This window comes from Alnus glutinosa, chromosome 8 (assembly GCF_958979055.1).
Source record: "Alnus glutinosa chromosome 8, dhAlnGlut1.1, whole genome shotgun sequence".
NCBI classification, from domain to species: Eukaryota; Viridiplantae; Streptophyta; class Magnoliopsida; order Fagales; family Betulaceae; genus Alnus; species Alnus glutinosa.
The window spans coordinates 18,924,612-18,996,265 of NC_084893.1; the positions used below are offsets into that span (position 1 = coordinate 18,924,612).

The 71,654-nt window shown below is 39.0% G+C and overlaps 4 protein-coding genes across 7 annotated transcripts; 1 reads left to right on the forward strand and 3 right to left on the reverse strand.

Annotated features, from left to right (window-relative positions):
- Positions 1–12,966: 12,966 nt before the first annotated feature.
- LOC133876020 (uncharacterized) lies at positions 12,967–14,487 on the reverse strand. The gene is made up of 2 exons (XM_062314323.1): positions 13,499–14,487; positions 12,967–13,393 (listed from the first exon to the last, which is right to left on the reverse strand). Exons 1-2 carry the CDS (start codon positions 14,402–14,404, stop codon positions 13,340–13,342), a joined length of 960 nt encoding a protein of 319 aa, XP_062170307.1. The 5' UTR covers positions 14,405–14,487; the 3' UTR covers positions 12,967–13,339.
- Positions 14,488–16,807: 2,320 nt separating this feature from the next.
- LOC133875786 (probable sodium/metabolite cotransporter BASS1, chloroplastic) lies at positions 16,808–21,916 on the reverse strand. The gene is made up of 7 exons (XM_062314024.1): positions 21,234–21,916; positions 20,252–20,345; positions 20,131–20,164; positions 19,949–20,003; positions 18,753–18,836; positions 18,388–18,675; positions 16,808–17,156 (listed from the first exon to the last, which is right to left on the reverse strand). Exons 1-7 carry the CDS (start codon positions 21,819–21,821, stop codon positions 17,007–17,009), a joined length of 1,293 nt encoding a protein of 430 aa, XP_062170008.1. The 5' UTR covers positions 21,822–21,916; the 3' UTR covers positions 16,808–17,006.
- Positions 21,917–22,588: 672 nt separating this feature from the next.
- On the reverse strand, positions 22,589–48,975 carry LOC133875788 (protein FLX-like 1). 4 transcript variants are annotated; one of them, XR_009901487.1, is made up of 8 exons: positions 48,802–48,975; positions 47,462–48,089; positions 47,183–47,346; positions 45,843–45,925; positions 45,519–45,652; positions 37,755–37,808; positions 27,849–27,888; positions 22,589–23,062 (listed from the first exon to the last, which is right to left on the reverse strand). XR_009901487.1 is itself a non-coding variant. In XM_062314027.1 (6 exons), the coding sequence occupies exons 2-5, from the start codon at positions 48,043–48,045 to the stop codon at positions 45,560–45,562; spliced, it is 924 nt and encodes a 307-aa protein (XP_062170011.1). In that variant the 5' UTR covers positions 48,046–48,089; positions 48,802–48,975; the 3' UTR covers positions 22,589–23,062; positions 45,519–45,559. The 4 variants fall into 4 exon arrangements, 2 of the variants coding, with proteins under 2 accessions (XP_062170011.1, XP_062170010.1); XR_009901486.1 differs by lacking the exon at positions 27,849–27,888; XM_062314027.1 differs by lacking the exons at positions 27,849–27,888; positions 37,755–37,808.
- A 6,356-nt stretch (positions 48,976–55,331) lies between these two features.
- LOC133876181 (zinc finger BED domain-containing protein RICESLEEPER 1-like) lies at positions 55,332–56,475 on the forward strand. Its single transcript, XM_062314466.1, has 3 exons — positions 55,332–55,874; positions 55,973–56,242; positions 56,398–56,475. Exons 1-3 carry the CDS (start codon positions 55,332–55,334, stop codon positions 56,473–56,475), a joined length of 891 nt encoding a protein of 296 aa, XP_062170450.1.
- The last annotated feature ends 15,179 nt before the right edge of the window (positions 56,476–71,654 follow it).

Consider the following 71,654-nt stretch of genomic DNA (forward strand, 5'->3'; position numbering starts at 1 on the left):
GTTGTACTTAATTTGTCTATTTATAAGATATGCTTGATTCCACTCAAAAAAAAAAAAAAAAAAAAATTAAAATGACAATGCTAAAACTAGTCCTAATCCTAAAATAATAAAATTAGTCTTGAAATAACAAAATTTATCACAAATTCTCTTAATATGCGATACCCACATAAAGCCTATCTCACAAGACTTGTGTTCATAACACTGTAGCACTAAATTCAAATTTTGTAAGGATCATAAAATCTTTGTTAACAACAAATCACAACATACTTGGTCTAGGTCTCACGTGGGAGTAGGGATGTAAATGAAGCAAAGCTACCCTTGAGCTCGTTCGGGTTCGCTCAATAAAGCTCGGCTTGTACACGACTCGGTTATTAAATGAGCCATTCATAGACATGGAACTATACTCGATTATTAAATGATACATACCCGTATAAAACTCGGCTCGCTTATGAGCGCGACTTGTATATATATATATATATATATATATATACATATTAATTAATAAATATATGTATATATTAATTATTGCAAATAACTTATATAATATAGTATATTGCTTATTAAGTAATTCATAATTTAACAATAGTCATTGTGATTTTATACATATATATATATAATTATTAAGTAACAATAATTGATACAGTATATAATTATATCTATAAGTATCTATATGATATATAATTTAATGATAAAAGTTAATCATATGGTCATATCTTATATGCTCTAACCATTAAGTATCTAATGGTAGTTGAATTAGCATATAATATAACACTTTATATGATATTAAATCTTAGAAATTAGGTGATATACTGATATGGCACAATGTATCTTCATTATATAATGTAAATTATGTAATAATCATGTGATTCATATCAACAACACTTATTTTGTATGACTATTGACTAAGCACGATCTAACATTTCATATGGATATGATTAAGTATATTACAATTCATATATATGTATAAGCCTACAAGGCCATAACTATAAATTATAGTCACAGAATGTCAGATAATTCCTAAATCCTAATTCATAAGCATACAATTCATAGTAATATAAACTATAAAGAATAGGTTATAAGTTATAACTAATATAACAATTTATATGATACTATATCTTAGAAGTGATATACTAATATGACATAGTGTATCTTCATTATATAATGTAAAATATGTAATAAACATATGATCCATCATTCATATCAACAAGACAACAACACATATTTTGTATGACTAGTAACTAAGTATGATATATATATATATATATATATATATATATATAACTATGCTATAATTATACATTATAGTCATATAATTTCTAAATTCTAACTCATAAGTATACAATTCATAGTAATGTAAAGTTCTAAGCTATAAAGTCTTGGTTATAAGTTATAACTATATATAATAAACACATAATTTTGATATGATCATATGATCTAACAATTTATATGATATTAAATCTTAGGTGATATGACACATTATATCTTTATTATAGGGGTAATTACTTTTTTCCCCCATCAACTACCAGCCATTGTCAACATGCCCCCACGAACTGACACCTCGACCAAAAGAGAGCATCAAACTACCAACTTTACATATTTTGCCCCGTTCCGTCAGTTTAATTCATAAAAAGACTTAAATACCCTAACTCAAATTCAAAAATGACAAAAATGCCCTCAACTTTTTTAAACATATTAATTTTAATATTTTTTTTATTAATTACTGTTGAAGGGCATTTTGGTCTTTAAACCAAAATTAACGCCCAAAAATAAAATATTCCGTCCAAGTTAACGGGATTCCCTGACGGAAGGGGGCAAAGTATGTAAAGTTGGTAGTTGGATGCTCTCTTTTGGTCGAAGTGTCAGTTCATGGGGGCATGTTGACAATGGCTGGTAGTTGATGGGGGGAAAAAGTAATTACCCCTTTATTATATAATGTAATAATTATATCAACAATACTTATTTTATATCATTGTATGATTAAGTATGATCTAGCAATGTACTATGTTCTAACAACAATATGTGATATGATCTAACAATTCATTTGATTAAATTTAAGTATGATCTAAGATTTTAAGTATGATCATATCATCTAACAATTTATATGATATTAAATCTTATGTCATATGGCACAATGTATATTTATTATAGAATCTAATAATCATATGGTCCTATCTCATAGGTATCTAAATTATAATGATAATGCTTATATTGTTATATTATATGATATAAGTAATAACCGTATTATTATTAGATACTTAGGAAGTTAGGATAAATATGATTCATAATTTTCATATCATATTATAAATAATTTCATATCATAAGATATGAATCATAATTATAACTTAAGTATAAATGTATAATTTGTGATTAATAATTAATAAGTTTATTATTAATATGAATCATAATTTTCATATCATATTATCAGTTGCTTAGATAGTTTTAATATATACTTCTAGCTTAAGTATAAAATAATAATTAAATATGATTTTTGTTATTATAATTTAAATATGGGAAAATATCAGTTTTGCCCCCCAAATTACCACCCGTTTTGCGCTTAGCCCCATAAACTGCCAACACTCTGACTTCGACCTACAAAATTACCAAAACCTTTGAAAATGACCCCATTTGACGAAATATCTCCATATTACCCCTGCCACGTGTCATTTTTCAATTAAAAAAATAAAATAATAATAATAATAAATTAAAAACTAAATTTTTATTTTTATTTTTTTAAAAAAAAATGAGGTTTGGGGGTGGCTACCGAGCCATCCCCTTGGGGAGGGGGGGTGGCCTGTGAGCCACCCCGAAGGTGGCCGCCGCCACCTTTCGGGTGGCTCGCAGGCCACCCCGGCCCCTGGGGGTGGCCGCGCACTACCCCTAGGGCTCGGGGGGTGGCGCGTGGCCACTGGGGGTAGCCCCGCAGCAACCCCCGGCCCCAGGGGTGGCCGCGCGCCACCTGACGAGCCTTAGGGGTCCCGAAATCCATTTGGGATGGCCCGAAAAGCCACCCCGAAGTCCATTTGGGGTGGCTCGAAAGCCACCCCTAGGGCTCGGGGGGTGGCGCGCGGCCACCCCCAGGGGCCGAAGTGGCTTGTGAGCTACCCCAGAGGTGGCGTCGGCCACCTCTAGGGGTGGCTCGCAGGCCACCCCCTCCCCAAAGGGGTGGCTCAGCAGTCACCCTAAAACCCCATATTTTCTTTTTTTAAAAAAAAAAATAAATAAAAATTTAGTTTTTATTTTTTTTTATTATTTTTTAATTGAAAAATGACACGTGGCAGGGGTAATATGGAGATATTTCGCCAAATGGGGCCATTTTCAAAGGTTTTGGTAGTTTGGTAGGCCGGAATCGGAATATTGGCAGTTTGTGGGGCTAAGCGCAAAACGGGTGGTAATTTGGGGGGCTAAACTATAATTTTCCCTTTAAATATAATTAATAAATTTTAGGCTTTGACCCTATGAATTATGATAAAGTGTCATTACTAATTATGAATTTTTGATTAACAGATTAAGTATAAATTTATAATTAATGATTAATGATTAAGAAGTTTATTATTAATAACCTCAAAACAATTTAGATAAAATAATAATAATAATATAAGATGGAACCAAGATTAGGCTTTGAGTGATTAATTGATTAATTTAGATTGAAATAATCATAATGATTATATTAGCATGATTAAAATAAAGAGAGTAAGATAATGCTAATGAGATTATAATGATAAAATTATTAGGAATAAGATTAATTAATAATAGTATTAGTGTAGTAAATAGTTGTTTGTAAGAATAAGTTAATAAAACGAGCATTTTTATAATTGGATCTAAATCAATTATCAAGTTAAATCCATTCAACTCCATTTAATAGACAAATTCATAATATACGCAATGGCCATTTAATTTGATATTAATAAATGAGAATTTAATGTTATTCTTATGGAAAAGGAAATAACAAGAACAACTTTTCGTTTTCTGCAATCTAAGCGGATATATTTCTATTGGATTTGTATTCCATGCGGCCATGCACACTAAATGTTGTCTTAACATTTAATGCATGCTTTTGATAGGAAATGGTGGAAGTTTTGACTTGATATGGACCCTAGGATCGATATGCATTGTGGAGTTGGAAACAACTGGCATATTAAATGCAATTCCATGCAGCCATGCACACTAAATGTTTTCTTACCATTTAATGCAGGCTCTTGATGTGGAATGGTAAAAGTTTTGACCTGATCTAGACCTTATGATGGATATGCATCGTAGAGTTGGAAAAAATTGGCATAATAAATGCATCCATTTTATTGAAAACTGAAAAGTTTATTTTTCTTTTACCAAAACATCAAGCATGTAGCCGACCATGGCTTTTTCCCAAAACAACACGCGCCACTGACGTACACCCCCTCCCCTTTCTCTTATTTCTCCCACTCTCTCTTCTCTACCGTTTCTTTTCTTCTATTTTCGTTCCTCTTGAAGTCCTTTTGCCGTGCTTTACCCTCTCTCTCTCTCGCGCTTTATAAAAACTGAATTTAAGATCTACTAATAGAGGCAGTCAGATCCCGATTGGTTGCTCAAACGAAAGACAAGTGTCCTGAAGAGATTTTCCATTGTGACAGGATTTCCCAAGGGAAACTCATTACTTATTTGAACGTTGGCAAGTGACTCACAATACCCACAATACACAATCGTACCTTTGACATTTATTTGAACGTTGAGCCATGCGTGATTTTAAGAAGACAAGACCCTTAGCAGACTTGTGAACCCACGTGATTCGCTTGACCTAAGAAAAAAAAAAAAAACTCTCATTATTTCCACTTTTACCCTTCGTCTAGTACTCTCTCCCTTAAAACAGCCAACGCCTCACAGATTAGTAGGGGTGTAAACGAGCTAATCCTGAGCGGGTATTTGTTGTTCAGGATCAGCTCGTCTAATTTTTTCTCAAGTTCGAGCTTGAGCTCGGCACGAGCCAAGAAACTAGGATCGATTTCAGCTCGCCAAGAGGTAAACCTTGGGCGAGATCGAGCTTGAGCTCACCTATTAGACGAGTACGAGCTCGAGTACTTGGCTTGACTCGGCTCGGTTTGAGTAACAGAAACGGTTGGCACCCAATCGGTACGAGTCCACCACCCAAAGGTCGGGAATTGCGTGCGATGGCTTCCCCGACGTGCTCTCTGGCTGAAGACTACTGCGATGGCTAGTGACATGCCTAGCACCTCCCTTCAACCCCTTGAATCTCTCTCTCTCTCTCTCTCTCTCTCTCTCTCTCTTAACCATGTTATACCCAACGCTGGAACATTCCAAAGGTTGAAGACATCGGCCCATAGAATGACTGAGAACACCTTTGCTTGATGTTTTGTAAGAGGTAGAGGAAGAAAGGTGAAGAAGGAGGCAATGGAGTATTCGGCAAGGGATCCGGCTTCTATGCGTTAGTGTAAACAATCGCATAGATGATGTTAGTCTAAAACTACATTGTTTAGACTAACAACAAATAGGCAACAACTTGGGATTCACGCCTCCTCTTTTTTCTTTCTCTGCTTCTTCTCTTCTCTTCCTCCTCTTCTTTCCTCTTCTCTTATTTTCTTCGGTTCCAGATACAAACTCACTTCTTCCACAACCGCCATTGATTCTCTAAGTCTCTAAAGAAACCTGATTCCAGGACTTGGTTCCATTGACACAAAAAATGTTTTCCAACAAACCCTAACTTCGGGACTCCATTTCTAAGTTAAAAGCAAATTTAAAGACGCATAGATACATTTAGACCAGAGTTTTAAAAACTCTCCGAGTTTAAATGTATCTGCGCATCTTCAAATTTGCTTTTAACTTAGAAATGGAGTCCCGAAGTTAGGGTTTGTTGGAAAAAATAAAAATTAAAATTAAAATTTGTTTCTGTGGAACGAAGTCCTGGAATCAGGTTTCCTTAGAGACTTAGAGAATCAATTGCAGTTGTGAAAGAAGTGAGTCTGTATCTGGAGCCGAAGAGAAGCAGAGAAAGAAAAAAGAGGAGGCGTGAATCCCAAGTTTTTGCCTATTTGCTGTTAGTCTAAAACGACGTAGTTTTAGACTAACATCATCTATGCGGTAGTGTAAACTACCACATATCCTTCGGCAAGTTGTAGAGAAGAGATACGTTGGAGAGACGTTGGGGTTTGAATGTGGAGACTTGTGAAATTAGTCTTGGGGAGTGAGGCAGAGACATTAAAGAGACATTAGGCGTGCGTGTTGTGAAGTATTGAGACGTGTGAAAGGTAACGTCGGGCAATGCGATAAGATGGAGAGACATGCGGTTGTGTTAAATAGCTGGACAAGTGTATATCAAAAGCCCCTGGAAATATATGTAATAATAGCTGGCTTTTGTTAAACGCACAGTTTTGTATAACTGTTCGTAGTTAAACTGTTGGGCTTGTAAGGTTTGTAGTTGAGCTATTGGGCTTGTAATAAGGATATAAAGGTGGGAATCTATTGGGGTGGTTAGTAGACCCACTGAGTATAATAGTCCATGAGAGTATTAGACTAGGTATCGAAATTGTAGTTGTGTTCAGTTTGTAAACTATTTTTATTAATACACACACACACACACGAGTCGATCCTTATATGAGCGGGTTCACGAGATTTAATTGAGTCGAGCCGAGTTTATATGAGTTTATATCGTTTAATAATCAAGTTTGATTTCGTGTTCACGAGTAGCTCATTTAATAATCGATTCAAGCACTAATCAAGTTTATTTTAGCCGATCTCGAGTAGCTCAGCTCGTTTACACCCCTACAGATCACATTTCGCATGTTCTCTCTTCACATTTCTTCAGCTTCAACAGGCTTCTCTCTCAAATATTCAGGCCTTACACATAAGGGTCTCGTCTCTCTTTAGCCCAATCTCAACGAAGAGATCGAGCAGCCGAGTGCCCGATAAGGCACTCGGCTAGGGTAATGGATGAGCTCAAGCTTGAGCTCGCACAGGGTTTTTCCCTTTGGCGAGCCAAGCCGAGCCAAGATTTCTAAGCTCATCAAGAGCTCAAGCTCTTGAATATTACAAAAAAGCCAAGCTCGCATAGGCACTACTCGCCCGAGCTCAGCTCGTTTACATGCCTAAGTGGGAGTGATGGTAGGAATCATCTTTTTATTAATTTTTTTACCCTCCCATAATTAATGTGCCTTTGAAACTTACCATTAGATTTGTGATGGATCACTGTTGAATTTTGATTTAATGATGGTTTTAAAAGTCACTTCAATTTTGAGAGAATAAAAAAAAGATAAAAAGATGATCCATAGGATTACTCCTCACTTGGTGTTGTTGGCCGTAATTACTCATTCCAACTAGTTGATCGAGTAATGAATTCTGGGTTGTATGAATTCTTATTACTCAATCTCTAAAAATGAGTCACTCGAGCATGTGAGAAAAACATATATTTTTTTTTTATTATTATCAATACTGTTAAAAATGCATATGAGAAACACATAGTATTAATTAGTATTGAAATAAAAGTTTTTTTCACATGGTAAATGACACTTTTAGAAACTAGGTTGAATGAATTTTCTTATAACCCCGTTTGTAGAAAATTTATGTGCATTTTAAGTAAATAGTTGATTACAAAAACAAAAGAAGAAAGAATTATCCTAATAGGAGATATACAAAACCATCTCACATGATTTTTGCTTATTCTAAGGGAAACATTTGAATGCTCCATGCTGATTGATTTGCTCCATGTGTTTCTTTTACGCAGTTTAAATTGCCCATCTAGAGGGAGGCATTTGAAAAAAGACAACCATGTTTCAACAATTCCAATCATATTCTGCTGCTTACTTGTGACAAGGACAACCATTGATCTGTACAATCAAGATAGATCCCCAATTTCAATCATTAAATCCTTGCATAATGCCCAAATTGCCCTAACAAACTCCGTCGTCTTTGTGTAATGTTGTGTAAACGATTAAAGAACCCAATATTTTCAATCAATGCAAAAATATTTAGTCAAATAATCTTTATTCAAGCACCAATCCTTGAAATTGGGGACCTTTCCAAGCTTCCTCTTAAGGCTAATCTATCATGAGATGTCATTTGATTATGTTTAATCCATATTTATCTAATAGGAAAGAGCGAATTTAATCGTTTGATTAATATTTTAACGATTTGTTAAGTTCGAACAAATAATTTCTTCTCTTTGTCCAAAACACTATAATCGATTGAATCCCTATAGAAACCGAATCTCATTTTTGTTAACACTAGTAGAATTGTTGTATATTCACCGATTATTTCTCATTGATTCAGTACAAATAAATAGAAAAAATTTTACATCAATTTTGGCCTATATAAGTATTAAGCCTAGTATTGTGCCATAATCACAGCTCAATCGGTCTCCTTCCATAAGAGGGAAATATATTCTACCGCCATATATTTTCCTTTTTTTTCATTATATTACAGCTCACGCCAACACTCCCCCTCAAGTTAATGCATACAAGTCTCTCATACACAACTTGTTAAGTGAGTTGTAAAATTCTTTACTCGATACCGCCTTTATGAGTATATCTACCAATTGATCTTCGGACTTCACGAATGGAGAGCAAATTATTTTCCTCTCCATATTTTCTTTGATGAAGCGTCGATCTACTTCCACATGCTTTGTAAGATCGTGTTGGATTAGGTCGTGGGATATTGCGATAGCAGCTTTGTTGTCACAAAAGAGCTCCATTTCTGAATTGGGAGTGAATCCAAGTTCAGTAAGAAGCCTCTTGATCCAAAGTAGTTCACATAGTCCTTTTACCATTCCCCGAAATTTTGCTTCGGCACTAGAGAGTGCTACCACTTTTTGTTTCTTGCTTCTCCATGTGACCAAATTCCCGACAACAAATATAAAATAACCTGAAGTGGATTTTTTGTCCGAGATATTTCCAGCCCAATCTGCATCTGTATACCCATTAATTTTTAAATGACTATTCTTTGAAAACACGAACCCCTTTCTAGGTGACGCCTTCAAGTATCTCAGTATCCGAATTACAGCTTCCATGTGGTCTTCACTAGGGTTATGCATGAATTGACTAACTACGCTTACCGCATATGCAATGTCTGGACGAGTGTGTGAGATATAATAGTTTGCCAACCTTTGATATCTCCCTTTGTCCGTTGGTGTCTGGTCTAGGTATTCTCCAAGTCGGTGATTTTGAACAATTGGAGTATCAGCTGGCTTGCACTCCAACATTCCTACTTCTGTTAAAACGTCCAACACGTACTTCCTTTGGGAGAGAAATATTCCTTGATTGGACCTGGCAACTTCAATTCCTAGAAAGTACTTGAGTCCACCCAAGTTCTTCATTCAAATTTAGTGGCCAATTCCTTTTGTAATCTTGATATTTCTTCTTCGTCATCTCCCATAATAATCGTATCGTCCACGTATACTATTAGCACAACTACCTCGCTCAATCTATGCTTTATGAATAGTGTATGATCTGAGTTACTTTGCTTGAATTTGCATTTTCGCATTGCCATACTAAATCGCCCAAACCACGCTCGAGGTGACTGTTTCAGACCGTACAGTGCTCGTTGTAGTTTGCACACAACTTTGGTCCCTATGGATGCTGTATATCCTGGGGGAAGATCCATGTACACTTCTTCAAGATTACCATGTAGAAAAGCATTTTTGACATCGAACTGATGTAGTGGCTAGTCAAGATTGGCTGCAAGAGATAGCAAAATCCTTACAGTGCTTAGTTTCGCAACTGGTGAGAATGTTTCTTGGTAGTCTACCCCATATGTCTGCGCATAGCCTTTTGCCACCAGTCTTGCTTTATATCTTTCTATTGATCCGTCTGCCTTGTGTTTGATGGAGAATACTCATTTGCATCCTACTGCTTTCTTCCCTTCAGGTAGTGGGACTAAGGTCCATGTGTTCTTTAGTAGTGCCTCCACCTCTTCCTTTATTGCCTGAGTCCATTTTGGATCAGGCAAAGCTTCCTGAACTCCAGCTGGAACTTGACTTGAGGAGAGTACGTGTACAAATGCTTTAAGTGGTTTAGATAATCTTCTGGTAGATACATAGTTGGCTATTAGGTACTTTGATCTTCGCTCTTCATCCTCAGGGGAGTATCTTTTCGGTGGCTTGCCACGATTTTTCCTGAAAGGTAGTATATATCCAGCAAGAGTATGTAAGTTATTAATATCAGACTGTGTGTCAAGATTGCTTACCTCAAGGATATTCTCAAGAGATGGGACGACAAGTACTGTAGAGTAGGGGGGGTGCTTGTCTCAACTTCTGGATGTGTGTCATGTTCTAGTGATGTATGTTGTTCTGTAAGTTGCTTAATGTGTTCATCTGACCCTGTGGGCTCACCAAGCCCTGATTGTGGGGCTTTATCTAACGTTGTGGGCTCACTTGTTCCTGTGTCAAGTACTGTAGACCAATCAAAGCTTACCCAATTCTGCTCTTCACCTCGTGTCTCCCCCTGAAGGGCAGAGTTGGGAGCTGGGAAAAATAGCTCAGACTCGACGAAGGTGACATCTATAGTGACATACAAGCGGCGAGTAAAGGGGTCATAGCATTGATACCCTTTCTGGTGCATGGCGTAGCCCAAGAAGAGACATCGGAGGGCACAGGGGTCCGGTTTGGAGAGTTGATTCTTGTGAAGATGCATATAGGCCACACAACCAAATACTCAGGGAGGGAGCATGAGAAGCGTGGGTAAAGGTGGACTGGAGGGGAGTCTGAAATTGTAAGACTTTGGAGGGAAGTCTATTCAAAAGGTGGATTGCAGTGGAGACCGCATCTGGCCAGTATCGGGTAGGCACATGATGGCCGTGGAGTAGAGCTCGGGCAGTTTCCAGGATAAGACGGTTCTTTCACTCAGTGACACCATTTTGCTGAGGGGTTTGAGGGCACGATGTCTCATGAAGAAGTCCATGGTGGTCGAACTAGGTGCAGAAACGTTGATTGACATATTTGCCGCCATTGTCGGATCAGATAACTCGAAGTTTAGCAGAGAACTGAGTTTGGATCATTGCATGGAATGATTTGAAGATCGAGAATACCTCATCTTTATGTTTCATCAAGTATAGCCATGTCATACGCGTACAGTCATCAACAAAAATGACAAACCAATGTACTCCCGAACCAGTAGAGACAAGAGAGGGACCCCATACGTCAGAGTGAACTAAAGTAAATGAAACGATACATTTATTCAAACTTGGTAAATATGAACTACGATGACTTTTGGCTACAATGCACGTAGTACATTTAAGATCAGAGAGCACCACATTAGAAAAAAGGTCAGGTAATACATGTTTCAGATAACCAAAATTTGGATGCCCCAACCGTTAATGCCATAACTGAATTTGTCGTTCCCTTCCATCACTTCGTATGTGAAGAACATGCCCCATGTTGATGTCATCCACATAGTATAGGCCCCCCCGTTTAATACCACACCCAATTATCTCCTTGGTGAGAATATCCTATATCTGAGTTGGGTCCCGCATCCTGGGACTAGGCCTGTGGAATTAAAGAAAGATGGGCTTCGGTTGACGCTACAGCCACCTTGCCCGTGCTTGCATTTATACCCGTTCCATCATTTTTTTTCTTTGCCTGCAATTCATACCACCAGTCAGGATAGCCAATATTTTTGAAACAATTATCATTGGTGTGGTTCTGTTTTCCACAATGAGAACACTTCAAGCCATCAGGGGTATTTCCAGAATTTCGTGACCTGGAAGTCCCATTTTGTCTTCTCGAGTGAGGGATGGAGGCCGCCCCAGCAGATGAAGGGGCTAGATTCAACTTCAACCCTTTGGTGGCAAGAACGACATTGGAGGGGCTGTCGGGATCGCTGAAGCCCATGACCACCTGCCGGAGGGCCTCTCGGGAAACATGGGCATAGGCCTGCTCGATGGAGGGGAAGGGTCACATTTGGAGCACATCGCTCCAGATGTTGTCCAGCCGTTCATCAAGTCCGTCGAGGAAGGTGTAGACCCAGTCCTCCTGGAGCAAGGCGTTGTAGTGGTGGATGTCGATGGGGCACTCCATCGAATTCGGTCTCCGGAAGTTGATTTCCCGCCAGAGACCTTGCAAATCGGTGTAGAACTTCTCAAGGGAGCCGCCGACTTGTTTCAGGCGAGCAACGCGTTGCCGGAGTTTGTAGACCTGAGAGGTATCACTCATCGAAATATGTTGTAGCAATAGCATCCCAAACTGCTTTAGCAGTGGGAAGTCGAATGAAATTTCCGATGAGGGTCGAGTCTATAGAGTTGATCAACCATCCTTTGAAAATGGCGTTATCAGTTCGCCATTTTCGAAAGGATGGGTCAGTCGTCGATGGTGGCGGAGTCACCGTTGATATATCCCAATTTATCTTTGCCGAAGATATACATCTCGACAACCTGGGACCATAGGCTGTAGTTGAAACCGTCCAACTAAATACCAATAGGAGCGGTTGGACCTTCAGTTGGCTGGGTTGGGGTCTGGACTTTAGATAGGGCTTCCGTCATTTGGCTGGTGAGAGTGGTAAGAATGGAGGTGGTCTGAGGTGGGGCATCACCGGAATTGGTGACAGTGTCGGTCATGGTTGAGCTAAATGGGTTAGGCAAAAACGACTAGGGTTTTTCCTAGGAGCAGGGAGCGAATTCCTTGCTCTGATACCATGTTAACACTAGTAGAATTGTTGTATATTCACCGATTATTTCTCATTGATTCAGTACAAATAAACAGAAAAAATTTTACATCAATTTTGGCCTATACAAATATCAAGCCTAGTATCGTGCCATAATCACAGTTCAATCGGTTTCCTTCCATAACAGGGAAATATATTCTACTGCCATATATTTTCCTTTTTTTTCATTATACTACAGCTCACGCCAACAATTTTTACCCACAAAACATGGTCATTAACCCCACTCCAATGACAACATATAGACTGTGTTTGGCACGACGATTTCGCATACAAAAAAATGCAATTTTAAAACAAAAGATTTCGGGCAACAAAGAAAGTTGCTATTCAATGATTCAATACAAAGAACCGAGTACTGATACACGTGTGAACTGCAGTGAAGTAAAAGACTCTAGAGCCAATTTGTATCTCATGAAACAACAGATTCTAGAAGCTTCCATTGGAGGTCATGAGCAAGAGAGAGAGGGAGAGAGAGAGGGAGAGAGAGAGAGGACCGAATTCCACAGGTGCTCAAATTGGCTTTATAACTAAACTGAGAATGGACTATTTGATGAACTTCTGCACTAGATTCACCATATGAAATAAGAATGGACTGTTCATCTAACATCTATCAAAAGCATCAGAAATGTTAAATTGATACCTGAACTAAGATAATTAACAAAAAAAAAAAAAAAAAAAAACTTGGAAGCCAAGCCACCACAATCGAACTACTTCTTGCGCTCCTCTCTAGCCACGATCTTGAACTTTCCTGTTTGTTGTTGCTGCAAACAGAACAAAACCCCCAAATCAAATACCCTGCCGTTGAATCACACAAACAACAGTACATTATTAAATCTCATAAGCTAAAATCAAATAAAAAGCAATACCTTTTCCCATAATTCTGTGTGGTTTTTGCAGAAACCAGCAACAATAGCACCTTTCTTCCTCCCTTCTCTGTACTCGATACAAAGATCCTCCTTCAACCCGCAGGTGACATGAAAGGCCAGAGGGCAATTGGGCTCAGAGCAGTCGACGGCGCACCCACTTGCACTCTTGCAAACGTAACACTTGTCTTCCCACCTCTTGTTTGGAACCTTGGAGCAATCGATCCCCTCCCGGCCTTCCGCGTCTCCGAAGAACACCTCCGGAACCAGCAAAGCGCACACGATATGCGCCCATCGCCCGTCTACCGTGGGCTTCAATGCACCTCCCTTGATTGGACATAGGCAGCAGGAAGAGGGCTTTCCATCTTTCTTAGCTTCCGAAGAAGAAACTAGGCATTGGGTACAAAACCAATCATCGTCTGGAATCGCCTTCACAAGGGGATTTCCATAGCAGGTGGCGTGCACCATCAGGTCACAGCCGTCACAGAACACAATAGGATCTGAAGGGTCCCCATCTGTGCTCTGGCAAATAGCACATACAATCCCATCATCCTCATCCTCATCCTCAACAACAACATCTTCTTCTTTTACAGCTTCTGTTTCTTCCTCAAAAGCCGGAGGCGGCTTGTACTCGACATTGAGGTCTAAAGGCGGCGAGGCGGGCTTGTGGGCAAAGAAATCTGGTTGAAGCGCCCACACCCTTTTCTTGGCAGGCAAGCAGTAGGCGGTTGCGGTGCCTGTGACAGCGAGAGGCGGATCCCGGGATTCCTTTCGCTTCTTGGCAGGAAGGCGTGAGGAGGCCACCGCACGGTCTCTGCACTGTAGCTCCTCTTCTTCTTCTTCTTGCTGCAGTTGCCTGAGTCTGAATCTTTTGAGAGGAGGCAAGTGGCCGTGGAATTTGGAATCCATTTCGTTTCTGGGCTTTGTTTGGTGTCTTTGGATTTGGTGGAGTCGTAGATATGTTTGTATGTTTGAGGGGATTTCTCAAGGTTTTGGAGTTTTGGGATTTGAAATGAAAGGAGAGAGCGGTTAGTTTATTTTGGTGTGGTGGGAGTGGGAGGGAATTGGGAAATTTTTCGAATTCCCGCAAAAACCCGCGCACGGATCGGTTCGATTTTGGATGTTTTGAGGATTCCGATCCTCTCCCGGTTCACTAATCACTATATTATTGGCCACGTGCCACATCAAATGGGTCCACTTCGTCAACTGGTGTAGCTGAATGCTGATGTGGCATTATAGTAGCATTTTGGATCATGCGATGTGCTATCCTTTGCAAAAGAATAATGGTAAAAATTATATATTTTTATTTTATAAAGTTGATGTAGTAGTTTTAATTATCTATATAAAAAAGAAAATTGTAATAGATTTAATTATCTAAATAAAAAAAATGTAATAGTTTTAATTTTTTTTTTTTTTTTTTTTTTTTTAACAATGACTGATTTAATAATAACTGTAAAATAAAAATATGACATTTAGTATTACTCACGCTAAAAACACCTATATTGCAAAGTAGTGTTTAATGGCCTTTGAAATATATTTTTTTAACCGTAGTTGTTCTAAGACACATCAATTAAAATCAATTAAATAAAATGAGAATGTAATTTCTTGCTAACAACGTGTCCGATTGGTCCATTAGTAAACACTCCCAACAAACTAAGGGAAACTCACTCACTCCCCCACTATCCCAAACCATGCTACTCCCTATCAATCACAACTAAACGCAAGATTTGATTTTGTAATCAATTTTTTACCATTGAAGAGAGAAAAGGACCACACAAAAAGTTAGTACAGGTAAATTTAAAATTTTATAAACTTTTCAGGGGTATTAAGCTTATTTAATCCCATTTGTGGGCTGATTTAACCTAAAACCCTAACGGATGGATTACTTGTAGATGGTATTCGAACGATCCTAATTAAATTCATTTTCTAATTGGCACGTTAGACATATTAACAGAATTGCAAATATAGTGGCAAATGGTTTATAAAAAGATTGCTATTAAACAAGTCATAGATCAGGTTTGGATAGAAGAAATTTCTAGTTATATAATTGATACTATTTTGTTAGAACAAACTACTTTATTTTCTAGATTGAGCAATGAAAGCTACTAATATTTAGGGTTAAACACCTAATGGATACTTGTACTAAGGACCAAAATCAAATAGAGATTTCAAAAAGTATCACAAGTGGTACATGTCATAAATGAAAAATCCAACTTGATACTTCTGTCTAGATTTCGTCCATTTTTTTTTACAGCCGTCGGTGGTGCCACATATTTAAGCCAACTCAAATTAACACAGTCATGTATCACAGATGATACATATGCCTTTTACTGCCACGTAGGATAAAGAAAATATTAGAAAATTACCTAAACCTTTTCTTTTTAAAAAAAAAAAAAAAAAAAAAAATTAGCAACGAAAAATTGGGAATGGTTGGCGACCCCCATTTTGGCCAAGCCAACCCCAAAGCCAAAGTGGGGGTGGGCTCGACAACCCCAAAAGGCCCAAAAAAAAAATTAAAAAAATGGAGGGTTGGCCCTTGTGGGGACATGGGGGAGCGTTTGCCTACCTTAGATCATCAAATCTTGGGTAGCCGAACCCACCTTATAGCTATTGGGAGTGGTTCAGCCACCCCAAAATGCCAAAAAAAGAGAAGAAGAAGAAGAAGAAGAAGAAAAAAAAAAAAAAAAAAAAAAAAAAAAAAAGAAAGAAAGAAAGAAGAGAAAAAGAAAAAGTTGAGCCACTCTAGGATGGTTTCGGCCACCTCCTAGCTGGCCAATAGGGATGACTCAAGCCACCCCTTGGCCAAAATGGGAGGCCACCTCCAATTTTTTGTTTCTAATTTTTTTTTCTTTTTTCTTTTTTTCGTAAAAAGTTTAGGTAATTTTTTAATATTTTATTTGTCATGCTTATCATAATTGTTGGTTCAGTCTATGCATGGCAAAAAAGAACATTGGAAAGTCTTAGCTCTTGAATATTCAGACAATAAAAATAAATAAAAAAATAAAAACAAAACAAAAGACATTGAAACAGTTATGAATTCCATTGAGTTTCCCTTACTTGAACGAACAACCCAAGATTCAGTTGTAAAAGCATAAGTGTCATCCACGTAGGATGATAATCTGAGTTGCCTTAAATATGGAAATCGGGACAGTTTTCACCATTTTAAGGGTGGAGACTTAGTTGGCCCCCAAAAAAAAATAGACGGAACCTAAATAGTACCAAATGGGTATTTTTATTAACGACAGGTACCACATATAATACTTATTAAAACCAAAGCGTCCGTTTGATTTTGGCCCTTACTACATGTACCTATGAAGTATTTAACCCAAATATTTATTAAAAAAAAAAAAGCCCGACCAGTCCCTTTATGATTCCATGACATATTGGCATGATAAAACGTGGACGCACCTACAAAATAGTGGTGTTTATTGACTACTTTTTTCAGAAAGTAGTGAGAATTCCAAATTTAATCCCAAGCCTATAGTACAATAATAATACTCTTCATGACAATTTAATCCTCGATCTGGGGGGGCATCCGTCGCCAAATTCCTGCCAAGGCACTACCAAATATCGAGTGACACACACTGGAGACTGCACATGGTACTGCTGTCAATGGATTTCCAAAATGCTGACTAGCAAGAACTACTCCAAGCACTGAGTTCTGAAACACAAACAGGCAGATAAGAGACAATTAACTCTATGAAGATAAAATAGTAAGATTAGTGCTCATCCAGTTCACTCTGAAATATTTTATAAAATATGATTCTATCCTTTTTATTCAGAATGAATCAAATAGTTGACTAAAAGTCTTTTCTTGGATGATAGGAGGTTCCTATCTCTCAATATTTAAAGCCCATTGGTTGGGTGGTGTTCTAGTGAGGTTAATGGGTCGTATGGGGTTGGTTTATGGAAATTTATTAGGAAGGGTTGGGGGGATCTCTCTAGATACACTAAATTCGAGGAGGGGATAGATCCAGGGTTAGATTTTGACATGACGTATGGTGTAGGGAGCAGCCCCTTAAGGTAGCACTTTTAGATTTATTCAGCTTAGCTCATTTCAAAAGCTTCCGTGGTAGATCATTTACAGCTTTCCAATGACTCATCAGAAGAACATTAATTTTTTTTAGAGTGGCGCATGATTGGGAGGTGGTTTTCTGCATTACATTTTTCAAAATTGTTGTATTCCTTCAAACTAAGACGAGGCGGGGCGGTCGAGACAAGTTGTGTTGGGCCCCTTCCAAGAAAGGGATGTTTAATGTTAAATCTTTCTATAATGTCCTTATTCCCCATGGCAATGACCCCTTCCCTTAGAAGAGTGTTTGGCAAAATAAGGTTCCCTCGAGAGTCACGTTCTTTATTTGGTCGGCCGCTTTAGAGAAGATTCTCCCATTAGATAACTTAAGGAAATGGGATTTTATAGTAGTAGATTAGTATTGCATGTGCAAGAAGAATGAGAAATTATGGAGTTCTATCTTCGCCCTCTATGGGTTAAAGTGGGTCATACCTAGGTGAGTAGTGAATCTCTCCACTTGCTGAAAAGGGCAGTGTGACTCTTCTCAATGGGTATAGTATGGAAGATGATTCCATCTTGCTTATTGTGATGTATTTGGAGGAAAAGAAATGCCACCTTTGAGTGCCTTCATATTACTAGCTTTAATAATTTTCATGATCTTTTTTCTTTTTCTAGTTAGGTGTCTCTCTTCTATACTTCCTATGTACTTGGATTACATTCTTTCGCTTTTTAATAAAATTCAATTACTTACAAAAAATCAGGAAATAAATAAAATGTAATTAGGAAATAAATGGAAAATAATGGGGTTTCTAACATTGGAATGTTGTCAACAATCACTGGATGAACAAAAAGGAGCTTCTTCAGTATATGAATTGCTTACCTGCATGCCAACCTCAATAGAGATTGTCCTTGATGATGACACATCAATCCCAAGCATCCTAGAAAGTATGTAACCAAAGAAAAATCCAGATGCATGAAGAAGAGATGCAGCTAGCACCACTTGTCGACCAGATGTAAGAATTGCAGAAGCACTCTGAGCAATTGCATTTCCACATAAAACAGCTACAGTTGCAACAGCAATGGGCGGCATCACGGGGGAAACAAATTTAACCAGGCCTTGGAAATACTGATTTAAAAATGCACCAGCTAGCACAGGAAGAAGCACAACCTGTATTCATGGCACCTAAATTGATCACTGATAAAAACAACAAAAACTTAGGATAACACTCGTGCAGGAAAGCACACCTGAAGTGTTGAGAGTAGCAGCCCGATTGCATCTACCGCAACATATTGCCCAGCAAGTTTGGCTGTGAGAAATGGGGTCATGAACTGCAACGTGGAAGGAAAAGAAAAGATGAGATACTATGCATCACAAAAGGAAAATGGTGTAAGGGGGGTACTGGTTTTGAATTAAATTGACGCATTACTGAAAGGTATATTGCTCTACTTCAAATGTCCTGACTCAAAACCTTTTGTACGATATGGTTGATATCAACAACGCTGAACAGGTAAGGATTTAATTGATAGTTTACATTCTTATTTGATAGGGAGTGGACTTCTTGTTGCTCACAACTTTTAACTGGCCAAAAATAAATAAAATTGACTGCACATTATTTGACATGGTGTTCACACTGTATGTGTTAATGGAATGCAACCTCAAAAACTCTGTTTACAGCCAACATTTCATTTGTATAACGAGGTATATAAAGTTTCCCATCCATATATCACCTAAAAATAAAAAAGAACACAGGCTAAGACAGCAATGCTAATTTACTAGTTTTGTTATGGATGTCAAGAAAGCAAGGAGCATCTCTTCTTTGAATGCAGCTTTAGCCGCAGAATCTGGAGAGTTTTGATGAAGGACTGCTTTGTTACTGACCCTCCAGTCCAATGGGATGAAGTTATGCACTGGTTCATAGGAAAAGTGTGGGTAAAAGTCTTAAAACTTCCCTCTGCAAGCTTTGCTTAGGGGCGACAGTTTACCATCTCTGGAAACAAAGAAACGACTTGCTACATGGCAACACTCCACGCTCGGAAGAAGTTATTGTGTCACAGATTAAATGGCAAGTTCGAGCTAGGATGTTGGCTAAAGGGTCTGTGAAGTTGGTTGGGCACAACTTAGGATTGGTTCAGTATTGGAACTCGCAGAATCTGATACAGGGGTATTGAATTGGTGTGGTTTTTATAGTTGTGTTTGTTGGCCTGCTGTGTTTTCTTGTACATAGCAGTATATTGTGTTTCCTGCTCTATTGTGCAGTTGATGGTTTAGTGTGTTTGTGGTTTTTTGCCATCTGTGCATAGCTTTGCTTTTTTTGATCCTGGTTAGGGGTTTGTCCCTTTGCAGGTTTCTAGTTCCAGTCTGTCTGGAGAGTTGTAAACTTGTGTTTGAGCTTATAAAGATTTTAATTCATCCAAAAAAAAAAAAATGCTAATTTACTAACCACAGCTGCTAAAGTGCTAGCTGCTGTCATTAACACCGAAAGTGCCACATTTCCACTGGAAAAAGAAAAAAGGTCATCAGAATTTCCGTCCATGGCATACATGAGGAGAAAAAGGAAAAAAGGTCAAACAAAAAAAGAAACTGAAAAACTCGATGATACAATCTTTGGAGAATTCGACAAACCGTGCAATATAAGTGACAATGTTACTTGCTGTTCCTGCAACCAAAAAATATATATATATATATTAAGGGCAATGAGAATGAAATTGAAAAGTAACATAAGCACGGACTAATAAATACATACCCCCTGGGCAGCAACCAACCAATATTAAACCAGCTGCATAATAGGATGGCAGATTTAAAAGCTTGCTCACAAGAAACCCTGATAATGGCATCACCTGCAAAAGTCAACCTTTTACAATCATATTAGGAGAAAACAAACTGAAATGAACTTCTTTTTCCTCCTTCAAGATATGCGTTTCTCTTGTATACTTCCTGTATACCTGGGTTGTGCTTTGCGCTGAAATGAACTTCTTTCATGCTGTACCTTTCTCGGCCTTTTGGCTAAGATCATGTCTGGTATATTTTCTTATCACTTTAATATAGAATCATGCAGTTCAAAACTTAAAATTAGAGAATGGGTTAGCAACAGCCTTCTGACTTACAATACTAACATTTCTAATTGCCTGATTTACACAGGGTCTTGTCTTTATTCTGGGATACCCAGCAATGTTATAGTTAGTGATATTCTCATGGGAATGTAATTGCAGAATTTGATAGATTTTTAGGGTTGGCAAAACGGATTAACGTGCTGGGTTCAGGTCAACCCGGTTGACCCATAAATCCATTTAGGCCAGCCCGAACCCAACTCGATTAGCTAGACGGATTGATGGGTCAACCCATTTAGCTAATCGTGTCATAAACGTGTCGACGGTTCATAAACGGGTTGGCAGGGTCATAAACGGGTGACCTATCAACCCGTTTATAAACGTGTCATTTAATGGGTCAATCCGTCAACTCGTTTAGCCTAAACCTTAACCCTAAAATTTTGCGTCTTGTTCATGTCAGATTCGTGGATCGGGTCAAAAATTGACAACCCTATAGATTTTGTTTTCTATTCTTGTCTCTTATCACCTTTAGATTTAATTCTCTCTAGTTCACATAACTTAAGACCTCAATTGAGCTCCCTTTCAAAGATATTGAAGATGGAATAAACTCATCCAATAACATTGGGGAACAAAAAGTACTTTAGAGGAAAGAAAGATGAATGAGAGCATAAAACTGACCGAGTACTGCAGCAAAAAGCCTGATAGTAATTGTTTGGGCATAGCCAGAGCGCCGCGGAGATCGTCGAGAGTAAGCGTCATGCCCATACCAAGCATTGTCAAGGTTATGCCAACAATGGTCCATTTGGGCTGAACCCAACTGAAGGAGCTCGGCTTGATGAGCCCCAATAGGCATCCCAGTGCTACCCATATGGGAAACGCAGTCGATACAGCTTCGCCAATGAGCTCAATCCAATCCCGGAAACTCCGAGCGCCATTGGTGCTGTAGCTGTTCGATGAAACGCCGCATTGAAGTGGAGGTAGTCTTGAGGTTCGCGCATCGATGATTTCTGGATGTGGAATGAGAGCGATGGATGGAGTCCAAGTGGGTTTGTTTGGTGGTGGTGGTTGTGATTGAAAATGAGGCGATCTCAGTGCAAGTTGTACAGAAGAAGAAGAGGGTGGTGGAGTGTAAGGTCTGGTGGAACGAAGGTTGAGAAACAGTGGTGATTGAGGTCTTCTCTGTGGGTACCTCCAAGCCGGGTTCGTGTTTTGCTGAAAACTTGAGCCTCTTCTTCCATGATGAGAGGATGAAACTGAAGATAGCATTGTTTCTCTCCAACGGTAGTTTGCACTCTGTAGACAACTGTCTTTGTCGTTCCAAGGTGGTGCTATGGAGCATGGTTTGCCAACTAAAAAAAGACGGTAAAATGCTACACAAGTTGCATTTCTATATTCCTAAATGCTGACACAGCATTGGAAATGTCAGGAAATAGGGTAATTATTATAAATCTATGAGTGAAACGTGCGGTCTGAAATCACTCCATCACTTTTTAAAAATCAATCTTTGTTCTTTAATTTTTTACGTGAATTTGAAATGATCCTTAGTGAGTTTTCACACATTTTGATATATAAAAAATAATCAATTAGGAAATGATGTAAATAAATAAAATTGTCACAATATCGTTTTTTTATACATGTCATGGAAAAGTGATGAAAAAGAAAGAAAGTCTAAAATCACAAATAAATTCAAAATTAAATAGTAATTCATTCAAAATTCAAATAGTAATTTTACTGTCACATCAAAATATAAACATTTGAGTATAAAATTAAAAGTTAATATAGCTTTTAAAATTACCATTAAGTCAAAATTCAATAGTAATTCATTCAAAATCCAATTTAAACAGTTATCTTTGAAAGTCCTTTTTGATATAGAAATTTATATTGATGGGTGAGCTTAGATCCGTAAGAACATTCCATATGGCAGACGTTGATGATGTAAAAGCTTCCGTCAAAACCTGCTCCACCTGCTTACCGGAAGAAATGTTAATTTGCTTAAACAAGAAAGAGAATACTGTTTAACATGTACTGAGAACAAAAGGAAAATAGGGAGACACTTAATCGCCTCTATTAATGAGTACATTACATACAACACAAGGACCACGAAACATGCTTTTTCTTTTTTGTTTTTGGGTCCAAATGCTGGGCTAGACAATAGAGTACACACGAGACTTGGAACCTGTTTAGATTTGTGTTAAAAGAGGTTAAAAAGTACTTTTAGTACATGAAAATGAAGCTTTTTCTAGATATAAAAATGCAGTCCCAAACAGGGACTTACTTTTCCAATAATAACAGGCTTTGATAATTTACAAAATGAATCAAAAAGAATATATCATTATTAGCTTGCAAATTGTAGATGATTTTCAACGCTGTGCCCAAGGGAGATGAGGCCACCAAAAGCGAGACATGTCAGAAAGCTGGATCAAAACCCCTTGCAGTATAGACATGAAAATGGCCAATTACGTCTTCAGGAAACTCCCAGTAAAGCCAGCGCTTCAAAGGACAACCACCTGAAAGTGGAGCTCAACTTGTAAATATGATGATCGAAAGAAATGCTTACCAATTAAACCGTGTATCAGATTGTGACAAACCAAACATTGAATGCCAATTTTGATTTATTCATCTAAAAATAAAATAAATAAATAAATAAAAACAAAAACAAGAGAAGTCACGATTTGCCATGACATGCTCATTGTAAAGAAATCAACTCTCCCTGTCCAAGTGGATTTGAACAATTTCTGCAAAAAATATTTTCACGGGCAACTTGGCCAAGATAACAACTAATTGAAATAATCACAACTTCTAGTGTTTTACTACAGGTTGTATAAAGATGCACTGATCCATAAAATAGAAGCTGGTACAACCAATAGTAATACTGCAAAAGAAAAAAAATATGTAAATAAAAAAAAAAAAAAAGATTAAAAAAAAGAGGTAAATGTAGAATAAATCCCTGAGCCGACGCTCAATTTGAAAATGATCCCTCACTTTCTAATTTTAAACATTTTACTCAACTTTTTCACGTTTTTGAATTGGGTCCTTCCGTCCATTTTAAATCCAATTTTGTTAACTCCATTTGGTCACGTCAGTGTTGACAACTAAGTCTAAAAACAACGCCGTTTCAATATTTTCTTATTTTAAAATAATAAAATAAATAAAAAAGAAAAATAAATAAATAATTTTTTTTTTTTTTTTTATATATATATATAAAAAAAAGAAGTGGCTCAGCTACACTCCTTGGCCACCATGGGGGTGGCAATGGCCAAAAAAAAAAAAAAAAAAAAAAAAAGATAGGTTTTGACCATTGGGGGTGGCACCCCTGATGCCAAAAATAAAAAATAAAAATAATGGGTTTTAGCCCTTAGAGGTGACCGAACCACCCCCAAGGTGGTTCGGTCACCCCCTAGGACAAAACCCTCTAAATTTTTTTAGTGGTTGTCCATGGGGTGGTTTGGCCACCCCCATGGGCCAAACCTTCTAAAAATTTTTTAGGGTTTGCCCATGGGAGTGATTCCGCCACCTCCAAGGGCCAAAACCCATCATTTTTTTTTTTTCCATGGGGGGTGGCTCAACCACCCACTTCTTTTTTTCTTTTTCTTTTTCTTTTTTTTTAAAAAAAAAAAAAATTATTTTTTTAAAAAATTATTAATAAAATAAGAAAATATTGAAACGGCGTCGATTTTTAGGCTTAGTTGTCGATGCTAATGTAGCCAAACGGTGACTCAACCAAATGAAGGTAACAAAATTGGATGGAAAATGGACAGAATGACCAAATTCAAAAACGCGAAAAAGTTTAGGAGTAAATGTTTAAAATTAAAAAGTAAGTAACTATTTTCAAATTGTGAGTCGACTTAGAGATTTATTATACATTTACCCTATAAAAAATAGGATATCCCATAGGTCATCCAATTTGAAAGATAATCATGATAACTAATTATTAAATGAGAAACAAAAGCAGCTGTCCAAAGATATAAACAATGTGTTGAAAAATAAAGACTTAAATCTCCTCAAAAGTCCTTTCACAGTGCTCAAAACTTTTATCATTCGTTTTTCTTCATAGACGCCACAAAAGGCACTAAGGCAATATCTTCTATCATCATCATAATATGTGATATTTCATGTGCATTATACCCCTGGTGACGTGGCTTTTTTCATCTAAAGCATACTGCAAGCTAAAATCAATTCAGACCCAGAACCTTTTTCGTACAAGCAGATTCGGGTTTATTCGTGTATGAAAGTCCTTACCCCAACCCACTGATACCAAGACACAGGAAACAAGCTCACACATGAGCGTGAATATTGAAAACAATATACACACAGAGTGACACATACCCATGTAATTGTTATGGGAAACCCCGATTGAACTCCTGAAGGAAGTGCTAAGCACTGCTATTTCATCTAAAATGTCAAAAGCAAACTTTGGCCATCTAGATATTCTATGGCCCTTTTCCTGATAGCTTCTCTATGGCATTTTTTCAAGACTACTGAGATGTAATCAAATCTGATCTCAAGTAGGTTTTCCTGGATTTCTGTGCTCATAAGCTATTTTGAGAAAAGCCTTAATGCTTCCTTCATTGCTTTAATTCCGAAGAAAGCTGGGGCGATCGATATCTTTGACTTTCGGCCTATTAGTCTTATCAGTAGGGTTTATAAGATCATCACTAAAGTTCTTGCTAATAGAATGAGTCCTGTTATGGAGAATATCATCTCTAAGCCTTAGAACGCTTTTGTTAAAGGAAGGCAAATTCTGGATTCGGTTCTTATAGCTAGTGAATGTTTGGCAAGTCGTCTCAAGTTCGTCGATCCTGGGTTACTTTGCAAGCTGGATATTGCAAGGGCTTTTGACCATGTCAACTAGAATTTCCTTTTGTACATGATGAGAATATGTGGTTTCGGGGAGAAATTGTGCTCTTAGATAGCACATTGCATATCTTCGGTTCGCTTCTCCATTTTGGTAAATGGCACTCTCCAACTGGCTTTTTCAATAGCTCTTGTGGGTTGAGGCAGGGTGATCCACTATCTCATTTTCTTTTCATTATAATCATGGAGGCTTTGAGCAAAATGATCACTTCTACTGTTGATAAAGGTTTTCTCAAAGGTTCTAGGCCTCCAGTCGTAAATATCTCACACTTGTTCACGGATGATACTTTGATCTTTTGTGAGGCCAACCCTAATCATCTCCGCCATCTCCAAGTTCTACTCTTATTTTTCGAAGCTGTTTCTGGTTTAAAGGTTAATCTGGCTAAGTCTGTTTTGGTTCTTATGGGTAATGTGGACAACATGGTTGAGTTGACTGGCATCCTAGGTTGTGGGACTTCCTCTCTGCCCCTAAAGTATCTTGGTATTCCACTAAGGGCTTCTTACAAGGCAAAGTCGATTTGGGATGTCATTATGAAAAAGATGGAGCGTCGGTTGGCCAGTTGGAAATGAATGCATCTTTCCAAAGGGCAGGGTCACTCTTATTAAGAGCACACTTTTCAACCTACCTACGTACTTTTTGTCCCTCTTCCCCATCCCTCCTAGTGTGGCCAATCGCATTGAGAACCTTCAACGTGACTTTCTATGAGGAGCGATTGGTGAAGAATTCAAATATACCTTGTTAACTGGGCTAAAGTTTGCTCTTTGATCTCTGCGGGAGGATTGGGTATCCGTAACTTAAGAATGTTCAACCGCGCTCTAGAAAGGTAAATGGTTCTGGCGCTTTGGTATTGAGAGAGATGCTTGGTGGAGAATTGTGGTGGTATCCAAATTTGGCTGTTTACGGGACAAATAGTGCTCCCATGTTCCCGCAGGAGCTATTGGGGTGGGATTATGGAAGAATGTTAGAAAAGGTTGGGAAACTTTTTCAAGCTACACCAAAATCGAAGTGGGGGATGGGACCAGGATTAGCTTTTGGCACGATCTATGGGTTGAGGATATGACTCTCAAGGTAGCTTTTTCAGCTCTGTTTCGTATAGCCGCTGCGAAGAACGCTTCTGTTGCAAATAACCTAGAGCTTTTAGGTGGTTCCAACCATTGGGACGTGAGCTTTGCTAGAGAAGCTCATGTTTGGAAGGTGGATGTTTTTGCTTCTTTCTTCTAGATGTTGCATTCAGTTATAGTTTGAAGAGGCGGCGAAGACAAGCTTTGGTGAGTCCCTTCTAAAAAAGGCCTATTCAAGGTCAAGTCTCTTTTTCACTCCTTGACTTGTCCTATAGGTACTCGCTTTCCATGGAAGTGTGTGGCGGACCCAAGCCCCCTCAAGGGCGGCCTTCTTTTCGTGGTCGGTGGCTCTTGGGAAGATCCTCAGCTTGGACAATCTCAGGAAGCGCCATGTTATCGTGATAAACAGATGCTGCATGTGCAAGAAGACGGAGGAGTTTGTGGACCATCTTCTTCTCCATTGTGATGTAGCTTCTGCTATATCATATTCTCTTTTCAATTGCTTTGGATTGTCTTGGGTTATGCGACGACGGGTTATCAGTGTGGAAAATGGCGTCCGCTTGCCACTTTTGGTGCTTATGTAGGGAAAGAAATAACCGGAGCTTTAAGGATGTGGAGAAGACCTCTGAGGAACTTTTATGCTCCTTCTATGACACTTTGTATCTTTGGACTACGGCTTATGTGTTCCCCTTTTCTTTTAACTTTCTTGATTTCCTTACTCGTTTCTCTAGTTAGGCGTTTTCTTTTGTATACTCCCAATATACAAAGGAGTGCCTCACGCTTTTAATGAGATTGGCTTAATGCTTATCAAAAAATTCCTGCACCCCAGTACGTCACTAATCTTCTCAACTCTTCCACCACAAACATTTGCCAAGACCACAAGTGAAGAATTCCTTACCAAGTTTCGCTCATATCCATCATAAGTACAGGATGCTGTTTATCCCAATAATAATTCCCTCAATAAACAAACCATAAAACACCATTACACTCCTTATCTCACAATTTATCTTTCCTGGCTACTCTACCATATGTCACCATGAAATTTGTAACATGTAACAGCACCAATCCATGGGTAACATCTCCCAAAACCATTCTTGATACCAAGATCAAAAACACTTGAATAGAGCACCTATGTAGGACCCACTCAACTATCACATCCCCAGAATCTTATGTTCGTCAAAATCAAGAAACATTTGCTTGGATAGTTTCAACACAAGACGTTTCTTAAATTCCTGTCCATAGAACATTATTATTTCTACAGATTCTAGAAAGATAAATACCACCAAAAATCATATAAAGTGGAATATATAGCAAGGCTTCATTATAAAATTACGAGTCATAAATATGCATGCAAGACAAGATCATATTTAACACAACCTGAAACCCGCACCGACGCTTTCTATGACATCAAACCACCCTATGATCAAGGTAAAACACTTCTAAATTAGTAAATGCGTACTCCAATTTCACCACATTTGTTTTTTTGAAAGCACCAGAAGAAGGCAAGTATATATTTTTCAAAGAAAAAAGTAAATACAAGTATGTCTTGTTTAATAACCCACAAGCACTGAGAATATGAGCAGTTGAATTCCACAAAGTCCATTCTGAAAGAATTGTCTAAAAAATGGGCCAGAGACTCCACATAATCCTGTATGTGTCATGTCAGTTCTGCAACATAAAGGGATGTGTTTCGATGGGCTTTTTCTGGTGTTTATGGTCCTGAATATTACAGAGCTGGAGGAGGCTTGTGGGAAGAATTTTCTGGAATTCTGTCCATTTCAGAGGTCCCTTGGAGTGTGGAAGAGGACTTTGATGTTGTCTGATTCCCTATGAGAGATTTGGGTGTGCCGACTTTCTTCTTTAATCTCAATTTTTTCTGATTTTATCTTAGAACTTGGATTGGTTGATTTTCCTTCAGAAGAGTGTTCACATGATCAAATACCCATGCCCACAGTCAATGTCACAAATTGATAAATTTCCTGCTTCATTAGATTGTGAGAAGCATTTCCCAGATGTTCAGAGACAACTTCCTCAACAACTCTCCGATCATTATCCATGATATTGGACTGTACTGGGTTGCATTAGGGAAGGGAACTTTCAGGTTTCAGAATATGTGATTCAAATCAGAAGGCTTTGTCAACAAGGTGCAACATTGGTGTAATGGTTATAGGAATGTGTATTCTGAAGAGTAGGGAGGAGACAGCAGGTTGATAACATGCATTATTCATTGACTCCGACGCAAATGATTGGTTGCAGAGACCTTTCGACGGTTATCTCCTTCCTGTTGTGATTTCTGGCATTGGTGTCTATTTGTTTCTCATCTTTGGTTTCTACAATGGGGTATTCAAGTTGTTTTTTCGATAAAGTTGGCACGTCTCGACAGTTCTCTTTCCTGTTGTTATTTTTGGCCTCGACATCTTTTTGTTTCTCATCTTTGGTATTTTGCAATGGGGTATTCGAGTTGTTTTTCTTTGAAGCTAAGGCTTTCGATTGTTCGATAGAGGAGGGTCTCGCAATGTTGCGAAATTTGGAAAAGAGTAGGGGTGTCTCTCGAGCTGTCTTCTTGGGTAAGGTCATCGCGTGGCTTTCGGCCGCCATGGAGGCATTGATTCAAGGGGAGGAACTGAGGGCGTTTGTGAAGTCTTCTAGGGTTGGCAGTAGAGCGTTCATTGCACAGACAGGTTCAAACATTCAGGGGGCTCTGGCGGAATAGGTGGTGGTGGTGGTCGGCGTCACTTCATCTTCATTCTGAAGGGACAAGGGAAGGTTTTAATAAATTGTGCCTTTGAGTTGCCAAAGTTGTTAGCTTTCTTTGAGTCATCCTTCGGCGCTAGGTCTTTGTCTAGCCAAGTGTATAACATTGGTGTTCAGACATTCGGTATGGGTGGTCTTACTTCGGTGGTAGCGAAGCAGTCGACTAGGGCTACAAGTAGGTCGGATGCAGAGGCTCCAATGGGGTAGAGGTCGATTCCGTCAAGTGTCACCATGTGCACAAGCAATACTGGAATTTCAAATGGCAAAGAGCAGAGAGGCTGGGGTGTTAGCAACAAGGACACTATCAGCACGAAGGTCCTTGAGGGTGATATGGGAGTGACCCAGAGTTTCACGCATTGGGGAATTCGATGGTTTTGCTAAAAGAGAAATTTTGTCAAACTAGAGGGGGGCCAGGGTGTTTTTGGGCCTGAGAGAGCTGCAGGCCACATGAAGAGTGTTAGTGATGCGTGAAGTCTCGGGCCAAGTTCGTCTTTTAGAGCCCAGCGCATCTCAACCCAGGAGTTCAGGTGCAATAGCTTCTTCTGTGGGCTTGGGCACAAGCTCTTCTACTCAACCCAGCGGGCTCAAGGAGACGAGGCCCAACTCTAAGGGGCAGACCCTTTCTAACTTGCCAATGGGCTTCAGCATGCCTAATCCTTCTTGAGTGGCCAAACCTGCTAGGATGAATTCTAAAAGTCTAGGCCCGTTTACACCACATGCGGCCAAGATTCCAAACCAACGTCAACCAAGCTCGAAGAGACTCTTAAGTGGAAAATACGATCGAGCGCAAGGGACTCATGCTTAGGTCTAGGTGAGGATGCGGATTTGGGTTGCCCCTCCACTCAGCCAGCTGACTCTCCAGTGGTTTCGCCGTTGACTCTTGCTAAAAGAGAAATTTGGACATTCCATTGTCAAACTAGAGGGGGGCCAGGGTGTTTTTGGGCCTGAGAGAGCTGCCGGCCACATGAAGACTGTTAGTGATGAGTGAAGTCTCAGGCCAAGTTTGTCTTTTAGAGCCCAATGTATCTCAACTCAGGAGTTCGGGTGCAAAAGCTTCTTCTGTGGGCTTGGACGTGGGCTCTTCTACTCAACCAGCGGGCTCAAGGAGACGAGTCCCAGCTCTAAGGGGTGGGCCCTTTCTACCTTGCTAGCGGGCTTGGGCACGCCTAATCCTTCTTGAGTGGCCAAACCTGCTAGGATGAATTCAAAAGGTCTAGGCCCATTTACGCCACATGCGGCCAAGATTCCAAACCAGTGTCGACCCAAGTTCGAAGAGACTCTTAAGTGGAAAATACGATTGAGCGCAAGGGACTCATGCTCAAGCCTAGTTGAGGATGTGGATTTGGGTCTTGGAGTTTAGAGATGGGAAGAGAGTGTCGATTCCAGGTTTGAATCCTGGGGTCCTTTTCCCTCCTTTGGACAAGAATAAGGGGAAAGCAGTGGCGCTGGAAAGGAATTAGAGGTTGTGCGGTCATCCCTGTTGGTAAGTAGTGAAGCTGGGACTTCCCTGACCAGCTGCAGTGAGTACAAGATGCCTGCTCTATCAGAATTGGTTCTCTACTTGAGGGAAGAGCCTAGGAACAGCAAGCCATTGAATGTCCATCCCCTTGTTATTGAAGAGCCAGTTTTGCTTGCTTCAAATTATTTAGATTGGGTGCTTCAAAAGGTTAAGAGCTTCTGTCACGTTGTGGGGATGTCTCATTGCATTTGGTAGTTCTCCATCGACTTCTCTCTTTACCCCTTTGCATATATTCCTAAATGGCAGGCAAAGTCTTATAGTGGACATGGCGGCCAAAGTCTTGTTCACTGCCATTGAAGCAAGTCAAAATCAATATGGTTCAGACAATCCCTCTAGTTCTCTATCTAAGTTAGAGAACAAGAGGCACCATGAGTTAAAGAGGTTAGCCTGTTCTATCAATTATGGCCTTAACAGAGGTCAATCTAGTAGAGGCAAAGGTAAGGGGAGGGGTCCTATTGTTTCTTTATGAAGCCTAAGATTCTGTCTAGGAATGTACGAGGGTTGAATGAGAGGGATAAGGGGTTGAGGGTAAGGAATCTCCATAAGGAATGGAAGGCTAATATTGTTTGTTTACAAGAAACTTAACTAGAGCTAGAGTCTAGGTGTGTTGTGCACATCGTTTGGGGTTATCATCATGTGGATTGGTGTTTTCTGGGTTCGAGAGGGACTTTTGGAGGGATCTTGTTAATGTGGGATAAGAAGGTGGTGGAGAAAATTGAGTGTGTGGGGGCATTTTCTGTTGCTTGCTCTTTTAGAAGTGTAGATAATGGTTTCGAGTCGGCTTTCGCAGGTGTTTATGGTCCTAAAGTTGACAATGACAAAAGAGTGCTCTAGAATGAATTGGCCGGATTGATGAGCAGGTGGAATTTATTGGGGGTGATTTCATCATCACCCACTACTCGAGTGAGAGATCTAGTGACACCCATTCTTCCCCAACTATGTCGGAGTTTTCTAAGTTCATCTTTGAACAAGGTCTTATGGATATCCCTCTTGTCAGGCGGTCTAATAATTGACAAGTTTCTTCTCTCTCCTGATTGGGAAGCCCAGTTTCCTGATGTTTCTCAGAAGGGGCTCCCTAGACTTCTTTCGGACCACTTTCCGTTATTGCTTGATTGTGGTGTAGTTGCAAGAAGCAATGTACTTTAAGTTTGAGAATATCTAGTTAAAGTCAAAGGGTTTCATGGAAAAAAGTGAAACAACGGTGGATGTCTTATAGTTTTCAAGGTTCCCCTAGTTTTGTCCTAGTGCACAAACTAAAAGCTTAGCAAGTCGACTTGAAGAAATGGAATGAGGAGGAATTTGGCAATGTCGAGAAGCGAAAGGGTTTTAGGCAAACTTCGTGATCTTGATGTTATTGGAGAAGAAAGATCTTTATCTGATGTTGAAAAGGTGAGATGGGCTAAGATTACTAGTGACCTAGAAAGGATGTCCTTGGAAGAAGTGTGTGCGAGACAAATATAGAGGGCACTTTGGCCAAGTGAGTGAGACAAGAATACTAATTTTTTCCACCGAGTGGCCAATTCTATCAGAAGGAGCAACACCGTTGAATAAGAGATCACATTCTACAATTTTACACTCACCTTTATTCAAAACAATTCAGTTGGCAGCCTAAGTTCGATGGTCTTCATTTTGATTCTATTGGTGCTAATGAGACTTTGTGGATGGAATGAGATTTAGAGGAGAGCGAGATCTTTGAGGTTGTGAAGGCTGTGACGGTGATAAGGCCCCGAGCTCTGATGGTTTTTCCTTGGCCTTATAAAAGACTTGTCATGAGGTTCTTAAAGAAGATCTCATGAATGTTTATCATGAGATTCATGCTCGAGGTAAGTTTGAAAGAAGCCTCAATCCCACTTTTATTGCCCTTATTCCCAAGAAAGTCGGGGTGGTGGATATTAAGGAGTTTCATCCTATTAGCCTGATGGGTGGCATCTATAAATTTTTTTTTTGATAAGTAAGAAAAACTTTATTAAAAAGTGAAAAGCACCCCTAAGTACACAGGAAGTATACACAGGAACCCAGCTAGCCCACAGAAGAGAACCCACAAGGACCTACGCACACGCAATACCCAAAGCCCAAAATCCAGAAGAAACTCCCATAAAACTACAAAAGAAGCCCCCACCCAAAAAACATGAAAAAACCCCCCCAAAACCCTAAACCCGAAATACAAGCAAAACCCAAAATATAGAGGGAAAAACCCAAGAACAACAATCCTCAAAAGATCCCAAGCAAAACGAAAAGCCCGAGGAACGACCCACAAACCAACCCAATCATACAACTCTACAACATAAGGTTCTTTCCTTTCCTACTCCTAGCGGAAGGCTTAGCGTCGCCATAGTTGATAAGAGCTATGCAGATTCAGAAGCTCACTCTTGCCTTTGGACTTTTGGTGCGATATAATCTTATCACGCTGAAATTCTTCTTCCATGGCATCCCAAATTGCCGATGCCTCCTCCCCAAAAGCACCCTCTGACGCCCAATCCAAAGGCAAAACATCCCAAAAATCAACGTCCTCCCTCCCAAACCACAATCTCCCCATTATGATCAAAACCAATCGGCCAATTCTAAGATTGGGAGAATCCATTACCCTCAACAGGTGAAGAACTTGAGCAACCTCTAGGAGGGGAGGAAGGCCCGACTATCCCTCCATCAAAGACCTTTCGAGGTGAAGAGGAAGTGGTTGGCAAATCCAAGCGAGGATTGAGAAACCCCTTTCTAAGAAAGTCCTTCTTCACTGGAGGCTCAACAACCTTTTTCGCTAAAGGCTCTGCAACTGAAGCCTTATTAACAGCTAAGTCGGCGACCATCCTCGAGGCTTTCAGGGAATCTGAAAATAGCACATCATTCCACTTCAACGAAACCCCTTCCTTGAGTACCCTCGCCTTCCTGATATAACTCTGAAAAGGCTTAAAAACTACTGAGGGAGAAGAGCACAGCTTCTCCCCCAACTCAGTTGCTCCAGAGGAAGGAGAGGCCGTGAGTTGAGAGATTGCCAGAGAAGCACCGAGAGGCTTAGAGGCAGTGACCCGGCTAGGATCCACCTTCAAGCTGCTAGACCCTCCCCCTAAAGAGGAAGACCGAACCGGAAAAGCCCCTGGAACTGCCGGTGATGAGGTCGCCGTCTCCGGCCGAAGAGATGGCACCGGAAAGGCAAAAGACGCCCCCCTGGAACTGCTATACTCTTCCCCGACGAAACAGCCTCCAAACCCCTAGGAGGACGAACCAGAGAGAACCCAGAAGAAGACGAACCAACCGAAAGAGCCCCTGGAACTACCGACGATGAGGGCTCCTGCCGAGACGGCGTCGGAAAAGGAAGCGTCCCTGGTTCGGTCGCCGTATGTGCTTTAGGTTTCAGCAGGAGTCGGGCCAAGCGAAAACCAGAACGTTTTTGACCCAGGCCAGACCCGACAAGCCGGCCCAAACAATTCCTAATAGCCCGACCCAAGACCACTTTCAAACCGTTGACCAGCTTGCTCCACATGCGCATCATAGTACATTCAAAATTCGAATTTGAACGTGGGGGAGGCTTCTTGCCAAGCGAATCAAGAGACCGGTCTTTAACCAACGGATCATGTGGGCAACCCACCGTCGAGCTCAAGACTTGCTCTGCATAAGTCAGTGCTGGGTGGGAATCAAGAGCACCCGGCTCCTCCAACGAAACCCTCAACCCGGAACGAAGATCCCCCACAAAGGGCAACTTTTTCACGGCAGAGGTTGGAACCGAGCACAACACCTCCACAAAGGACGACCCCGTCCACTTTGAAGCCAAGCCCACGCTTGGCCCTAGCACCTTCGCATCCTTTTTAATCGACGAAGACGAGGAGCCTTGCCCGCTACCCACCGTAGCAGAGAGGAAGTTGACAGCCTTACGCAACTCGCCGGAGAATTTCTGCCATCCCCACCCTCCACGACCCTCAGGGATGATAATGAAACCTTTCCGACCGCCCAAACCAAATACTGTCGCCTCTAAGAAGCGTCCAGTTCTGTTCCCACCCCTCCCAGCAATCAGAATTTTCGAGCCTTCTCGGAAAGACTTGACAAATTCTTGATCTTCCGAAATACCCATCAGCACCCCCAACGCCGACGCTAACTAATCAGAGCACTGAGCACTCAATATGACCTCATCCAAAAAAAAATTTCTCTTCTCCACCACCCTTAGTACCGACGCCCCATCCAAAACCATGATTGCAAAAGACTTCGCCTCCATAGAAAATTTCTTCTCCATCTCTCTACACCCCCAAAAAACAGACGTCCAAACCAGAATGTTCACATCACCAAGACAAAGATACACCCAACCAAAGTAGCACCGACTGGCTTCCCTAAGAGAAACACACCCCACAAAGCCTGCAAACCGAAACTCGAACCCCCAAAAGGCAAGAAAGCTGCTAGAAAAGAGAGAGAAGGCGAGAGGAATCGAAAGAGGAACAACCCCTAGCTAGACGCACTCTCACGTGCCGACGCTAGAGCATAGAGGAAGAGGCGAGAGCAGGCTTCCAACTACACCATAGATAATTAAATAATCATGGACATGATAGCAAAACTTTTGCGTCTATAAAATTATCTCTAAAGTCTTAGCTGACAAGCTGAATGCAGTGTTGGTGAGGATCATTTCTAGGTCTCAATACTTTTATGAGGGGGAAATAGATTTTAGACTCTGTCTTTATTGCAAATGAATGGCTTGACAGTAGAGTTAGATCAAGGGTATCAGGCATGCTTTGCAAATTAGACCCAGAGAGGGCTTATGATCACGTTAATTGGGATTTCCAGTTGTATCTGCTCATGAGATGTGGAGGGAGAAATTGTGTGATTGGATAGCACATTGCATCTCTACAGTACATTTTTTTGTATTGATTAACGGGACTCCATCCGATTATTTTGATAGCTCTTGTGGCCTGAGACAGGGGATCCTCTTTCCTCTTTCTTGTTCATCATTGTCATGGACGCTCCGAGTAGAATGTTGTCTACCACTGTGGATACGAGGCTTCTATCAGGTTTTTCGATGGGGTCTAGAAATAATGACAAGCTCCTAGTGTCTCATCTATTATTTGTGGATGATACCCTAATTTTTTGTGAGGCAAGTCCTGATCATCTCCATTATTTGTGTATCTATTCTAATGCTTTTAAGCTGTCTCGAGGTTGAAAATTAACTTGGACAAATTAGAGTTCATCCATGTAGGTGGCATGGAAGATGTTGGAGACTTAGCTAGTATTCTTGGTTGTAGGATGTCCTCTTTGCCTATGAAGTACCTGAGTCTTCTATTGGGGGCTTTGTTTCAGGCAAGATCTATCTAGGATAGCATTATTGAAAAGATGGAACATTGTTTGGCGGGTTGGAAGAGGCTTTATTTACCCAAGAGTGGTGAGATCACTTTGAACAAAAGCAATCTTTCCAATTTGCCTACTTATTTCTTTGTCCCTCTTCCTAATCCCAACTGGAGTTGCTAACTACATCGATAAACTTCAGTGGGATTTCTTGTGGGGTGGAGTCGGAGATGAGTTCAAATTCCATCTTGTCAGTTGGTTGAAGATTTGAACTCTTATTCCTTCAGGCGGGTTCGGGGTTAGAAACTTGCTTTTGTTTAACCAAGCTCTCTTGGATAAATGATTATGGCGCTATGTCATGGAGAGGGAAGAATTATGGATGTCGGTGGTGGAAGTTAAATATGGTAGCATGTGGGAAGGTTGGTGTTCCAATGAGGCTTTTGGGTCCTACAGGGTTAGGGACTTAGGGTGTGGAAAAACATTAAGAAGGGGGTTGGGGGGGGGCTTTTCTCTAGTTTTGTGAGATATAAGGTGGGAAATGGGGCTAAGGTCAGGTTCTAGCTTGATGTGTTGTGAGGTGATCAGACCTTAACAGCAGCTTTCTCGGTGTAGTTTAGTATTGCTCACTTTAAGGAGGCATCGGTGACTTGATCTTGTGCAGTTTTCTAACATCACTTTACAATGGAATATCACCTTTATCAGATCAATGCATGATTGGAAGGTAGATGTGGTCTCATTGTTCTTTAATTTCTTGTACACTCTTAGGTTGCAACAAGAGGAGGATGCTTTCGCCGTTGTCGTTGTCTCCTCCGGTGAAGGTCTAAACGTTATTTTGGAAGATGGATTATTTGAGTTGGTTTTGCGTCAAGTCTAAAGCCTTTGAGCTTTCAATGCCTGAAGGGGGGGTCCTTTTTGCGATTGGCTTGAGAGAAGACATGGGTTAGCCAGTGTTATGGTGGTTGGGAAATATAGCGTAGCTTGCTTAAAGAAAGCGGTCGAGAAAATGGTAAGCTTGGTGGTGGACTCTGCTTTTACTGATTCTACGAGGAAGGGAAGCTGGGCTTTCTTTGCTAAGAAAGGCTCAAACAAAGCAAGCCGGTTCTTGGAGATGGCAAAAGAAGCAGTGGGTGGTCGGCATGGGATTATTATAGTCCCGGTAGGGTGTGAATTGCGGGAATGGAAGATGCTCGCCAATTGGTTGGGAAAGGTGGTGGCCGTTTTTGAGTCCTCTCTCGACAAGGTCCATGGCATGCTTCCAAAGCGCTATACAGGGGTTCTTGGTGCCTCTTCGTCAGGCCCCATGGGAAAGGAGTTGTTTTTCGGTGGTAAGGGTGCAACCCATTCCGGTGGCAAAGGGTCTTTCGTGGAATGGAGTATTGTCATTTGCAGAGGTGGTTAGCATAGTGAAGACGGTGATAGAGCATTTCCTTGGTCTGTTGGACAAGAAGAATCTTGTTGCAGATGGTTCCTTTGGTCAGAAGTTAAAACCCAAGGCTCAAGTTACAGCTCCTTGCCCTTTTCGTGTTGAAAAAAGTGAGATGAACTTTTAGGAAGGAAAGGGGAAGGATGTCGCAGCTCGTTTTGGAGCGTTGTTGACATGGAGAGGCAATTAGAAAAAATTAAGATGGAGGTTGATCGGGCTCTTCTGTCCCTCTATGCTTCTAATAAAATTGAGTTACTTATCAAAATAGTTGGAAAAGGAAGCCTAAATTATTTAGGAGCAAAGACAGAATAATGTAGTGCATACATACCTCATCAATGGATGTAATGCAGAAGAAAATTTGTAGAGACAATGGGTTGTAAACCTGGAAAGAGAAACATATAAATGTCAAACACACATGAAAGCACAATGCAGACCAGGTAAGACCAATCATCCTAGATACCAAATTTATTAAAATCACTACACAAATATGAATAGATTAAAAATTGAAAAATTCAAATTCATTGTTGTCATTCAACTGAAAGGAGCAATCATACAATAACTTTTTTTGATAAGTAATTCAATCACTTTAAAAAGTACAGAGGGGTGCAACCCTATTACATAGGAAGTATATCCTAGTACATAGAAACTACACAAGAGAAATCCCTATTAGGGAAAAAATTAAAAGTCCAAAAAATCAGAAAAACTATAAAATTACAGACTATTATACGCCGGTATCCATGTACAAAGGGATTTGAACATAATATTTTTTTAGCTCTACCACAAAATTTCTCGATCTTCAAAGCTCCTTCATTCCGATCTTTACAAATACACCACATTGAGCAAAAAGGGGCCAACGGCCAAACTTTCAAAATATTACAACTTCCCCTTTGAACTCTCCAACAAACTAACAACTCGTGTTTCCTTCTAGGCATAACCCAATCAAAACCGAAAAGATGGAAAAGCGAACTTCATAATTCTCGTGCCACTTCACAGTGAAGAAAAAAGTGATCAATGGACTCCCCACTCTTCTTGCATATACGACATCAATCCACCATTATGACATTCTTCTTCTAAAAGATTATCCAAAGCCAAGATTTTCTCTTATGTTGTTGTCCACGCAAAGAATGCCTCTTGAAGGAGCCTTAACTCTCCAAATACTCTTCCATGGAAAAGGACAACTAACAGGAATTAATAACACATGATAAAAGGACCACCCTTCAAACTTTCACCTCTTGGACAGGATCCAACATATTTTATCCTCACCTCCTTGCCTCAATATGAAAGAATACAACGATAGAATACAATAGTTCAAAGAAAGAAGAGACAAAATCCACCTCCCAAACATGCACTAGTCTCGTAAAAAATATTCCATTGAAGAATTCCATTACAAAGCTACATATGATCTGACACCCACGCGTCCTTAGAACATGCAATACTAAACAAGTCTAGAAAGATGTCTTGAAAGGGTGGTCCCCACACCACAAAAATCATGCCAAAACCTGATCTTGGTCCCCATCTCCCACTCAAATCTAACAAAACTAGAGAACTCCACACCCCCTCCTTATATATTGCCACACTCCCACTCCGAAGAGCCCCGCTACCTCCTTGGAACCCAACCTTCCCTCAAGCTGTCATATTTAATTTCTACCACCGATCTCCACAAAGCTTCCCTCTTTGTAGCGTTACAACATAACCATTTTTCCAGAAGAGCTAGATTAAACTAAATCGGTTGCTCAAACCCACCCCCCAACCCAAACCACCTAATTTCAATGAAGAACAAATTCTCGACCAATTAACTAAATGGAATTTAAACTCATCACCAATTCCACCCCATAAAAAGTCCCTAGTTTTTCAAGAGGAGCAGCCACACCTACAGGAATAAGGAAGAGAGACAAATAATAAGTAGGAAATTAGAAAGAGTGTTTTTTATCATATTCAATCCACCTCCCTTAAGACAGATAAAGCCTCTTCCAACCATCCAAACAACATTCAATTTTTCAACAATACCATTCCAAATAAAAAAAAATTTGATAAGTAAACAATACCATTCCAAATAAAATTATCCTTATAAGAAGCTCCCAAGGGAAGACCCAAATAATTCATCGGCAAAGATGCCACTCTACAACCAAGAATACTAGCCAAACCTTCTACGTCAACCCCAAAATTAATTAATTTAGGCAAAACTAGCTCTCATTTAGGCAAATTAATCTTCAACCCAAAACCACTTTAAAACATAAGAATAGACATCGCAAATGACGAATTTGTTCACAATTTGCCTCACAAAAAATCATAGTATCATCCGCAAACAATAGATGCAATAAATTACTAATAATTAACTTACTCCTAAATAAATCTCACTAAATATAATTGAATATGGTCATACACATATAATTACTTTAAAAAAAAAAATGGACTGCCACTACTTATCCACGAAAAGAGAAAAAGAAAAGGAAAAATAAAAGTGGGTTGCTACTTGCTACCTTAAAATTCTCAAGGGACAGCGAAACAATGTCAAAGGACAGAAAAACAAATGACAAGAGCGGAATGCTCGACTGTTTGAAGATGTAGAGACTTCTATGGTGGAGCTACGGAAGCGGTTGCTCAATACATTATATTTTTGGATAGCGGCCCATCACAGTTTGAGTGTTTTTACTTATGTAGAATTTTTAAATTTATTCTCTGTTCGTCCCTTTTAGGGGTTCTCTTGTATACTTCCCGTGTATAAGGTTGCGCCCCTTTGCGCTTTTTAATAAATTGCAATTACGTATCAAAAAAAAAAAGAAATCTACATGGAACATGTAGTACGTAGATGAAGCAAAGCCGACAGCACTAGATTTAAGAATAAATTTTTAAGTAATTACTGCAAAAATTGGCAGGTCTACATCACAGTAGCTGCTTCACATCCTAATCACACTAGGACAAATAAAGAACAGCCAATAAATTGGATTACTTGTATAAATATTCCATAGAAGGGCCATAAATTCTCTTGGACCTATCAAAAAGGTTTGTTTCTCATCCAACAATTTTTTTTTTTTAATAACTGGGGTATCTAGGGCTTCATCCCTACTAGATCCTCGAGATACCGTGCAAAACGCTCCCTCCACACAGGTCAGGTAAAGCTCGAGCTTTCACCCGCAAGTGTGGCCCCAAAGAATTATTTACACTAAGGGGGGGGGGGGGGGGGGGGGGGGGGGACCTGATGTTTCATGAGGCACCAGAGTCAAATGACTTACCACTTGAGCCAACCTATTGGGGTTCATCTTGCAACTATTCATGAATCAAAATGATTGCACTTAAGGTTCTCTAATTAATTGGAAGCATTATTTTCAGCAACCAAACAACTGATAATGCATTTCAATATAGAAGTTCTAGTCTTAGAAATTCCAGACTCACATGAGTTGATGTTTCTTGTGATTATTTACATGCAGTATAACACAAAACTCAGCTTCAACAAACAGCATATATTCTACCCTTCAAAACTAACATTTTACAAATAATGCCCCTAGATAGATTATCCCTTGCTTCTAGGAGATTCCTTTGCTTTAAAGGCAATGTCCATTCTTAATTATGTACTTCAATTTCACCTTAATTGATATTGAAATTACGTTTCATATCCCTTGCTCCAAATTTTGACAAAACATGACTACAGAAACTTGCAACCAAGAAGAGAACCATAATAACAGCTATGATATGGGAGGGAAAAAGACCAGTACTGCAAGTAGCACCCCATCAGTCAAAATTTGCCCGTCAAAACAGCAAGTAAACATCAAAAGCACAGAATATTTTCCAAATAGCTTTTTCTTTTTAATTTTCGATCTGTAAATATAAAATTCAGCCGCCCATATGGTATAGAAGTTATGACCTTACTGTCCACCCTTACTAGTGGACAGTAAACATTTAGCCCAATGACCATTTGCACTATCATCCAAATAGCTTCCATGGTACAACTACAAAGAGAACTTTTTTCTCAGCATTGAAGCGAGGACCCACCAGAAAAAGAATAGAGAAGAAATGTAACGGCATAAAACACCAGGTCAATCATGATCCAAGTAGTTCTTTACCAAATGCTACTGACAAGATGAACTAACATCAACCTACCAGTTACTTATCAAAAAAAAAAAACATCAACCTACCAGTTTGATTGTACACACACAAGCACGCATGTGGGGAGAGAGAGAGTGAGGGAGAGGTGTTTTCTATGGTGCAACAAACAAAAGGGCCAAAAAAAAAAAAAACAGAATTTCATATAAAAATAGTAAATCACTTACTTGACCAATAAATCTGCATCTCCACTGCTGAACATGCCTTCTCAATGAAAGGATACCTCACGCAATGAATAAGCCTCACTTAATTCTTGGCTGCTTTTCCTCTAAAAGATACAATACATGGATAGGAATCTATTGATTGAAAATATACTTCTCCTCGATCCAAAACCCACTCACAAAACCTATGGAGGTAAAAAGAAATTTCCATTGCATGAGCAAAAGCCTGTATCTTTTTGTCCCTGCCCCCAAGGTAAAAGCCTGTATCTCTTGCAATTTACTCCTATTGCTTTACAGATTTATACTTGTGAGTGTTTGTAGTTCCTAATACAATGACCAACTTGGCTTCACACAACTCCTAACGGCGCGATCACAATTTGGATGGGGGTTGCCTAAGAAAACCTTACTAGCCATGGACAAACAAGCGTGAGAGAGGAAGAGGTGTTTTATGTGGGCTTGACAAAAGGGCCAAAAGAGGAAGAGAACAAAAAAAATAAAAGAATTAACATTTAGAAAAAAGAGGCCTTCAGATTGACAAATCACTTACTTGACCAAGAAACTCATTCTGAATCTCCACTGCTGAACATGTCTCGTTAATGGAAGGATACCTTATACAATGAATAAGCTTCACATTCTTGGCTGCTTGTCTTCTAAAAGTTATGAGACACAGATAGGAATCTACTTATTAGAAAATAAGCTTCTCCTCAAACCAAACCCCACACACAGAACCTATGGAGACGAAAGGAAATTTCCAATGCATGAGTACAAGCCTCCCTTTTTGTCTCCACCCCCCCCCCCCAAAAAAAAAAAAAACCAATACCAAAGAGAGAGAGAGAGAGAGAGGGTTAAAAAGCCTGCAACTTTTCCAATTTACGCCAGTTGCTTTACAGATCCATGCTTGCAAGTGCTCATAGTTCCTAGTACAATGACAAAATATTTCTGCACACCACTCCTACTCAGGAGGAGCCATAAACTGGAATCTCGCACTCCAGAGAAGAAGGGGGGGGAAAAGCACACCTTACTAGCCATGACAAAAACGAGAGAGAGAGAGAGAGAGAGAGAGAGAGAGAGAGAGATCTAGATTCCTTTTTAGAAAGGTAATAATGATGTAATGATCTACATACTGACTTCACATAACTAGACAATTCCAAAGCCCAAATGTTACCGAGATTTTTCTAACAGCTGGATCAGAACCTAGCCAGAGCTGACGATAGAAACTTCAAAGGATGTGATTTGAGGAAGAAATAATTGAGAAGTGTTTTGGATTTTCAAGAGTTCTAAAAAATGTAAAATTGAGAATTAATTTGGTGGGGGTGACATTTGAAAAGGTGTTATACGTGGGGTCCAAAAATAAAAATTCTTTGGTAAAATGTTGGGAAGTGTTTTTAAAAAAATAAAAAATTACCCCAAAATAAAAGAAAAACCATTCCAGTTTACACTCCACAGTGGTGGCCACCTAGTAGCAGCCACCGCGGGGCCACCCAACAGATTGGTGGGTTGAGAAAATGTTTGATTTTAGTGTTGTGTTTTGAGAAAAGTTGTGGTTTGTTTTGAAAAGTGTGTTAGTGGTGGGAGCCACATCTGAAGATCCATTTGAATAACTAATACCTGAGAAGAGTTTTGAGTGTTTGATAAGCAAAAACAGTTTTTAAAAAGTTTTCCAAACAGACCCTGAGCTTTTTCTTGAAGAAGCAGCACGGTTAACTAAAATCAAACATTTTCTTCTCTTCATGCCTTAAGAAGTCAACAGAGCTAATAAACAAATCAAAATATCTAGAGATAGAAGAGCAGTAAACAGAACTGTAGCCTAAGTACACATACATGTCCACACCTATGGAACTATAACGACAGAAGTGCTGACTGCCAGAAGTGGTATGGTGAATACCAGCAGATACTGGCTATCACTTTAAAATCTACACCAATGGCAATAATAAAAGTATAGAATTAATTAATTTGTTACTATGTCATACTTTTCATTACTCTAGGGAATGCTTTGCGGTTCCGTGCATTGGTATCACTAATATAATTTGCGTATTGCAAATATTTATGGTAGTAGAGAACTTTGTCTTTATAGGTAATAAATGTCTTTGAAAGAATGAAAGAGTGCACCCAAGGTACATGGGTGGTACACAAAAGAAATGCTAAAAACCAAAACAAAAACAAACAAAAAAAAAAAATAATATTCTAAAATTACAAAGGTCTAGGGAATCCACAAAGAAGGGTGATAGTAAGTTACTAGTAGACATCAACCACTCAAACAGCAACCTCTCAATTGCAGAGCTAATAAAAAAAACACCTAAATCTATGTTTTTCCCAGTTACAGATGACTATATGGAAATTATTTTTTATCAGTACTCTCTAGGACTATATTTTCACTAGCCAACAGAAAAAGTTCCACCAATTGGTATTATTAATACAATTTGTTCTATCTTTTTTATACATTCAAAACATATCTGATTGAGAATACATATCAACATCCTCTTCAAATATAACAAAAAATAAATTGCGTACTTTGAAGCTAGTAGTAATTGTACATGCACCCAAATAATAAAATTACTGACCACAACATTAAGAACAAGACTACCTCACAAAACCCAAACTCTATCAAAGGTATTAATCACAAGAAGTGCACAATGTTATGTGATTACCAGTTTCATGCAGTTGACCAGAATAGTTGAAACAAGGCTTTAATTAGAGATAGGTGAAATTTAGAGTTGGTGAGTTTTAGGATCTATTATTCATTTTTTTTTATAAGTAATCTAATTATCATTAAAAGCATAAGGTTTCCCAGGTACACAGGAAATATACAAAAGAAAACACCTAGCTTTTATACATTATGAAAGAATAAAACTCCAAAACTACTACTGAAGTGTTTTTATCTAAAACTATTAGCCGTCACTTTCACTTGCCTCCATGAAATTTTCAATGAATCAACAAATAGCATTCTAGAGGTTTTGTGTCACTTAGCAGTCAACCAAAATCTAATTACCATGGATTGGAAACTTAATTGCGTATGGCCATAGATATGTAAAATGCTGAGGATAAATGGATAATATGCAAATGCAGGAGTATAGTCGCATGTATAAAAAATGCAATGTCTAATCACTGCACAACACTATAAAAATATTAACAGGTTGTGGGGGAATGTGGGGAGTGTTTAAGTGCCACAATGGAGTACACAACAGGCCTAGCCTTTACCATACCCATAACCTCCTTTAAGACCTAACCATGATGATCGCATGGATTGATCAGCGGTTCCTGGTCCCAGCTCCGAGGAACTTTATAAGACCTTTGCTACAATATGATATAAGAAAAGCAACCTACTTTATCTGGATGTCTGCCAAAAGTAGTGTACTACAGAACAACTTTCCCAAAGTCAGTTGCTGTATTGGTTATTAATGACCTTAATTTTCTTCCTTATTCAAAGGAATATTAAAAATAAAGGAAGAAAGAAAAGCATTCCTCTTATAGGGAATAGCTTTCCAATGTAAGGACTTGCTGTAAAACTTGGACACATCCTTAAGACAGAATAATCAACTACCTTATATCAAAGTGGGCGCATTGTAAATTACCCATACAAAGAATAATGAAATATAAATAAATCACATTGAAACACATTAACAGATAGAGAAGTAGGTTGGAAGATTTGCATCAAGACACCAAAATAAAAATACCATACTGCACCATCAAGCTAATGTGAAATGTCAATTTTTCAGTACAATTTCAACAATAACTAAAAACCCAAATATATAAGCAAATGTCCAAGATTTATCATGAAACAACACTTCAATCCCAGACCTAAGTATCTAATAAGTAGCAGGCCAAGATACCAGTTAGAACACAGCTTGGCATGATAGCGTAGAGAAAAAGTCTATCTGTGTCCTTGAGTTCGTTGCATTTCATAGGCACTCCAGGAACCAGGAGTGGGCCCATAATGAGGGAAATTTTCTGCAGCAGCCTGTACCTGCAAGTTGTGAGGAAAGAACAACATATGCAATCTTTAGAAAGAAGACATACAAACTGAAGAACTTATCAAAAAAAAAAAACATACAAACAGAAGATGCAGGTCATTCACATTCACTTATATATAGACAATAAAGATATGCAACCACACAGACAAACACATAGAACAAGTATTAAATAGAAAAACTTACTGGATTCAAGCCATAGCTCATAGGATAAAGATTTCCGGCATAACCTGCTTCCGGATTGCCATAATTCACATTGTAGCCTGTCCCTGCATAGAACAGAGATGAAAGATAAAACCATAAATAATTAAATAAACAACCTTCAACAATCGTTATGAAATCAAGCTCTAAGAGGAATTATATCAGCATATTGCCATTAATGCATATTCACTAACAAAAAAAAAATAGAGGAAGAATTAAATAATCAAAAACCCTTGACTCATTTTTTTTGATAAGTTGCAGATGGCAACCAGAATCCGACCAGTTCGACTGGGCCAGAGTCTCATCACATTAATGCCCCAACACTAGTTACAGGCTTGCGTTAATGCCCCATCACATTAATGCCCCAAAAACCCTTGACTCATTAATCACTTACCAACAGAAGCAACTCATTATATCAATTTGTTGAAGTGGTTTGCAACTTTTTCTTTTAATTTCAACATCTTACATCATGTGTTGACTCACTTGAACCTCACTCAAGCCACTCTGAAACCAACACGAGTTTCATAAAAGTAGATGCAAATATAGCAACATGCTGCCACATAATTTTATTCAAATGAAAAGTATATCAAACCCAGAAAGGCTAGTCAAGCATCACATAAAGCCCTGTAAACTGAGTTTTTTTTTTCCTTTCTTTTTTTTTTTTTTTTTTCTTGGAAGCCTTTTTTATATATATATATATAAGTAATCGAAATATCATTAAAAATGCATACGGCCCCCTCAAGTACACAGGAAGTATGCAAGATAAAACACCTAGCTAGTATGAGCAAAAAGTTTCTTTTTTTTTTACAAAAAAAAATAAATAAATAAATAAATTTGCCTAGAAGCATAAAACCCGGTAAACTAAAGAGTCATCAGTTTAATTAAAAATTTCCCAAAACTTCCAAAGATAGTTTGACCATCATTTTCTTGGTATGAATTGAACAAAAAAGTAAAGAACAGGAAAACGTTTTGAACCTAGGAATACCGTGATTGCTTCCAGTGCACATAGATTTTGACATACGACGAAGAAAATGTGAAGTTTCAAAATAGTGTTGCTCACAGCTCCCTACACCTCAAGGGTTATCCTCAGACTTTTCAACTATACAATTCATTGCTCTTCGGGAGAGTTTTGACTATGGTGTTTCTCTATGCTTGTTAGTCTTTATTCTCCCTTCTCCATTCCCTATTTGGCTACTGACTTCAATAAGTTCACATTTCTTATCTTCAGTGAGAGGGGCGCGCAGGGGAGGGGGGGAGGAAAGGCGGAGCCATCTTTGTATTCAAACCAAATTTTCAACCAGATAAATCTCAGAGCAGTTGCATACCCGGATTCCCAACAGCAGCAGCAGCACGAGCTCTCTTCTCTGCATTAGCAATCTCTGCACGAAGCTTCTCCAACTCTCGAGCCATTGAGAGCAACTTTTTCTCCATCAACTGACCATGTTCATAATTCTCTGCATATCCTTTCTTCTCATACTCAATGGCAGCTCTAAATGCCAACAAAAGAACATAGAAAAAAAATCATCAGAAATGAACAGAAGCATAATAGGAACATAAACTAAATATCAGACAAGAAAAAATAATAATTTAATGTCAACTAATACTTTGCACGCTGCAACTCCTGCTTCATAGTCTCAATTTCCGCCCTTAAAGCTGGCGCCTGTTGCAAATCTGCTGAAAGTCTAGCCAAATCTTGTGTCATTGCTTGTCCCTGACCTGCTAGCTCCTGCCTTGCAACACTAAGCTCTTTAATATCAGCACGAACTTGAAGAAGCTCAGCACGCATAGCCTCCACCCCACGAAGATCCACCTCCAAATGAACAGACTTCTCATACAATTCTCTCATCTGACCATCCTTCTCTGCCCGAAAGGAATCTGCAAAGTGACCCATTCTTTGCAACTCATGCTGGGTAGCTTCCAGTTCCTGCTTAAGAGCAACATGGGTAGCAGCTAGCCTCTGGTTATCGACTAAGAGCCCCTGAATGTCTTGATACTGAGCATCAAGACCCTCCTGAATTATTGCAGGATGAGGAGGTAGAGGTCTGGGACCACCCATTCCGAACTGCGATTCTCTCATCTCCTCGAGTAGAGCTGGATGGGGTATTGGTCCAACGCCTCTGCCGAATGGCTGTTCATGGACCGCAGGGGGTAGTCCAGCATGAGGTGGTCCGCGATTTCTTCCAGACATTATTCCTCTCAAGAGCTAAGAGTTAAACTTTCCAATTGATGGACCTGAATAACACTTCGAAATTTCAGTCAACTTGGAGATCTATTTACTAAAAACTAAACCAAAAACAAAAAATTTACAAACGGATAAATGAGCAGAATTGAAATTAAATCTTGCAATGATAAGATTTCATTTATAAGGCAAGGAACAGAGAGAGAGAGAGAGAGAGAGAGAGAGAGAGAGAGAGAGAACAAAATAAAATCCTCAACTGAACTCAGCTAAACAACTATGTAATGGACCCCATAGATGAATAACAAGAAAGGTTTCTGAGCCTTCGTTTGTTTCCACAGAAAAAATACCCGGGAAAATTTGATCCAAGAAATACATATTTTCAGGCCTAAACTTCATAATAACATAATAACAATCCTACTCCAACGTTATTGAAAAATTATGAAATAGAACAAAATAAAAGATAAAAGTAAAACTTCGGAGAACCCAAAGCCCTAAACGTCCGTTTGGTGGCCAAGAAAAGTGCGGAAACGAAAAGAAAATCGCAATTACATTTCAAATTTCAGGTATTCCATAATTTGCGACAGCAGGAAAACTAAAGAAGAAACTGAAGGTAGTTCCACTAGTCCAAACCAAAGCACAACATCAAACACGAAAGACAAAACACCATTATCTTTTCTTTTCTTTTCCTCCGTTTTCTCAGCAGCCAAACGGAAACTTTCCAACTCCATGAATTGAGCACAAATAGCGGTAAAAAGAAAAACATACCTTTGATACGTGAAGGGTTTGGAGTCGTCGGTGGATTGAGAATTTGAGAGAGTCAGAGAGAGTTCATGCCGCAGTACGATTGGAAAACCTAAGCCCACTAATGCTGTCGCAAGATAATAAAAGAATCTTCGAAAATAGGTTAACGAAAAAGAGTTCTCAGCAACTTGATCAAAGAGGAGCAGACGGACCACGTTAATTATAAATTTAAGGGTAAAAATGTTTATTTTTAGGGGTAAAAATGTTGATTCCGATGTTCCTAATAGAAATTCTGGATTCACCACGCATAATCCACGTATCACTTTTAGTTATACAAGATTAAATAATACGGTATTACAATATGCAAATTTAAATATATTAAAATTTTAATTGTTACATAATTCACTGTTATCAGCTATAAATTATCATTATTTCAAAGAATAATCAAGATTTTAATTACCAAAAAAAAAAAAAAAAAAGAGAAAGTAGATGTAGTTAGATATATGGCTTTGAGATGATAGTAAAAAAAAATAGCATAATCTAAAGGTTCTAAACTTACCAAATTTAAAGCAACGTCGTTATAATGAATTTAATTTTATATATATAAAATGAATATGGATGCGGTTAATAACCGCATATGCATACTCTAAAACCAATATCCACATGCACGTAGGCGGATATTGTTTTTGTTAACCACATCTACATATGCAGATAGCTAATGTGGCCGGTTATTATTCATTCTCATTTTCACCCCTACTATTACATCGGACCAGGCTTAATATTTTTTGGATTAACTTCACGAAATGGTACCGAACTATCAACGTTTTTGACGGAAGGGTACCAAATTAGCGAAACTCTCGAATCGGAGTATCTATCTATCAAAAATCCTCACTTAAGGGCATTCCGTCAGGATTCGGTGTTAAATCAACTCATGACGGATCCCAACTTAAGTGCCTAACACGTGCTTCACTTAGCCGCTTCTATCCCGTTTTGCCCCTCAATTAGCCAATACACTCTTCTAGTCAAGTCCTTCTTCACAGAGCCACTTTGTGACATTTTTGAAGAGATTCGTCTAGCTCCATCAACGCTTGAATGGTGGGTTTTTGGTTCGGAGCTACTTTCTTCCCAAAGTTTCACTAATAACGTTCATAAAAAAAAAACCCAAGTGAGCGTTCAAGGCTATAGTGAGCTTATGTCTGATAGTGAATTGAGTTCGGCAAGATCTACCGGTCCATTGTGCAAATGTAAAATGAAAACATCATTGTGGATATCCTTCACCCTAGAGAATTTATGTAGAAGGTTTTTTTTCTTGTGTAAATTACAAGTCAAGAAGTATTTGTTAATTTCCCCTAATTTTTGTTCTTTAGGGTTCTATCTCTGATCGCCCATTATGTGGTTGATTTTATTTCCGATTATGCAGCAACAAGATGTGAAATTTGATTATTTCTTATGGCGTGATCTTGAAATGTGCGTGTACGGTCAAAGAGTTGTGTCGAGGTTGAGGAAGTGGCACGATGAAGGCTGAGCGGGAAGTGAGTGGAACAAAGATCTCGAATGAAGTTGATAAATACAAGTCTGGAGCTGAAAAGTACAGGAATGAAGCTGATAAATACAAGAATGAAGCAGAGAAATACAAGTCCAAACTAGATAGATAGAAGATGAAGTTTCGGTCAAAAGAGAAAAAGTACCAATTTGTCTTAGTTTGTTCATGGGTGATATTTCTGTTGTTGCTGGTATATCCTTCGTCTCACAGAGCGTGTAATGCATCAAAGATGATGCTGCAATGAAATATTATTGAAATAGTAATGTTGTTGATGGTGTAATACCTTATAATGGTGTGACTGTTGGTCGAATTTTGTAATGGGAGAATTTTGTTCATCGGTGATATTTTGTAATATTGTTGATGTTATGAAACATTTCCTTGATAACTGGCTTGTAATTGTTGTTAACTTTGGTATAACTTTGTAATGCTCCATTTGGTATAACTTTGTAAACTTGTTGGTGCCATTTGGTTCCAAAAAACTTGTAAATGACCAATTATTGTTTAGGTGTTCCTGTAAACTTGTTGATACCATTTGGTACCAATTGTTGTGTTGGTTTCAAAAAATTTCTCCAATTGTTGTTTAGGTATTCCTGTGAACTTGTTGGTACCAAATGTACCAAATATTGTTTAGTTCCAGTAAACTTATTGGTACCAAATGGACCAATTGAATTGGCAGTAATATCCTTTGAACTTTGGGTTTAGGGACTTGTAAACTTCTAGGTAGCAAATGCCATTCAAAAAACCTGCAAAAACTAGTGTAACACATGTATTCCTCTTTTATATGTACTCTATATAGTTGTGTAAATCCAATTACATAATACAAAAGCTAGACTCATCGAAGTACAGCAATATCATTACACATCCTGAACTCTTCACCATGTATGCATAAACCAAACAAATTTCTCCAAAAGTTATAAAAGTCAAATGATATCAAAACACATAAATACTATCCTTAACCTTCCATCAAAACACTTCAAATGCAGCAACATCATTACACATCCTAAACCCTTCACCGTGTATGCATAAACCAAACAAATTTCTCCAAAAATTACAAAAGTCAAATGACATCCAAACACACAATACTATCCTTAACCTTCCATCAAAACACTTCAAATGCAGCAACATCATTACACATCCTAAAACCTTCACCCTGTATGCATAAACTAGAAAGGGTAACATCACAATCAAATCACAAACCAAACAAATTTATCTAAAAGTTACAAAAGTCAAATGACATCAAAACACATTAAACAGTTGATAACCTTCCATCAAAACACATCAAATGCAGCAACATCATTACACATTAAACCCTTCCAAAAAATAGTAACATAAGTTAAGTATCATTACACATTTATTACATATTGTTCATGCCCTTCCATTCCAAAATACACATTAAGGGCATGATGTCCATGCCCTTCCAAAATATACAATACAAATACACATCATAACCATGTTGTCCAAGCCCTTCCAAAATATACAACAAAAATCCAAAATACAAATCAGACATGCAACTCCTTAAAAACTTCTTCTTCTCTTTATCTTTTTTGCTTCCAATGGTATTCCCCTTATTTGTCCCTGCAACTCCTTAAAAACTAGGCGGAAGAATGTCAGTAGATGTTGCTTTTGACTTGCTTATGTCAAAATCATGGGGAACAACTCTGAAAGTTATGCCACTTATACTCCTAGGAGGACCCCGTGAGCATGCTGGTCCACTTCTTGGAATTTTGGGTGGTTCCCAGTGAGATCAACAACAAGTTTTCCTCAGCTATTTGGGTTACCAGTTTGTGTAGCACCTAATCTCAATCTTACAGATACTCTAGTCCTAATTGCCAAACTAAGACTGCCATTCTTTCTACTATAGGGTGTGGTAGTGGCAGTGCTTGCACCCTTTCCGCTTGTGCTCTTTTCACCCCTACCTTGTATAGATGTAGTACTTGCACCATCTCCTATTACCCTCTTTTGACCCCGACTCATTGTTGGTGCAATAGAATGATCCACCAATGGGGCACTCTGTAAGGGTGCATTAGGATTGTCAGTAGATGAGGCACTCGGTATTGGTGCACTGGAATGACAAAGAGATGGGGCACTGGAGGAGCCACCCAACTACAAAACACATCAAAAGTAGCAACATCATTACACATCATTTAACAACATATAATTAGATTACCAAATAGTTAAAAAATAGACAAAAAAAATGCACAATTTACCATGTCAATATTGCAGTTAGCATCTGTAATATGTTTTCTATAGAAAGATTTCATACGTTGTTGTCTTTCATCATGCCTCATCCTCACAGTGCATGTTCTTGTAATGTGACCATATTTCTTGCACATCACACATTAGTTTTTCGAGCCACCCTTTCTCACTATGTATGGATTTGATGTCTTATCAGCCCTTCTATTTCTCAGTTTCTTAGGTCTTCCTATAGTTGTTATTGACTTAGGTAGTTCAATCTTCGATTGATCTGTCCTAACCCATTGCTCAAGTAGTACAGGCTAGATTAGGGCTAACAATTTTGACATGACCCGACAACCCGACACGAATTAGCGTACTTGGGTTTACCTTAAACGAGTTTGGGTCATAAACGGGTCAACTCGTTTATTTCGGTCTGGCAGGTCGGGACACTTATTTATTTATTTATTTTTTTAATTTTATTATTAAGGAAATGGGATTAGCCGATTCGGTAGAGAAGAGGAAAAAAAGAAAACCCTTCAGCACCGCCTCCTTCTTCCATTTTCTTCTTCTTCAGCGCCGCCCCTTCTTCACTCCCTGCCGACATCGCAGCCGTTCTCCCCCTCTCTCTGCTGCGCTGCCAAAGTCAGTCTGCTGCTCTCTCTCTCTCTTCCACTGATGTCGCATCCGGTAGCGGTATGTTAATTTTTGTTTATTTGTTAATCTTTGAAAAATAAGGAATGAGTTTAATCCACTTCTTCTTTTTCTTTTTCTTTTTCTTTTTCTTTTTTTCTTCTTTTTCCTTTTTTCCTGAGCAGTTTAATCAACTTCTCAGTTGTTCACTTTACTGTATATCTGATTTAGGGTTTTTCCCCTTTTCATCATGTGATCTATGCTTGGAATTCCCTTGGAAAGTTTAAAGTCTCTATTAGATCTCTGGAGGAGTTTGATTTTTGATTTATTTATTTTTTCTATCGAGTCTTGTGAAATGTTTGATTAAATCGCTCTCTGTCTCTCTCTTTTTGGTAGAGATAGTCATGGTGATCATCTTTCGCTGGTCTTTGGGTCTTTGGCTCTTTGTTGACAGTGATGATGATTTAATATGATGATCCAGTATGAATGTCAAAACCCGGGTGTTTGGTTTTTTAGTTGGAAGATGCATTCCTAGATTAGGCTGTTTCGGAAACTGATAATCTTACTCACTGTTTTCTCAATCCATCAAAATTTTAAGAAGCTTGAAATTCCTCAACCGAAGAGATAGGATAAATGAACATGATAATTTTGTCATTAATTTGCCATGCCAGAGGGAAATAGATTGAAATGGGAAAAGGAAGGGGTCAAACTTGAGGAGACTGGTCTTTCTCATTGGGTTGCAAAACCATTGTTTGTTCATTTGCAGTGTCACTACTCATGCTATTTTTATATTTTTCAGAAACCAGATTATATGAATAGTCATGATTAATTTTTCAAGGAAATGCTCACACATAATCAGTTATGTGTTGTGCATTTACAGAAAGTTGTGATGTGCATTTACAGGAAGTTGTTGGTTTTTTGTAAGGATATTTGGCTTCAAGTGTAATTCATTTCTAGCTCTTTTTGTTATACTGGATTTGGCAGAGTGATGGAACTTTTGTGTTTAACTTACAAGGCTTTATTCCAAAACTGTGTCAATACTTTTATGTCGTATCTTCTGCCTATATGTGTTTCTTGTTCTTATTATATGTTGGTGTCATTAACTAATTATGTGTTGTACTTCTTCATTCTTTGAGAGTGCATAATTTCTTTTGTAGGATTATAAGAAATCATGTTCAGATTTAGGTATAAGAAATTAGGTGCATAAATTCTAACTTACTAACGATTATGTGTGTAGGTGATTAACAAAAATTCGGTTGTATTTGATGACGATGTGGTTGGAATAGATACAATGGAAGATCCTTATATTCATACGAATCTGATGACGAAAAAAAAAAGATCCAGAAGAAGCGTAGGAAGACCTCAACAGTTTGGACAATTTTGATGAACTTCCTTCTACAGATCCAAATGACACAAGGATATGGGCAAAATGCAAGTTTTGTGATCATAAATATATGGCTAACAGTTCAAATGGAACTGGAAATCTACACAAGCATATGAAGGTTTGTGGGGGGGGGGGGGGGGAAATAATCATGATATTCAGCAAATGCTCATATCTAGAGATCAAGGAACTCTATCAGTAAGTGCCTCAAAATTTTGTCCTAAAAGATATAGAGAAATGCATAGATACTTGCGTAGTGCTAAGGCTGATTTGATTAAGATGCATATGTTAGAGAAACAAAAGGTTAAGTCTTTGTTAAATGTTTGTCCTGGGAGGATTAGTTTGACATCTGATTTGTGAACTTCTTTGACAACTGATGGATCTATTTGCCTCACTGCACACTTTATTGACAAAAATTGGGTATTATCTAAAAGAGTGTTAAGCTTTTTATTCATACCCCCACCACATAATGGTGCATCTTTGATCAAAAAGATATATAGTTTGCTAGAAGAGTGGGGGATTGATAAAAATGTTTTCTCTATAACATTAGATAATGTTTTTGCGAATGATTTGTGTGTTGTGAATCTCAAACCAAAATTAAACATGAAGAAAGCCCTTCCTTGTGAAGGTGAGTTGTTTTATGTGCGTTGTTGTGCCCATATTCTTAATTTGATAGTGCAAGATGGATTGAAAGAGATCACTAATGCTATCCAAAAGATTCGAGATAGTGTTAAGTATTGTAGAGGATCACAAATGAGAAAATAAAGTTTTCTTCAGGCTGTCAGTCAAATGTCATTGCACAGTAACAAGGGGTTAAGACAAGATATGCCAACTATATGGAATTTGACATATCTTATGCTTGAAAGTGTAATTCATTATAGGCGTGCTTTTGCTTATTTGGAGATGACTGATAAAAACTATACGTTTTGTCCTAATGCACTTGAGTGGGAAAAGGTGAATGATATCAGTAGTTTCTTGGGTTGCTTTTACCGTGCTACATGTGCTTTTTCTGGTACCAAATATCTCACAGTCAATCTATACTTTCCCGTAGTTGCATTGATTTATGTGAACTTGAAGCAAGAACTTGTGAGTGAAGATGGGTATAGGAGATTAATGGCAAGTCAAATGATCTCTAAATTTGAGAAATATTGGTCAGAATTCAGTTTAGTGTTGGCCATTGCAGTTGTCTTAGGTCCTCATTACAAGCTGCGCCTTGTAAAGTATTTCTATACAAAGAATTATGGAGCTGAATCTCAAGAGTGTGAGAATGTGACGAAAACGTTAACCAAACTTTTTATGGAGTATAGTGCTTCTACGACTTCAAGCTCCACAGTTGTTCAGCCCCAAGAAGACTCAGATTTAGAAAAGGTGAATAATATCACAAGTTTCTTAGCTTGTTAGTAACTTAGTATATATACTCATAACCACTTACTAATTTTATGTTTATATTATCTCTATTCATGTAGGATTTTCTAGCATTGGATGGAGTCAATGCTGATGCACAAAAGACTCAATTAGAACTTTATTTGGATGAACCCAAGTATTTGGATAAGAATATGACATTTTACATCCTTTCATTTTGGAAAGGCAATGAATTTCGCTATCCTGAAGTAGCTGCCATGGCTCGTGATATTTTGAGTATTCCTATTTCTACTATTGCTTCAGAATCCATTTTTAGTATTGGTGGACATGTGATTGATCAGTATAGGAGTTCACTCAAGCCTGATATTATTGAGGTATTGGTTTGCACTAGAGATTGGTTATATGGAGAGTAAGGTAATATTAGTTTTTTGCATATTTAATTTCTTCATTTACTTGTATTTTTTTTTTTATCTTACTTTAATGACATTAATTTCTTTTATCTTTTGATATAGAACAAACTTTAATGAAGGTGGATAACGAAGAAGTGGATGTTTTGACATTGGATAGTATCAGTTCCTGTGACATTCGAAGTTCATTTGGAAAATGAGCATATTTGTGAGTCATTCAAGGAATCAAGAGTGGACAATATGGGGCAAAAATGGGAACCTAATTTGTATTTGTAAATTTGTAATGACGATGTAGTTTTTCTTTTTTTTGGTTATTTGATTAGACAATTAAGCATATTAAGAGATTTGGTGCTAGTCTATTAGAGTTTAATTTCTAGAGATGAATTGATAAAACTATTATTATTTCATTTAAATACAAAAAAAAAAAAAAAAAAAAATCACTTTTAAGCTAAACGGGTTAAACAGGTCTTGTCGGGTGACCCGTGAAAATTACCATGTTGTGTCGTGTCTGGGGCTCCGACTCGTTAACATAAACGGGTCAAGTTTGGGTCTACCTTAAACGGGTTGGAGGTCCCCACGGGTCGATCCGCAGACCCGTTTTGCCAGCCCTAGGTTAAATGATGGGTGTGTATGTCTTTAAGTACATCTCTTTGCCAAAGTATGGACTCGAATAATCCTTTGGGTTGCCTCCACCATGCCATATTGCTGAGATGGCATGAGCACATAGGACACCAGATACATCCAACTTTCTACACCCACATTTCTTCGAAGGTTAATTGACCACATACCTCTTGCCCTTACTCTCAACCTCAAATAAACCATCACTAGCATATGTAGACCAACAATGTCCAGCCTCATCTTCCTCTATCTCTAACTTCTCCTCAATTTTTTGCCCCACATTCCCCTCCATTGCCTTTATAACATCTCTTTTCCTCTAGTACCTTCTCATTAAATTGCCATTGATTCCTTCCAACATTGCTAAGATGGTCTTATCCTGGAACTTGGTGATCCAAGCATTGAAGCATTCAGCCAAATTGTTGTGTAGTAGGTCATACTTTGCACTTGTGTTAAACCATCCCCTACACCAAGTTCTAGGGTTAACCTTTTCAAAGTACTCGTATACTTTATGATTAAGGCCCTTAAGCTCCTCCATTGTAGCATAGAAGTCAGTCTGTGTGTAAGATGAAGCAGCTCTCCACAACATGTCCTTTAGTAACACCCTTGGTGACCATCGTTTTTGAAATTGGCATACAAGTGCCGCACACATATACAATGCTCAGTATAAGGACACACCTCATGTAGGCTTGGTACAAGGCCCTGCACACATAAAAACCAAATACACAAAGCCATTACATTTAACCTACCAAATCATCTAGAAGACATGAAAAGCATAAATAAAAACAATATGGAAATACTTACTTTTGTCTATCTTAAATGAAAGTCCACCTATGTGGACCACTAGGGCCAAGTTCTGCCAATAATGTCTCGAGAAACCATTTCCTGCTATCCTTGGTCTTTGCCTCTACCACTGTTATAGAAATTGGGTACATGTTATTATTGGCATCCAATAGCTGCCATTAACTGTCCCTTGTAAACCCCATTCAAGAAGCAAACATCAAGGCTTATCACGGGCCTACACTCATCTCTGAATCCATTTTTCATTGCTGCAAATGATATGTACATCCTTTGAAATCTACAAGGCACTTCTGGCATAGGTCTCTCAACCATCAAAAGTATACAACTCCCAACATTTGTGCTTCTAAATGTTGCACAATAGTCCCATAAACGGTAGTATTGCTTACCCAACTTTCCATAAATGGCATATTGTGCCTTCTTCCTAGCCCTATACAAGGAACTAGGGTGGATATCAACATTCCACTTCTTCTTCACATTTTTCTTCAGAACATCTATAGGCATGCTCAGCTGATCCTTAATACTATTCATGCACCACTCGGCTATCCAACTCGAAGTGATCAAGTGGTTCTTGTTGTAATAGCTTGGATCATCCTTTAGGGATAAATTAGTAAATTGCAAAAAAAAAAAAAAAGATTTAATATTTTTAAATAATAAATACTTGATTTTAAATTTAATGATTTTTTTATATTACTATTCAAATATCCATTTTATTTATAAACTCTAGCAATTGTTTTGGTCTATAAACCCTAACTCTATAAATTTGTGCTTAAGCCATCACTCTCTTTTTCCTCTCACAACCTTACCAGCCGCAGTAGCACCCCAGATTTTAAGACATAAGATTTAATGTCTTAAATTAGATTTAAGACCTAATAATAAGGCAAAAGAATAAATATGATTATTTATGAAAATAAATATTCATTGATTAAAAAAAAATGTTTATAGTTTCAATTCAATAAATGGACTTTAAACTTTGGAACAACGAAAACAGGGTCAAATGAACTCCGTTTTGGTCGATTCAAAGCTTGGGACGCTCGTCTCGAAGTCTTCTAGCTACCCTCTGAATTTCATAATTTTTGGACTTTGTTAAGGATGCAAAAATACCTGCAAAACATAGTACCTCTGATTTGGACGAAAATTCATATATAGCATTAATTAATACTTTCACCCACTTTGGTTGGACAACTCATCACCCACTTCCTCTGATTTGTGCACTCATCACCACAAGTGTTGCCCACATTCCATATCTAGAATGCACTACCTTAGTAATTGTTAGTTTGTGATTTGCCTCATTCTGTTTGGACAAAATCACTTGTATGTAAATATGGTGTTTTACAAGGGATTTCGCTATTCAGAAGTGTTTCAGAAGATTCTGCAGTCAGAATAGTCGGTTCCCTGTCAGCCGTCCGAATTATCGTGCCATCCCATCTCATCCGGACGCCCTTCTGTCCATTGTTCCATCCGTCCGGACGATGTGTCATACCGTCCGGACGCCTAGACAGACCTAGCATCATTTGTTCGGACGACGTAGACTTCCGTCAGGACCCTCCACTATATCGAGAAGCTTGTGTTCTAGCTTGCATCTGTCCGGACGCCTCTCAGTATTCGACCAAGCTTCAGATTCTTTCCAAGATTCATTTATGGGAAGATTGATGCAACCGTCCAGACGACGTGGATTCCCGTCCGGACACGCTTCTCCTTAAGGCAAGAATCGCAATTCAAATTCAACCGTTCGGACGCTAGTCTGCCTTCGTCCGGACGCGCGTGCACCTGATATGGAAATTGCATATTCAGTTTCAACCGTCCAGACGCCTGCCTATCATGGTCCGGACGCGCGCAACACAGATATGGAAAGTGCATGTTGAAGATCAACCGTCCGGACGGCCATCCCCCTTGGTCTGGACTCGTGAAAGTCTTATATGGAAATTACTTGCAGCGGACATGCGACCGTCCGGACGACAGTGTCTCACCGTCCGGACGCGGCTCTCAAATGAGAAAGATTTTCAGCAAAAATCTCAAAAATTCTGGTCGCACAGTTGTCCGTCCGGACGGCTCAGGTTCACCGTCCGGACAGCGTCTGTACATATTACTGCAGTCGCCCATTTGAACCCTCAGCCTATAAATAGAGGCCCCTGGGCATTGAGAACTGCAAGAATTCGGTATTGAATTCCTTCAGAGCTTAGAGAGTTGTTTTGTGAAGTTATTGGAGCTAACTTGTTCTCTCTCAAGCCATTGCAAGTGTGCTGTTGCTGCGCTACAATTGAAGTCTATCTTAGGGGACGACCCTAAGGTAAATGATTCCATTGAAGACCCCTTCAGGTAGGAGACCTGGTTGGGAAGCGTTCGTGTTGGGTTACACGTTAGAGAGCAAGGTACGACCACTGCATCGGGCATATGTGAGTGTTACTATCTTGTATCTAGCTTTGTCTTCTGAATAGTGGATATCCTGGGTTTGGCTGCCCCGGAGTGATTTTTCTCTTAATTGAGTTTTCACTTCGTTAACAAAAATCCTTGTGTCATTTATTTTCCGCATTGTTATTTTTGTTGACACTTTGTACACACACTTGCTATTTATTTTAGAAGTCAATTTTTGTTTTTCAATTGGTATCAGAGCTTGGTACACTCTGAGAAGATTAATTTCTTGAGTGTTATTTTATTTTTGACTTCTATTTATTATAATGTCTCAAAATCTTAATTATGTTCCTGCCTTTGATGGTACGAACTATGGCTATTGGAAGGCACGTATGAGTTTCTTTCTGAAATCTATTGATTGTTGGAGTATTGTTGAAACTGGGTGGACCAAACCAGAGGATGCAGCACTCGAACTAGTCCCTCAGAAAAATGCACGTCTTTCAAATGATAAAGCCCTCCATGCTCTGTGCCAAGCATTTTCTCCATTAGAATTCGCAAAAATTTCAAATTGCGAATCAGCCAAAGAAGCATGACAAATTTTGGAAACAACATATGAAGGCACGAAACTTATAAAATCTGCCAAACTTCAAATGTTGGTTTCAAAATTTGAAGAGATTAAGATGTTGGAGGATGAGACATTTGGAGAGTTTTACTCCAAGATGAGTGACCTGAGAAACTCCGTGGTGAGTCTAGGGAAGCCTATCTCGGATGTAAAACTCATCCAAAAAATTCTGAGATCTTTACCTGAGCGTTTCAAGATCAAGGTGACCACCATTGAAGAAAGCAAGGATCTAGAAGAAATGAAGATTGAAGAGTTGGTGGGATCTCTTCAAACGTATGAGCTGTCTCTGCCCCCGGTCAAGAAGTTGAAGACCATTGCCCTAAAAGCTTCTAAGAAGAAGGTAGAAGCTTCATCTGAAGATGACTCTGAGGAGGAAGAAAAAGCTGTGGCTATGTTAGCCAAGAATTTCAGAAGACTTATGAGAGATGACTGGTTCAAAAAGAAGTTTTCTGAAAAAGTGAAGAAAGCTCCCAGAGAAGCTAAACCAGAGGAAGAAGAAAAGAATGATCCCAGAGGGCCCAGATGCTTTGAATGCTCAGGTTTTGGGCATATCCGAGCCGATTGCGGGAATCTGAAGAAGGGCAAGGGGAAGGCTTACAATGTGACTCTCAGTGATGAGTCAGAAGAAGAAGCTCCAGAGTCTAAAAAATTTCTGGCCTTTGTAGCCCCACATGTTGAGGAAAAAGACTCTTATTATTCAGAGCATAGTGATAATGGGGAAGAGCTCAAGGAGGCTTACAAGACACTCTATATAGAGTATGAGAAGCTGAGGGAAGGTCGTAAGCAGCACCTCTATGATCTGAACAGTCTGCAAACTGAGAAGAGTTCATTGCTGCTCAAAATACAAGAGCTCGATGAAAAGCTACTAGAGACACAGCTCCAGCTAGAAAGAGTCACTGATGAGAAGCTAACTCGTATGCTGTCTATCTAAAAGAGCCCAACTGACAAGACTGGTCTCGGGTATGTAGCTCCCTCTTCTGATGTTACCTCTACTTCAAAGACTGTATTTGTAAAACCTGCAGTCCCAGAGCCTCCTCCCATTGTTGAAGATAAAGGGAAGGACAAGGTCAACGATGAGTTCCAGGCACTCAGAAGCCTCATTCCATCAAAAGACCTCCCATATGCCATCATTGCGGTCTAAGTGGGCATGTTCGTCCTTAGTGCTCCCTCCTAAAAGCTCAGAAAGCCAAGGCCAAGAAAGAAGTGCCCCAACAGGCTGATCATGGCACTAGACCTGCGGCCCAGACTCCATGGTATCAGGCCCCATACCATCAAGCACCAAGATATCAAGCTCCTTAGTCTCATGAACCACGATACTAGGCATCCCAGAATCAGTGGCCTCAGCAACGATTTGTACCTGCCCATCATAGTGGCAACTCCAAGAACAAATCCAAGTAATTTAGGAGGCCTTAGAAGGTGTAGTACCTCAGTGAGCCACCTATCTGGATGCAGAGTATGGAGTGGATGATGCAGTCCTGCCAGCAACCACCTACAGGAAGGCAGGCTTGGGTTCAGAAGGACAGTCACCCCATGAAGGGGGAACAGACACACATAGTAGGTTCAGATGTTCATGCCTAGGATTTGGTTCCTAATCCTACGGCATCAGATTTGATTGCTTATCTTGCTTGTTATATTTTGTATGCAATCTAGGAACCAGTTGTGTTTTGCCCCCTGTTTCTCTTGAGAGAATTTTGCAGGTACTTTTTGGGGAAGACAGAAAAAGCAGGTCGAGCGACTGTTTTTCTGTATTGGCATCATCAGGTTTGATCTTGCCTTGCATATGATGTTTTTTCCATATTGCATTTTTTTTAAAATAATAACAAAAAAAAAAATTGGGGAGAATTTGCAAGATTTTTTTTTTCTCTCTCTTGGCATAACAGATAATTGCATGTCTTTTCTCTTGACATCTCAATTCTTTGGGTATTAATTTACTTTGCTTAGATATAATTGAGAGTCTCTGACTATAATTTGCCAAGTGTTTTCTTGTATATGCTAAAGTAGGATAGCTTCTTTTCTCATGCGATGAAAAATGTGCACTATCCACGACTCCCCTAAAAGGTACATCTTTCCTTCTCTGATTTTGAGTTTCTAGAAATTTTGGATAAGAGAAGAGGTCTTTGTTAAGATGGCCAAATTGACCACATGCTAGTTGAACCTAGATCCTAAAAACTCTGGCGTTCCCTCTAGATTGCAGCATCATAAGAATCAAGTAGTAAATCATATGAATTCTGTGCTTTAATTATTCACTGCTTATGTGCTGCATTTGCTTTATGCCTTGCCCTCTACGTGCAAGTAAAACATTTACTTTGTCCTTCATGGTACAAGTAAAACAATTAGGTGCTGCATCTCAGGGGGAGTGTATCAGATGAGGGTGGCTAGGCCCTAGTAAGCTATAAGGTTTGACTTTTGACTAATCTTGCATTAATTTTCTCTCTTGTCTAGAAAATCTAGTTGCTCTTTGTCATATCTATGATAGTCATACCTTGCGGGTTAAGTCTTCACACACACACGCATTGCATGAGTTGAGTTGTCTATTTGAAATTTTCTATGTCCTGGAAAAATATTTGTGCTGATCTCAACTCTCTTTTATATCTTTGCTTAGCTTTGAGATGCTCTCTAATTGTGTTATCAGTAGATCTGTAGATTATACATGCGTGTTCTGAAACTGACTTGAGAAAAATTGATTTTTGTAAATTTTCCTCAGTTTTCTGTTTTTCAGTGTGAAGCGTCCGGACAGTCTCTCTTAGCGTCCGGACAGGTGGTTTTTCGTTGTCCGAACAATATATTTTTTTTGGAGTTCGGAAAGGCGGAGCTTAGTCGTCCGGACAGGGATCAAGTTACGTCCGGACATGCGTTGCAACCAACGGCCGGACGGTAAGGATATATCGTCCGGACGGGCGCGACCTGTCTGCATGGTTCCGAGGCAGCACGCGTCCGGACGACATTAATACACCGTCCGGACGGGGACCCCACAGAGGCTATATAAACCCTGGTCGCCGTCTATCCTCCCTACCCCACCACAATCTCACTTTTTGGCTTTTAATGAGTTATTTCTTGAGTGCTTTTGGCCTTATCTCATCCCTCTTTGTCTTTTTGTGCATTAATCTCACAATCCAAGTATTCTTCTAGTCCTTTTCTCTTCAGCTTATTTTAACTATTAGAATGTTGTTTTCTTTAGGAATGTTTTTGAGATTATGAGATGCATATATTTGCCACGTTGGGATTATTTGTGGTGATGCTTTGTGGGACTGTAAATGTGATAATTTCTGTCTATTTTTTAAATAGCCCTTTGTTTTGCCATTACTCTGCCCAATTTTTATGACCTAACAAGAATCTTTTTGGACTATTTTTGGCAAAATCTTGTTGGTTTCTTTGTGCAGAATTATGTCTGCAATCATTTCCCAGCGCAGGGTCCGCCAGAGGACTGAGGAAGAAAAGAGCGCACTCCAAACCAAAATCATGGATCGCACAGTCATTGCTGAGTGCAATGTGGTCCGATCTGACATCATGGTGCCTCCGCTGGATAGTATTTATGAGACTATCCATACTTACCACTGAGGATACCTCTACACCTGTGCCTGCATTGTCCTCACTAGGCTGGTCAGTCTCTTCTATGCCAACCTAGAGGTGGTGCAGGACGATGAGCGTGGGTTGGTACTGCAGTCCACCGTTGACGGACACATCATCACTGTTGATCCCCAGATCATCAGTCATTTCATAGGCGTTCCAGTCCTTGAGCTGCCCCGCAGTCTTTATAATGAGGTGGTGCTTCCTCCCTTAATGGACAATCTTCGAGAGTTCTTTTATGCAGTTCCACAGGGAGAAGAGCGTGCTACCACCATTCGGATTGGTGCCTTGTCTTCCTCTCATCGCATACTGGCTAAGATAGTGCAGCACAACCTATGGCTAGTTGTCAGGTGCAGTGACCTGATTCTGAAGAAGGCCCAGTTCGTGTATGCCATCCACCTTCGCTTGCCTTTCTGCCTATGCAAGCATATTATGAGCGTTATGCTGGAGGCCCGTGATGAGAGTAATACCGGTCTGCCCTTTGGCTGCCTACTCACTCAGATCATTCTTCAGTTCGGCATCAACATTATTGGAGAACTGAAGATAAAGATTCAGCAGCCCATCAACAAGCAGACTTTGATGAAGTCTAATGCACAACTGCAGAGAGATGACTCCGATGATGAGGTGCCCATCCTTGCTGCCATGGCAGTCGGCTTTCCAGACATGGCCTCATCCTCTCAGACAGTCCCGCCTTCAGAGCCGGAGATCAATTTTTCACAGATCATGGAGGCCTTAGCTACTATTCAGGGAGGCATGAGCACCATGCAACAGTCCATCATCTCTATGCAGCAGAAGGTGCACTCCATCAACAAGCGAGTGGAGCAGAATCAGTTGGATCTCAGGGAGTGCCTCAAGTATCATTATCCTGGCAGTAGTGATGATGAGGAGGATACGCCTAGGACTGCACCTATGGCAGAGGATGATTGAGCTTCTTTTGTTTTTACTGTGTTTTTGTTGTTTTTTTTTAGACAATTGATTTCTTATTTTGCTATGTTAAAACTCTTTGACTTATATTACTCTGTTTACCCTAGTCCTTCTGAGATTGTTAGGGGGGGTAATTTTTATTCAAGTTGTGTTCTTTTATTACTCTGTTTTACCATTTGTCCTTTTGTGACAAAAAAGGAGAGTAATTTTTATTTTTGGACCGGGAATGTATTTCCAAACCAGTTCAGTGATTTTTGTCCCAGAATGGCCAAAGGGGGAGTAGTTTGTGATTGGCCTCATTCTGTTTGGACAAAATCACTTTGTATGTAAAGATGGTGTTTTACAAGGGATTCCGCTATTCAGAAGTGTTTCAAAAGCTTCTGCAGTCAGAAAAGTCGTTTCCTTGTCAGTCGTCCGGACGATTGTGCCATCCCGTCCGGATGCACATCTGTCCAATGTTCCATCCATCCGGACGACGTGCCATACCGTCCGGACACCCAGACAGACCTAGCATCATTCGTCCGGACGACGTAGACTTATGTCCGGACCCTCCACTGTATCGAGAAGCTTGTGTTCTAGCTTGCATCCGTCCGGACGTCTTAACAGCTCACCCGAACGCCTCTCAGTATTCGACCAAGCTTCAGATTCTTTCCAAGATTCATTTATGGGAAGATTGATGTAACCGTCCAGACGACTTGGATTCCCGTCCGGACGACGTGGATTCTTGTCCGGACGTACTTCTCCTTAAGGCAAGAATCGCAATTCAAAGTCAACCGTCCGGACACTAGTCTGCCATCGTCCGGACGCACGTGCACCTGATATGGAGATTGCGTATTCAGCTTCAACCATCCGGACGCCTGCCTATCATGGTCCGGACTCGCGCAACACAGATATGGAAAGTGCGTATTGAAGATCAACCGTCCGGACGGCCATCCCCTTTGGTCCGGACGCACGAAAGCCTTATATGGAAATTACTTGCAGCGGACATGCGACCGTCCGGATGACAGTGTCTCACCGTCCGGACGCGGCTCTCAAACAGGAAAGATTTTCAGCGAAAATCTTGGAAATTCTGGTCGCATAGTTGTCCGTCCGAACGGTGAACTTGAGCCGTCCGGACGGCGTCCGTACATATTACTGCAGTCGCCCATTTGAACCCTCAGCCTATAAATAGAGGCCCCTGGGCATTGAGAACTGAAAGAATTCGGTATTGAATTCCTTCAGAGCTTAGAGAGTTGTTTTGTGAAGTTATCGGAGCTGACTTGTTCTCTCTCAAGCCATTGTAAGTGTGCTGTTGCTGCGCTACAACTGAAGTCTATCTTAGGGGACGACCCTAAGGTAAATGATTCCATTAAAGACCCCTTCAGGTAGGAGACTTGGTTGGGAAGTGTTCGTGTTGGGTTACACGTTAGAGAGTAAGGTACGACCACTGCATCGGGCATATGTGAGTGTTACTATCTTGTATCTATCTTTGTCTTCTGAATAGTGGATATCCTGGGTTTGGCTGGCCCGGAGTGGTTTTTCTCTTAATTGAGTTTCCACTTCGTTAACAAAAATCCTTATGTCATTTATTTTCCGCATTGTTATTTTTATTGACACTTTGTGCATACACTTGCTATTTATTTTAGAAGTCAATTTTCGTTTTTCAGTAATGATGAAACCCATGTGCCTTGGAGATAAGGCTAAGATGCATTAACTCTCATCCATTGGATCAAAATGTGTCTACTTCATCCTAACCATTCATTCTCTTATAAATAGAACCAAGGTAGATGGATGCAATACCCATCAAGCTTCACACACACAGCCAAGAGAGAAGAAGTCCTCTAAGCTCCCCCTCTCTACTCTTCTTGCTTGGCTAGTACCCAGAAAATAGAAAGAAAACCAGAAACTTTGACTGACCATAAATGAGTCATAACAAACTTGGATTGAGTCAAAATAAAAAGAGAAAGTGTTTGTCTTGAAGTCTTCTATCTACCCTCAAAATTTCACGTAAATCGGAGTAGGGTTGACCATTGAAAAGTAGGTCGGAGTAAGCTGCCCTCCATTTGGACGGAAATCCTGAATTCAAATAGATAGGACTTTTTGGTAAGTTGTTAAATAAGACTTTAATTGATTTTATGTAATTTCCATGTTACTTGTTTTATGAGTTGTGTAAAGACCCAATAAGCTTATGAGATAAAAAGAATTAAAATAAAAAGTAATATAAACTACTTTTATATTTCAATGTCCTCATGACTTTCATGAGTTGATCGTATTTATATTTTCTCTTACATTTCATTGTCCTCATAATTTTCATGAGTTGATCATATTTATATTTTCTTTTAAATTTCATGTCCTTAAGACTTTCATGAGTTGATCGTATTTATATTTCATTTTATATTTCATTGTCCTCATAACTTTCATGAGTTGATCATAATTACTCTTATTGTCCTTATGATATATTTTAATCCCTTAAGTTATATTTGATGGTATTGGTCATATAGCCTCATCATCAAATCATGAACCAAGGTTTTAAAATTGTTATAAGTGATCGTCGCAAACATAATGAAGTGATGGATAATAATAAATATAAAGAGATGAGGGTCTATAAACAATGATTTGTTTGATAGATAATTGATATACATATTATTGTGTGAATGGATTTATTGCAGAGCTAAGAGATTGTGGAGAATAACTATGAGTATTCCTTACTCACTCAGAATGATATGTGTGGCTTCCCATAATGTTGTGGTTTCTGCTTTATTTAATCGTTTGCGCATGTGGAGTTTGCATATTTTGTTATTTTAATTAAATAATGAATTTATAAAAGAGTTGGGAGTGACGTCTCCCAATGGACTAGGGAGTGATGTCTGCCTGTGCCAAAAATATTAATAAAGAACAGAGTAGGGAGTGACGTCTGCCTACGGAACAAGGAGTGATGTCTGCCTGTGCCAAAAAGATAATAAATTATTAGAGGAGTGACGTTTCCTTAGAACTCGCTAAACGGGAATGATGTTTCCTATCATTTGCTAAACGGGAGTGACGTCTCCTATAACACGTTAGACATGAGTTTTGTCTCCTAATACTCATTAGACAGGAGTTACGTCTCCTAGATTTTATATGCTAGAGTTACGTCTCCATTTGATGAATTTAAGAAGGAAATGGTTATTTAAATAAATAAGACTGTGCATATAAAACTGTCATTACTTTATATTATTACATTGTGAGGAATTTACATAATTAAATCAGTAATCTTATCATTGTTGAAAGCAGTTGACTGACCCATATATTTATATATGGGCAGAATAGCCCATTATGTAGGCACGAAAGAGTATAAAGCTCAAGGATTGGATTTTGTTAGCACTGAAGAGTTAGAACTGTTTATTAATGTAGCTAATGATTACAGTGATTTCTTTGTATCAGTTTGAAATGTAATATTTTAATTACATTTGTCTTTCAGTAAACTTTGACGTGTATTTTTTTTAAAGAAAATAAATATATTCCGTTGCCGATTTATAACTCTGATGATGTCGTAATGTCACGTGGAAATCGAAATTTTCACTTATGCCTTTTTGCAAAGGGCGGGGCGTTACAACCGCATCACCCTCTTCTCACCTCAAACATTTCCTACAAGCTGTCTCTCTCACTATTGGGACCACTGCAGGTATATTCTTGTCTCCTTTCTCCTTCTCCTCTTCTGTTGTTAGAGTACCATAGCAAGTCCTTATTATTTTATTATGTTCTCTTTTGTGTGCTAAAATCCGAGTACCTATTTGTTGGGTTCCTTTTCTTTTACTCCATTGTACGGACGTGATGCCTTGGTTGCCTTTCTTTTCTCACTTTTACCGATTTTGGTAGGACCACAAGCTTGATTCTCTTGTTATTTTATTTTAGTTGTCCTTCTCTCTAACAACACGACAGTTGATTGTTGTTTAGTTTCTTGTCCCTTTTCAAGCCTTAAAACATGGTGCATTGTTTCTTTTTCTTGAATATATATATATATATTTTTTCCTCTTTTCCTGTATTGTCACATGAGACAAGGGATTTTCTCTATTTCTTCCTTGGTTTGGCTGTGAGGGGGTATAGCAGATTCATCACCATGTCTTGTCTCCTTTTCCCTTTCTCTTTCATGCTTTTGTTTTCTTTACCATTTTATTTTCTTGTTTCTTTTTCTCTTGCTAGATCGTTCAACTTCCATTGCAGAAACATTAGTTTTTTTTTTTTTTTTTTTTATTTCCTCTTTTCTCTCTCTTTAGCCATATAGCCTTGTAGACCTTTGATATTTCTTACCTTCTCACTTCTTCTATTCCTTGGTTAGCATGGGCCCCACCTATTATTTCTTTTGTTCATTTTGTTTTTCCCTTTCACCTTGTTGTACAATAGATAGTTGAGACCCATCATTTATTAGATCTTTACTTCTTTCCCTCTTGCATAACCGTAGCATCTAGGAAATTGTTTGGCTTTTATTTCTTTTTCTTTTATTCATTTTCCTTCTCTGTAGCCTCTTTTCTTATTTAACTAACCACACAAAATTTCTTCGAATTATATGACCCTAATAAAAAAAAAAATATATAATCTCTTTTGACATATGCCATGGTCGAGTCATATATATATGTTGTTGCCTATTTAATGGTTTGAATATTATTCAGTTAATGGCGTTAAATATATCTTGGAATCCATTCTCATTAGGCTAGCAAACCGAGTGGTAGATATGTTAGTATGTTGTCTAGTGACGAGTATGTGGTAATAAATTGTTTAAACCTGTACTCAGGTGACTAGCTAGCTGCTAGGAAATTTCAGTAACTAAGGAGATCCTCTATCCCTTCTAAGATCGTTTTACGCCATATTATTTCATCAATTATCTTTAGCATATTTGTGAATAATTGTTTTATTTATTGCAAATTTACCTTAATTGTATAAAATATTTCTAGAGAGTTTGGAAATGAAAAGTTGTTTGAAGGGAAGTGATACCCTTGAAATCAGAAATTGTTGAGAAAAGTTTTAGTCTTTTTCTAAAGTTCCCGAAATGGGAAAGTCAATACTTTTAGAAAGTGATGAAATGAGAAGTGTATAAACGTAAAACCTTCCTACACATTGCCTCATGATGTACCAAGAGAGGTGAAATGAATGAAAAAAGTTTTATGAGGTTAGACACGTGTGTGGAAGAGGTTATTTTGGCCCCAGAGATATTCACTGAGGTTAAGCTCGATTCTGTTGCTTGAGATGGAAGCGCACCTGCTGAAGAACGTTGAGAAGGCAGTAATCCATCTCTAGGTCATGTTAAGTGCACTTTGATTAATTAGCTGATAAGGCAGGCCTACGGCCACAGTACCCTGCCATGGTCAGAAGGACTGCGCAACCCTAGTACACAAGGCGTAATAGTGTACATAGGTCCAAAAGAGAAATTTTATTTATAAGCAAATATTTTTATGATTTATGTAAAATATTTGATTTATATTTCATATCTTCCCGAGATTTGAAGAGTAAGAGTTTTATAAGAACAGTTTTAAAGAAAAAAATGAATTTAACTCAACCGTTTTATGGTTGAGGTTTTCCTTACTGAGCATTTTTTGTTCACCCTTACTTTGTTTTGTTTTTCAGGTTTTGAGCAGTGAGACCTAGGCGGCCGGAATGGGGATTAGGCTAGCAATAGGAGCATTGCTTGACTTTTGTTATCACAAGTGCACTGGCACAAACTTATGTCTTTTGGGCTTTTATCTATGTTATCAGACTTAAATGTTATTTTTTTGATAATCGCTTATACACTTATTAAAGTTTTTGAATTAGAACAATTTCCGTTTACTTTATAATTCAGCATATTAGTTAAATTCTCTAGCAGACCTCATGATTCTTTGCGCCTTTGCATGAGTAAATGGACGAACCTAGCCCTAACGGTTTGGGGGCATTACACTTGTATTTCCTAGCGCATGTATGTCTAGGCCTAAATGAAATTAGCATGAATATCAACTCATCTTTCAACTACATTCCATAAACTCTAGTCTGCACACACTGCAATAAATTTCATCATTGAATTCTTTTGGTAAGTCAAGTCCTTTCATTTTAATACATTGGCCTGCTTAATGACTTTTCTAAACTAATAAACATCCTCAACAGTGTTACCAGGCTCCAAAATCCGATTCCCCATATCTTCTTTACTAAATGGCACCCTTTTGGTGACACAGGGCCATTCTGAAGACTCAACCTTAGCCGCAGCCTCTTCATCACTACCAAGAGGTGATATCAGTACATTACTTCATGAAATTTCTGAATCATCCCCATCCTTACCCTCTTCATCTTTACCAACTGTGGCTTCTACTTCAACCTCTTCATCTACACCATCTTTTGGTTTTACTCCATCTCCTTGATCTACTCGTGCTTCTTCTTCTACACCAACATCATCATTATCTAATCCCACTTCTTCATCTCCATACTATGTGTGATCATCACCATCTAATTCAAAGGCATCGAAGTCATCACTTAGAACCTGATCCCAGAATGAGTCACCTCTATATACAGTCTATCTCT

What these genes read in the sequence shown, in the direction of transcription:
- LOC133876020 (XM_062314323.1), bottom strand. Translation starts at nt 14,404, where the DNA reads ATGGATTCCAAATTCCACGGCCACTTGCCTCCTCTCAAAAGATTCAGA. An exon ending in ACACAGAATTATGGGAAAAG is followed by an intron (nt 13,394 to 13,498) that starts GTATTGCTTTTT and finishes TTCTGTTTGCAG; the next exon opens with CAACAACAAACAGGAAAGTT.
- LOC133875786 (XM_062314024.1), bottom strand. Translation starts at nt 21,821, where the DNA reads ATGCTATCTTCAGTTTCATCCTCTCATCATGGAAGAAGAGGCTCAAGT. An exon ending in ATTGTCACTTATATTGCACG is followed by an intron (nt 20,004 to 20,130) that starts GTTTGTCGAATT and finishes TTCTTTTTCCAG; the next exon opens with TGGAAATGTGGCACTTTCGG. An exon ending in CTAGCACTTTAGCAGCTGTG is followed by an intron (nt 18,837 to 19,948) that starts GTTAGTAAATTA and finishes TCCACGTTGCAG; the next exon opens with TTCATGACCCCATTTCTCAC.
- LOC133875788 (XM_062314027.1), bottom strand. Translation starts at nt 48,045, where the DNA reads ATGTCTGGAAGAAATCGCGGACCACCTCATGCTGGACTACCCCCTGCG. An exon ending in CAGGAGTTGCAGCGTGCAAA is followed by an intron (nt 47,347 to 47,461) that starts GTATTAGTTGAC and finishes GTTGGCATTTAG; the next exon opens with AGCTGCCATTGAGTATGAGA. An exon ending in TGCTGCTGTTGGGAATCCGG is followed by an intron (nt 45,926 to 47,182) that starts GTATGCAACTGC and finishes TGTTCTATGCAG; the next exon opens with GGACAGGCTACAATGTGAAT.
- LOC133876181 (XM_062314466.1), top strand. Translation starts at nt 55,332, where the DNA reads ATGCCAACTATATGGAATTTGACATATCTTATGCTTGAAAGTGTAATT. An exon ending in AAGACTCAGATTTAGAAAAG is followed by an intron (nt 55,875 to 55,972) that starts GTGAATAATATC and finishes CTATTCATGTAG; the next exon opens with GATTTTCTAGCATTGGATGG. An exon ending in TCAAGCCTGATATTATTGAG is followed by an intron (nt 56,243 to 56,397) that starts GTATTGGTTTGC and finishes ACTTTAATGAAG; the next exon opens with GTGGATAACGAAGAAGTGGA.